This window comes from Ornithodoros turicata, unplaced genomic scaffold (genome assembly GCF_037126465.1).
Source record: "Ornithodoros turicata isolate Travis unplaced genomic scaffold, ASM3712646v1 ctg00001351.1, whole genome shotgun sequence".
Classification (NCBI taxonomy): Eukaryota; Metazoa; Arthropoda; class Arachnida; order Ixodida; family Argasidae; genus Ornithodoros; species Ornithodoros turicata.
The window spans coordinates 1-64,999 of NW_026999565.1; the positions used below are offsets into that span (position 1 = coordinate 1).

At 47.4% G+C, this 64,999-nt stretch overlaps 3 protein-coding genes across 3 annotated transcripts; 1 reads left to right on the forward strand and 2 right to left on the reverse strand.

The window, feature by feature from the left end:
- Positions 1 to 3,908: 3,908 nt before the first annotated feature.
- Positions 3,909 to 5,207, reverse strand: LOC135376893 (uncharacterized). The gene has a single exon (XM_064609337.1). The coding sequence runs from the start codon at positions 5,205 to 5,207 to the stop codon at positions 3,909 to 3,911; it is 1,299 nt and encodes a 432-aa protein (XP_064465407.1).
- A 21,014-nt stretch (positions 5,208 to 26,221) lies between these two features.
- LOC135376891 (uncharacterized) lies at positions 26,222 to 27,526 on the reverse strand. Its single transcript, XM_064609335.1, has one exon. The coding sequence runs from the start codon at positions 27,524 to 27,526 to the stop codon at positions 26,222 to 26,224; it is 1,305 nt and encodes a 434-aa protein (XP_064465405.1).
- Positions 27,527 to 30,604: 3,078 nt separating this feature from the next.
- Positions 30,605 to 35,896, forward strand: LOC135376892 (uncharacterized). Its single transcript, XM_064609336.1, has one exon. The coding sequence runs from the start codon at positions 30,605 to 30,607 to the stop codon at positions 35,894 to 35,896; it is 5,292 nt and encodes a 1,763-aa protein (XP_064465406.1).
- The last annotated feature ends 29,103 nt before the right edge of the window (positions 35,897 to 64,999 follow it).

Below are 64,999 nucleotides of genomic sequence, written 5' to 3' on the forward strand. Positions count from 1 at the left end.
AACGCAGCATTGCCTAGCTTTGGGTTGTGCAAGCAACTCCGAACAGTTATCCCACCAGTTCGAAAAAAGACTGTTTCACGTAGCCGAGATGACTAAAATGATTAAGCAGATGACGTAACTGCGGACAAGTTCACTGGCGGCACAGTTTTCGTTTTCAAAATTTCACTGTACTCCAATTGCTGCTGCTACGTACCCATCCATCATCTACCCATAATATGCAATTTTTAGAGTTCAGGAAGTTTGTCAAACGTAATAACTATCATGTTCATAGTACAGAAAATTAGCACCGGCATGGCTTTAGCCGTTTTAGCCCGTCTCTCAACTACAAATGTTTATGTACACTAGCGCCGCGCGAACACGCTGCGTCGTTTACCTCGGGCAAAGTCGAGCGTCTCGAAGCGCGGGCAATGCGGGTGTGCGTTTCGTTCGTGAGCTGGACGCTTGTACATGTGCGCCTCATGGCAACTATTCAACTGCATTAACAACACGTCGCATTAGAACGTAAGTCTGCTTTTACAATTCCCTGAGATTGTCGTGTCTCTTACGGATCATGTGTGCCACTGATTGACAGTGCAATGACGACCACATCAACTGACCGTTGTCGGTCGATCGATCGGTCAGTCGATCAACTGACGGTGGTCGGTCAGGTCCGAGGACGCTGCAGTAACTGTGACTGCTCGGGGTATCTGCGCGCCGCAAATGCCTTTTCTTATGACAAGTGCCCTGCTGGTTGGTGCATGATGTGTGGCGACCCGCCTGCGGACCACGCAGTTATAGGTACTCAAGCCGTTTGGTTTTCCGTTCCGGATCAGCGTTGCAGCGTTCTTTCCGATCAGTGTCAGCGATCGCTTATTTTAATTTCTCTATCTCATCGGGTTACAAGGTATTCGACCACCTTTATTCCTAACAATCTCAGTGCCATTGAAATGCTCACGCGTCAAGTAAGGTGCGTAATGACTAGGGCACGTGTTTTTAGGCACTAGAGACGCCCGAAACAGGCAAGCGTTTAGGCTCTCAAAAACTCTAAATAGGCAAACATAGGCGCGTTAATAATTAGCGTATTTGCCCGTCATGTTGGCCATTTTCAGATAACATGAGACAGTTGAGGTCAATTTTCAATTTTCCAAGCTTGCAACTCTTCCTGTTTGCCCGAAAATAGACGTTTATAGAGCACAGAAAGATGGAAAAAGGCACTTGCCGGACAGAAGTGAAAAGAATAAAAACAAAAAAGGAACTCATTTAAGCTTGGAAAAAGCCGTTTTAGGTATTTGCAGGCATTTTATGCAACTGCCAGAGACAATTTCCAGACCCTACCTGTGGGCATTTGTCGGATGACACAAAACGGTTATGGGCTCCGGGATAGGGATAATAGATTCTTTTAGCTTTTATGATGCAATTGTAGGATGCCTAGCATCTCTGCATGCCTTCATAAAGGACAAAAAAGGGGGCCTATAAGAAACCATAACCAGGAAAACGGCGACTATAAGACAGAGCCGGAGATAGGCATTGTTGATACCAAGTCGAGAAGAGACGCGACTAGTTACGATGATGTTTATTTCCAGAATGAATAACGCTCGCGACGGATGATAGTCAAGATGTGATGTGCGAGACATGCGCTCAGTTGTGTTGTACTCATGATGATCATGATATGTCCGTTGCATTAGCAACAGACTGCGGACCGGCAACGTCATGCTGTTGTATCTCAAGTGGGTACAGCGACCTGCTAGCGCGTCTAGTCACATGCCCAGTAGACGCTCGCACTGTATATGACCGTAACGTCCCATCTTGTCCTTTGTGTCCGGATTGAATGCGGACCAGAGGCCAGAACATCCTTGGCTTTCTTTCTTCTGAAATCACGACGTCGCCTGGCGACATAGTTTTTCCCCCTGTTTTGTTTGCACTGGTTGGCTGAGGGGAGCTCCATGAAGTAACGCCTCTGCCACCTTCTCCATGCTGCTTGGAGCAATGTTGTTGGGTTAGCAGGCGTATCTCACTAGCGACCGCATTAGGATTCACCTTCCAGAAGGAGGAGTCAGTAGTTGCTGGTCGAAACAGTATGGGAATACCGCCGGCTCGGTTCTTCTTGTAGGTGACAGTGGTGAACGGGTCATGAAGTGAAGTGGCAAGGTTGCCATCGTTCATCGCATCTGTCTGCTGAGGAGCTGGCGGTGCCGAAGTGTCCATGGTGTTATCGGGAACATTCACGATCTGTGGGTTGTTGGGGTCACCAGAGGAAGGGCTCCCTACCCGTTGGCGTTTGGCAGGGCTGACGGGGACCTGTTGACCTGTGGTAGGTGTCATAGAGACGTTGGACCTCCCGTCCAGATTACGGCGGGAGGTCCGTGATGGTTAGATTTCTTTTTTGAACGGCTCTGAAAAGGCCTAAAGGCTAAAGGCTGGTCAATGTTGGAGCAATGTTGCACGTTTCTGCCATGTGCGATGGATGGGTTCCGTCTCCTCTGTTGTCATCTCTGGAGGCACTATGGTAAGGCGTCTCCCTGTGATTAACTCCGCTGGTGTTAGCGGAAGAATCTCATGTGGGTCATTGTACACGTAAGAAAGCGGTCGAGAATTAATGACGGCTTCCACCTCTGCTACGATTGACACCAGGTCTTCATACGTCAATGATTTTCTGCCGGTGGTTTTCCTCAATGCCTGTTTCGCAGACCTTATCAATCTTTCATAGAATCCACCCCACCACGGTGCATTTGTAGGAATGAACTTCCAGCTCACGCTGTTCGTCCCAAGGCAGTCCAGCGCTTCATCGTCTCGTATACGTCGCGATAATGCAGAAAGTTCCTTGTTGCATCTTTTGAAGGTGGGTGCGTTGTCGCTGTATATCACTCTAGGCATCCCTCGCCGTGCGAAGAATCTTCGTACTACGTGAACGAGGCTTGCTACCGACATGTCGCGGGAAACTTCTAGGTGGACAGCCCTTACGACAGCACAAGTAAACATGGCAATGCACATTTTCACGTTGCGTTGATGACTGTGCGTGTCTCTGACGTATAGAGGTCCTGTAAAATCCACTCCTACAACAGTAAATGGATGTTGCACTCTGTCAACAGGAAGTGGTGGCGTGTTCTCAGACGTTTTTGTCTGGTTGAATCTCCTGCAAACGGTGCACCTATGAAGAATGTTCTTCACCACCTGCCTTCCTCGAACTCTCCAATAGTTTTCCCTGAGCTTTGCAAGAGTGTCTGCTACTCCTCCATGCATGGCCCGTCGGTGAGCTTGCAGACGAGTAATGAGACGTAGTGAGCATCTCGTGGCATGATTATGGGGTGCTTTTTATCGAACGTAAGATTTGCCATCTGTTCCTCGATATGCCGTTCTCATCAAGAAACGGTCTGCACTTCTGCATGAAGTGTCGTTTTTTTAGTGATTTCGCGGCCTTCAGGGTTTGATATTCCTCAGGGAAAGCTGTGACTTGTACATGTCGGAGCCAATAGTTCTTAGCGTTTAGAGTTGGGAAAGGTGGTATGAAGACTTACAGTACCTTACCGAGATCAAGTTCAACAGGTATTACGGCGTGTGGCCGAAGAATGTACCGTTGCATGTTTTCTGTGACGCAAGTTGCAACGCGTATGGCGCCGTTGCGTACCTGGTTATTAAAACATCGGACTCTTCTTCAAACGGATCGGACGCTTCTTCAAACATAGTGCTGGCAAAGGCCAGGGTAGCACCAGTCAAGAAGCAGACGCTTCCAAGGTTGGAACTCCAAGCCGCTGTTGTAGCTGTGAAAATTTCAAGAATGTTGATGGACGCATTCCCAGGCATCAAACAGGTTTTCTTCTGGACTGACTCGACAATCGTACTGTATTGACTACACGGTAAGAGCGAGAATTGGAAGGAGTACGTTCGAAGGAGAGTTAACGAAGTCAAGAACTATGGAAGCTTGGAAGAGGTTACTTGGGACCCCTGCATTGGGGTCCCTTCTGCATTATATTCTTCACCTCGTTGTACACGTTGATAGCGGCTTCCTCGCAGTCAGCACCAGATATAAAATCATCGACATAGGTACAATCTTTCAACAGTCTTGTTGTTTCCGGATAGTCTACTTCGGACTCTCTCAGCAGTTTCTTCAATGTCGCCGCCAACAGGAATGTGCTAGTACCGGTCCCGAATGTGACTCTCGTCATTCGCCATATTTCCAACTTATCGTCCACTCCTGTGGGCATAGCTTGATACCAGAGGAATCGCAGGGCATCTCGGTCTCTTTTGTGGATGAGTATGTGGAGGAATGCCTTTTCTATGTCGGCAGTAAAAGCAACAGTATGTAGCCTAAATCTCAGTAGGAGAACGCTTACATTCGGGTTCATATTGGGTCCGATGTGAAGATTCTCGTTCAAGCTGATCTCTTGAGTTTCATGAGCGGAAGCGTCAAACACGATACGACATTCCGTTGTAATGCGGTCCGTGCGAATGACCGCGTGGTGAGGTAAGTAGTACACTGGTCTATTAACTTGATCGGGATTGTATTCGTTCTCTGGCACCTTTTCTGCGACGCCGTCAATTAGATATTTGCGGATAGCATCATCATACGTCTTGAGCAGGTCGGGCGTACGAAGTAAACGGTCCGTCAAACCTTTAAGTCTTTTCCGTGCGTTTCGTTCATTTGTTACAAGGTCTATGTCGTCTTTCCAAGGTAGCCGTACTTCGTACCTTCCGTTGACGTTCCTGACTGTACTATTAAACCTGTTCAATACCTCACCTGCGGTTTTGTCGTCGTAATCGGCTTCGTCCTCTGGACCCCAAATGTTGTTAATGAATTGACGTTGCAGGCCTTGCCGGACACAGACGATTACAGCTTGCTCCTGGGCTTGAGAATTCATCGTGTCGTTTACAACGCCATGCATAAACCATCCTAATTCGGTGGGGACACAGACTAAATCATCATTAATTCTCCTGATGTCATCTTGCACGAGTCTCCAGTACCACTCGGTCCCAATGAGAATGGAGATAGGAAGTTCTTGATCTGCTGTGGTGACATTCGATGCTTCCTCAAGTAGGAAAGTGCCCTTGAGATGCTCTTGACCGATGGCAGGAAGTACGTTGGCGCATATTTGCTGCGTTTGCAGGACGTCAATTTCTACGGCAGTGCCCTGTGTAGTTCCAGCTTGACCGAAGTTTTGCTCAATGCCTTGGTGACTGTTGCTCCACCGCACGACCCTATGCTGATTTTTTCGACTCCGTGGGAGTGGCATCCTAATTGCTTCGCGAGCTCTTCGGTGATGAAACATCGTTGGCTACCACTGTCAAACAGAACGCGTACCCAGCATGTGTTTTCAGGTCCCTTCGCATATGCCATTGTTGTGCCTACAATTATCTTGCTTGACTGTTTAGAGGGAACTGCGGAGGCTGCTAAAACCACCTCTCCCGGGGAGTCGACCGGAACAGTGTTGACTTGTACTTGCTGGGTACTCCTATTGCGTATGTAGTCTGGGTCACAGAGGCTCGTAGCGTGTCTTCGGCTGCACTTGCGACACCTGATGTACGACTGACAGCGACTAGCAATGTGATTTCGTCTCGTACATTTTAAACAGCATCTTGCTTCAATTAATAGCCGCTTCTCCTGAAGTGGGATATTCGCTGTCGCAAGTGACCGTCCGACGTTGATCTGATTTGCAAAATAAACACGATTCATCATTTGCCGTATTTGGTGTCCGTGAATTGTTGGCGTTTAAAAGAGCAGAAGCCGTTGGTATATCGGCGGTTTTGACCTTACGAATATTCGGTTTCCCTTCGTGCTTCTCCTCACCGGTATACCCTAATGCATGTTCCTTGGACACTATTTTTACTCGCAAGTAGTCCACCAGGTCCTGGAAGTCCTGGCTGTTAGGTGTACCGCACTGCCACTGGCCACATCTGCACCGCGAGTACTGTCATTAAATGCTTGTCGTTCCTGATGTTCAACGACCATATCTTGGGGCAGCTTGCTTAAAATGATGGGTCTAAGTAGTGCGCTGTAGGCATCGGTTGATATGCCCAAAACCTGAAGGCTTCGTGCCCGGGATTGAATTTCATTATAGAATTGCCGCAGTTTCGAAATATCCGAAATATCGAAATATCGAAGGATCCGTGACTGGGACCATGTTTGTCATCTTCCTTATGTGCTCATCAGCTATGCGTGTGGATGATCCATATTCCTTCTTGAGAAGTTCAATTGCCTCGTTATAGCAGCCCTCATTCAAATTTAATCCACGGATGAGATCAGCGGCGTTCCCAGTTAACAGAGACGTCAAATAACAGAACTTCTCAGTAGCGGTAAGCGCGTTGTTGTGGTGCACTGCAACTTCATAACGTGTCCAGAAAGGAAGCCATGCGTCTCAGGCGCCATGAAACTTCGGGAGCTCTAATTTTGGCAACTTTATCTTATTGTCCCTATGGACAGAAGCAGCTGGAACAGGGCTGGGGCTGAAAGCCACCGAAGTCGACGCGCCCGTCGAAACTTCTTGGGAGCGCAGACCTATGCGAGTGATGGTCTCCAAAATCTGATGGCGGTATTCGGTCGTGGCAGTCATCTCGGGTTCATATTCTTCGTCAGAGAATTTATCCTTGAGCTCGCTGTCAACAGCCTTCAAATCTCTGGAAATATCTTGGAGCTTCTCTCTTAGTATAGCAATATCATGCGCGGTTGTACCGGCAGCTCCCAATTTCTCGTCGATATCGTTCCTCAATCTTGTTTCTTGTGAGCGTAAAAATTTCGTGTCTCTCTTCAACTTCCCATGGCCGACTCGATTCGAATATCCACGGGAGTCAGTCAAACCGTAAAACTCACCGTGGCCAACAATGCGAGAACCAGAGCCGTAATCCTTGTATCCTTCGATCTTTTAACCTTGAGTATCCTGGTCACGGCACCAATTTCTGTTGATACCAAGTCGAGAAGAGACGCGACTAGTTACGATGATGTTTATTTCCAGAATGAATAACGCTCGCGACGGATGATAGTCAAGATGTGACGTGCGAGACATGTGCTCAGTCGTGTTGTACTCATGATGATCATGATATGTCCGTTGCATTAGCAACAGGCATCAAAGCTTAAAAACGTTGGTTCTAAGCAGTTATAGGCATTTCCAGGCAAATGCCTAACAATTAAGGCTTTAATAAGGACTGGAGTAACATTTTCAGGTTTAATTAACCCGGTTCCACCCCAATTTTTCCTAGCAGATTCACTTCTGACCAGTTTGTGTGAAACCCGGTCCCACGCGAATTTTTCCTTCCAGATTCGCTTCTGATTAGTTCGTGTTAATCCCTAATTCTCCCGGAATTCCAACCCATATCAATTATTAGCAGACTCTTCACCTACTTTGTCATGTGCACCTTTAGCCTGCGGTGTCAGGAAAGTTACATGTGTCTAATGTGCACCTACTCCTTGTGTGTGCACTGCGCCACAGTAATTTTTTAAAAACAACACTGATGTTTCGTTTCACAAAGAACCATCATACCCTGGAGTGTTGCAAGACATAAATGAATGAAAATGAATAAAATACCCGATAACACTGAACAGTTCCAGTACCACCTATTCTTGTTCTGATTTATGGACTCAAAAATAACTAAAAATTTTTATGTCCCATCCGAACTTTACCATTTAATTTAATAGCATTTATCCTGCAGGTGTCAATCCCTAGTTATTACTTTTTGTCTTTATTGTTTGTTGTCATTGTTGTTAAAGAGTATTTACAGAAATTGTGCTCTCTTCTTTGCATTAGGCCCTTTGCAAGATGGAGGATTTTCTTCAACATAGGAGCAGGGCAGGCACTACTCAGCTAGGAATTTTAATAGCATCCCGAATTTAATAGCAGTTAACCTGCAAATGTCACTCCCTAATTATTACCTTTTGGCCTTATTGTTTGTTATTGTTGCTGTTAAGAGTATCTACAACAATTGTGCCCCCTTCTTCGTGTTAGGCCCTTTGCGAGATGGATGATTTTCTTCAACACAGGAACAGGCCAGACGCTACTCAGGTAGGGCTTTTACAGATGAGATTTTGAACATTGGGTCGTGCCATATTCCTGAAAATGCACTGTTCACAAATTTCTAGTTCCATTTTCGTGTCGATGGCAAACTATTAACCAAAGTTCCTCATCAAGGGAATATTACGTTAACCTGTCTTCTTCTGGCTGGGCGGAGTTAAGTGAAAGTGAAAAATATCGGGTGGGCTACTGAGCATTGGGTCACTTTCTTGCATGATACTCAAACAACAGAGTAAGAGTGGGGTTAGTGTCGCAGTAGGTGTCCTTCTCAAGTTTACATGAGCATGAACGGTCAGGTCCCAGAGGAGAGGTGGAAAAATCGAGCCCCAATCGGAAGTACTTGACCAAGTTGCTATAGCCAATGCTACGAAACAATGGAAAAAGTTGAATTTCCGGAAATAGGAGTTTTTAGGCAGCGAAGTTTTAAAAGAGGCGCTAACGTTGAAATAGGCAGTTATATGCATTATCAACACTTGCTTAAAATACTCCTTATCCTACGAGGGGCGTTCAAGTCAAACCGGGACTTTCTGTCTCCTGAGTGTAAAAATGGCTCGCGCTACTTCTTTTTCATCATTTTCACACGCGACAGGCCTCCGCGTTCACCACGTAGTGGTCCCAAGTTTGTGCAAAACAGAAGACACGTGCTAGACAAGATGGCCGACAACGAGGTGAGCGCGCACATCGAACAGCGAATTGTCATGAAGTTTCTCGTGAACGAAGGCGTCAAGTCATCTGAAATTCACAGAAGACCTCAGGTCCAGAATGGCCACGATACACTTAGCCGCAGCAAAGCGTTTGAGTAGTGCAAACGGTTCCGAGACGGCCGTACATCAGTGCAGGACGATCCCGGCCGGGGCGGCTCAGAGCCCAGTGTCAGAGTTCCAGAGAACATCCAACGTTTTTCCACGGTTTTCTGGAACAAGGCTGGCGTTGTTCATGTTGACTTTCTGCCGAGTGGTAACACCATCAATAATGCATATTACTGCAAAGTTGTCTGGGATGTGCGTGAGGCGCTGAAGCAAAAGCGGCCCGGCCTCATCACCAAAGGGGTCCTCCTCCTACAGGACAATGCACGCCCGCGCACCGCGCATCTCACAACACCCACCTTACAGGAATTTGACTGGGAGTTGCTGCCACATCCCCCTTACAGTCCAGACCTCGCCCCCAGCGATTTTCATCTCTTCGGGCCACTGAAGGCGTTCCTTGGGGGCCGCCACTTCAGCTGCGACGACGAGGTCAAGAATGCGTTCCGATCACGGCTGCTCGCGTAGGTAAGGATTTCTACGCTGCTGTCATCCAAGCCCTCGTGAAACGCTGGGACAAGTGCATTAGTGCCAGCTGGAGATTACATTGAAAAATAAAAGTAATTTCTCGCCTGTAAGTTCATTTTACTTTTGCGAAAAATGAAAAGTCCCGGTTTGACTTGAACGCCCCCTCGTATAATTCGTGCTGATGTATTCAACCAGCACAATAGGCACGAACGGAAAAAAAATTTGCATTTTGCCTGAATTCCGAGCTATAGTCATGGTAAAGTTGGACAGTAACACCTCATTTTCTTCTTATCTGTTTTTATCACAGCAAGAAAAGTAAGCATCTGCCCTATTCCTCAAAGCATAATGAGCGGCTCATGTTGTACTCAACGCGTGCTTCTTGGTACAGTGTACAGCAAACCCTCTTTAGGTCAAACACCTGATAAGAAGAAATATATGCTTCATCCAAACACTGATATGCGTGCACCATAACTGTATTGCAAAGTGCACAGAATAAGTCGGATTACTGCTTAAGACGTACAGACCTCTCTGGGTGGTGAGTGTTTGACTTATTGAGAGTTTTGTTTTTTTCAATACCACACTTAAATACTGCAACTTCCTTTTCCAGCTGGAAGCTTTCTCAGCTGCTTTCCTAGGCCAGCTTTTGCTGACAGCTACCGAAACTGTGAGTTGTTTTTGTGACCACACCCCAGTGATGGAACCGCTGTGCGATTTGTGCCACTGTGAACCATCATTAATGACCAACGCAACCCTTCGCCAAAACAGTCATTTTCAACGACTTTGTGCCAAATGGAATGATTGCAGGCAGATTGCACAGGGGAACAAACTGGAATGTGAACTACATGCTGCATAGATTTGGCCTAATAAAGTAATGGACAAATGAAAATAGAAAGGCCAGTGCCAGCAAGTTCCACGTCACATGCAGTGAACGAAACTGGCAAGTACGGTCATGGCACGAGTTCAACTTATTCGGAAGCTGCTTATTGGGAAGGGGCTGTTGTGTCATCGTAAAGCGCAGCTAAATAGAACAAAAGGCATAAAAGAATATTTTTTGCGTGGTAAGTTTCAAACTCTTTCTCCTCGTTCAGCTGTAACCGTCGCGTTTGAGATTGTAAAGTTGGTCAGAAAAGGTCATGATACTACTTTGGCATAGCGCATCGAATGAATACCGAAAAAGCAAATCTCATGTCCGCTGAAATCCAAAGTGCAAAGCAGAATTACCAAGTTAGAAGGCTGAAGTGCATGGCACGACACTAACAAACTTGCTTTGGAATATTCACAAGCAGCCATCTTCTGGGGCTAAGCAAAATATATTCGTTGATTTGCATGATACAGCATTTTGGTCTCTTCAGTTCTACTTCACCCATGAACTTAGCCTTCCCAAACGCTACAATTTTTTTTTTTTTTTTGACAAGCTGCAGAACCATGGGGTTCCTAACAAGTGCGGCAGATGACATGCAATAATGCTGTGCTGCAGTTCGCTGTTGCATCACACATAACCGCAAGGATTCATTATGCGTTGCAGGATGAAGTAGCTTAGTATTGAGCTTTAGAGCGTCATTGTGGACTTGAGGTCATGCACGCCCAACTTGAGGGGTTCCTCCGCTTGCTAGAAGTCTTTATTGCAAATGAGGATTCTGCAGCAAATGTGCGATAGAACGTGCTATTCTCGTGCCAGCAACTGCACCCATATGCCGAGAAGCTGTTCCATCACTGGGTGCCATCTGAATTAGTCCTCTTTTCCACATTAATTATCAAATATCTTCCTGTTAAGCTTTCATGTGCTACTATGCTGAAAATGTCATCACATCACGACCACCAAGCAGTAAGTGTCACCGGTGATAATTCCCCAAGTTCGCATACAGTTCCCGGTCCTGATATCTAAACTCTGTGTTAAGTCTTGGCAGGAGGCATCGACCGACCTTCAGCAACCATAGGTCAACCTTCTCACGTGCACGATTGCTCTACTTCAAAGGAGGTGCCACCTCATCCTGCGCTATTGATGAACACGCAATTACAGAGGGTGCCAGCAGAACTGACTAGTAAGTAAGTTGTGTGTTACTTTAAAGAAGTGTGCTAAATCTGTATGGAACTCCTGTTGCAAATAGGTAGTGCTCATGGGGAGGCACAGGAAGCACCAAATGATGAGGACATTGATACTTAATGCATAGGGGACATTGTCCTCAAAATCATATTAATATTTGTAACGTCTGCAGAGGTCGGAATTGTCGGAACTGCAGTGGTCGGTGTCAGAAGACACCCACGGAATTTTGAGGGACTTTCCCGATGACCTTCGATATAGGTCACATCCTCTATTTCAAGAGAACTTGCCGAGCGTCATAAAAATTCTGCTATATGCAGACGAAATTGAGCTTGCAAATGCTCCCGGTATGAAGAGGGGAAGGAGGGGCAAGCTGCTTATGTTTTATGTCTCTTTTATCGACATTCCACCCTCAGATCGATCAAAGGTGTAGGTCAGTCTAAGGACATAAAAAGCATGCAGGCGAAGACAGAGTTGCTGCGAGACTTTCTTCGTACTGTCAATGAGCTTAGTGATGAAGACATCACCTTCATGTGTGTTAGTAAGGCAGAGCATTTCAAGGGTGGCCTGCAAGGATTTGCAGGGGATTCATTGGCTGCCCATTCCATGGCGGGATTTAAAGAATATTTTAGTCCAAACGTTAGGATGCCATGCCGTACATGCTGCGAGCAGTCTGCACAGTTTCCCAACTGCTCTCACCACGATGACTGCTTGCTAAGGAATGATGAACAAGTAAAAGAGCAGGCTAAGCAGATTGACTCTGCACCCACTGTTGCAGGAAAGGTCGCGCTCTCTATCCAGCATGGCATGAAAGGTAGCTCCGTGCTTTCCTCGTTCACGTATTTTTCTCTCATTCATGATGTCTTCTACGATCCGATGCACATTCTCCTGGAAGGCATAATCCCAAAAGAAGTGAAACTGTTTCTGAATGCTGCAGTCCATGAGCAGAAATGGCTGTCAAGGAAACAGCTGAACAACTCGATACTGAAATTTTCTTTCGCACAGTCTGTGAATATGAGTGACATCCCAGACTGTTTGAATCGGACTTAGCTCTTGTTTCTTCTGCAAGTGCCTCTCTGATTTTGGTACTACACTTGCCGCTGATAATTGAGGCGTACCTGCATGCAGAGGGACACCCTAATTTAACGTGCCTTGCACTTCTATCTAAAATTACACAGCTTGCGTTGTCCCCCATCTTGAGTTCCGAAGATATCTCCACCTTAGGAGACCTTGTGGCAGAGCATCGTGAGCTCTATATTAAATGTTATGGACGTGAAAGTTTCACACCTAAAATGGACATGCTAGTGCACCTCGTCGAGCAGGTACGCCAGCATGATCCTGCAAGGCACCATTGGACCATGCGTTTTGAGGGAAAAAACGCTGTTCCAAAAGGAAAGAAGCTGTTCAACTATACCAATGTTCCATTCTCAGTAGCTGAGTACATGCAGCTGAACACCTCCTATCTTTAATGGCATGCTGATGGTGAACCAATAAGTCCCTGTAACGTCCAGACACACACACAAGGGGTACTAGTGTACCTAGGTGACCTGTTTGTTTCTGCCAATGTCGTTAACCCTGATGCTGGCAACATGGCTACTAGTTACCTGTCTGTAATTTTCTATAATGTTACTTTGAGAATCGGAGATATTGTGGTGACTAAAGGTCACAGTGGAAGCACATTCAGCTTTGTAAAGATAACACTGACTAAGATCGTTCACTACCTAGAGAAATGGTGCCTCCCTTGTGATGTTATGTACAGGGCAGAGGACCATGCACGCTTCAGTGGGTTTCTTTTGAAGCCAGCTGCTAAGAGTGTAATCATCACAGAGAGCGATTTTTGGTATCCATGGCCTCTGATCTGTTACAACCGAGATGGAAGAACTCTGTGTATTCCTAGATGTGGAAACTTTTGATAATGTGTCATGTGGGGAACACTTTCTCTTGTCCCATCTAAGAGTGGGATTTTTATTGTGATGCCATTTTAACCCATATATTACATCTACAGTTATGGTGGAGCAGAATAAACTGATAGAAAGTTCAGTAAGTTAATTTACCTCATGTGTGTTCTTTACTTAACAAAGTGCGAAACGAAAGATAGTAAAGGTGTGCGAGCATTTGAAATTTCGAATATTTTCTGAATATTGTTGATATTCGATCTCTGTTCGTATTCGAGAAATTCAGATATTAAAAAAATTCGAATAATGTGGCGAGACCGCTGGAATTCCCGCTACAAAATGAACAGAATTCGAGGTATTGCGATGACTTTTGTGGGAGTGTCCTGTCCTTGCGTTTCTCCAACAACGTTCAGTTATAATTTGTTCCGCAGATATTACCTTGCATTCGTCTGCTAGTGTTACGTTCTTTGGGTGATGACAACGGCACTAAGCTACTAGCCCGTAAGCTACTAGCTGACAGATACAGCTTAGTGGACAGAAGGATAATGTAGGAATACGAGAGTACTGCTCGCGACACGGTTGTCTGAAATCTCCAGCCTGTCCCGGAGCGGTCCACTATCGGCGGTGTTGCGCTCGAAGGAACTATACCAATACCGACTCCGAAGGGAGGCCGCGCGCAGTCGCCACCTGTCGGGAGAAGTGACCCTCGAATACCCGGGTGTCGTCTGATAGCAAGAGAGTGAGAGAGAGGGATAGCGGCTTCCCCTAGGATGCTGTATTGGTATAGTTCCTCCGTGTGCGACATCGCCGATAGGGCACCGCTCATGCAGCCACAGGCTGAAGATTTGAGACAACCGTGTCGCGAGTAGTATCTCGGACACAGCCTGTCGAAATACTGTTTACAAACACACCGAATCCGTCACTCGTACTTTCGATACACATTTACACAGTACTAAATGCGCACCGTGTTTGTGCCCTCACATCCGCATGCCGACGGAGCAGCATCCTCACCGCTTGATGTTTCGCTACTATCCTCCCACGGTGTACCGCTGTGGTGTACCGCTGTGGTGTACCGCCACTGCTTTGATTTGGATGGTCACATTGTGTGGAACGTTATAGAGCAGCTCTGCTTTCCTCTCATGCCTGAACATTGTCGAGCGTGGTTTCCGAACATCCACTCTCAATATCTTCTCTTCATACTTAACAGCAAAAGTTCAGTAGCTGCCGACTGACCATCAAAATTACGCTGTGAAACTAATGCTTCAGTAACCCAGGTATGTATACCTGCTGTGCACTGTGAACTGATTTTGGAGTAAAAAGAGCGAGGAGCACAGCGTAAAAGCTACCGAGCGCAAGACGCAACGCCAATATCTGTGCATTTCATGTTTCTTTTTGTATATTTTTTGAACTTTTCTTACACCTCAGTACGCTTACACGCACGGATTTCAGTTCAAGCTGCTTTCTTATCTTCATGGTACGATGAGTACAGGCAGCGCGCGCAATCAGTAGCAGCCACCTGACTCACGCAGTAGGAAAGGAGGCAGGCCCCATGAAACGCAGACTTCTTGAAAGACAAGCCGAGATAATGCTGTTTAATTTCCCTTGCGTTTGAAGCTGTTTGGAAGAGTTTCCCGTACCCTCTGCAGTTATCTCTGTGCATACCACTCTAAGCGCGGACATAAAGCGCGGATCCCGCTGCATAAAGAATGGGGTCCGTCGGTCCGACGGAACGAATTGTTTATACATTGGAGTCCGTCGGGGCACTTCGCTTTCAACAGTACGTCGTGTTTTTCCACGCTGAGACCGGGAGGTGACACGGGTTCGAATCCTGTCACCGGCTGTGCTATCTGAGGTTTTCCCTTGGTTTTCCGAAGACTTTCCAGACGAATGTTGGCACAGTTCCCCCTGAAGTCGGCCCAGGACGCATACTAACCCCCCTGTCCCCCACTCCTTCCTGCTGTCCTCTCTCCATCTGTCCACGTCTGTACGCTGCTCATAGCCACAGTTGCTTCGCGGCGCTAACACGGAATTAAGAAAAACGTATGTCGTGTTAGATCAAGTTATTTTAGGTTAGGTTACTGTTAGGTTAGTTTATTCTAGTCAGGTTAGTGCAAGTTAGCTTCGTGCAGCTCTAGGTTAGGTTGGTTAGGTTAGGAAACAGAGTCCAGTTCCTCACACCACGGACCATCCGACGAACTCCGCTGCATAAAGAACCGGGTCCGTCCGACGGACCTCTAGGCACAGCCTTTTCAATATGTGAGGAACTGAATACAAAGCAGCCTAATGTTGACCCAGTATCATAATGACAGCCACGTATACACACCAATTTTCATGACCAGCGCGTTCTGAAAGTGCCATCAGTAATCCTGCTCATCTAGAAGCCGCCTCTCCAGCTGCTTGCATATTTTTTTTTTCAAGTCTCATGACTTTCTCTTGTTCTTTTTTTAGGAGCATTTTTGCTATCAGCATGTCATTATCATCAGAGGAAGATTCTGCTTGCGTATTTATCTGTTTGAGTAGCCTTTTCTGGCCAACCTTCTTGACGTTCTTCCCAGGTGAAAATTTTTTGAATTGGTACCAGCTGAACTGTGTAATCGAACAGGGACCAGTTCAACCGGTCCCAGATCAACTGGTACCAGTTGGGACAACTGGTTCCTGTTCGATAACACAGTTCACCCAGTCCCAGTTGCAACCGGTCCCAGTTGAAACTGGGACCGGTTAGAAACCAGTTGGGCCAACTGGTACCAGCTGATCAGGTTGATCAGTTGATCAGGTTGATCAGTTACCCGTTGACCAGGTTGCAAACCTCATTGTTGAGCTGGCACCGGTTGAAGTGGCTTCACTTAGAGCGGCCTGTTGGGACAAAGGTTAGCTTGTATGTAACCGGTGCCCCTTTGCAGGATTGCTGTTCCCAGCAACGGCAGATCCAAACAACTGCAATGCAAAATTGTATTTTATTTGTAGTCAAACATTACACATATTCTAATGTACATGTAGCGTAACTATAACGTAATTAAATTATAGCAGTAGATGAACTACAGAGTTACATGGAATAGATAATACTTCATGGTTGATTGGTCCCTTGCTTGACTGCCTTGTGGGCATCTTGAATCATTTAACAAAGTATTTGAGATGTTCTTAATAGCACACGATGGGTCGATACTTTCCTTTGAGCCCCAGCAGCTTAAGGTTTCTGGAAAGTTGAAAAGGCACAAGTGAATATGCATTCAATTGCAACATGTAATTGTAGTGTGTGCCTGGACATTCACTCAATTTGAGCAGTCGTGGCCCCAGAAAGTACGCGAATCTCTCAACATTTCTGTTGTGCAGTAGTTCGACCTTTCAACTAAGACATTCGCCGGCTTTCTGGGGCAATGAGAACTACTCTGGCGCACTACGCTAGTTCGACAACATCCGTGGTGTGAAGGATCTAAAACACGAGAATGAACGAAAAAAAAGCAACAACAAAAACATGAATGAAAAAAGATGCTGGTAACGTTAACATAAACCGGATGTTACTCGTAAAACGGCATGCACTCGGAGGTGCCACGAATGTGACGCGGAACAAAGGGAAGAGGTTCTAGTGGAAGTAATATTTCTAAACGGTGCACAAGGGAGAAGCACTTAAGCATATAGTACTCACGATATAAAGCGGTCTCCACAGTTGTAGTCGAGCTGTAATCCTATAACAGCCACCCGCACGGGCGCTGGCGCTCATTGTACTGTCGCACTGTCGTAACTTGCAGACAAATCCTTTAGATTACAAAACCAACGCCTATGTCACACATTACGCTAAGAACATAACGGGCAAAAATCGCTGTACAAGCACGCTGCTAAGCAAGCGACCGTTGCACAGTAAACGCATTATTCACCGCGGGAGCAGGAACGCACAAAATACAAATATAAGAGTTCCAAAATAACTTTCGTTAACACTAACGAACTTTACCAAAAATTGAAATATGATTATTTCTACTAATAAAGTTACTTTCTGATCGTTTTTATAACTTCGTCTTGCAATCTTCATATTAACCTGTCCTGGCACTGAAACCGAAACTTCCCCCCAAATATGTAAACTGGTCCAGTTCGAACTGGCACCACCTGACTTCCAGTTGCTACCAGTCCAGCTTGAACTGGTACTATTTCGCTTTCCAGTTGCCACCATCCCAGCTTGAACTGGTTGCACACATTGCCCACTTGCCACCAGCCCAGCTTGAACTGGTACTAGTTCACTTTCCAGTTACCGCCAGCCCAGCTTGAACTGGTACCTGTTCACTTCCCAGTTGCAACCAGTCCAGCGTGAACTGGTACCACAAAGTGCCCAGTCGCCGCCAGCCCAGCTTGAACTGGTACCAGTTTACTTTCCAGTTACCGCCAGCCCAGATTGAACTGGTACCTGTTCACTTCCCAGTTGCAACCAGTCCAGCGTGAACTGGTACCACAAAGTGCCCAGTCGCCACCAGCCCAGCTTGAACTGGTACCAGTTTACTTTCCAGTTGCCACCAGTTTGGTACCAGTTGGTTCCAGTTGACCAGCAGTTGGTGCGAACTGGGAACGAGCTGGTACCAGTTGGCTTCCCAGCTCAAATTTTCGCCTGGGTCGGAGACCTGAGATTTTTTCAGCCTTTCTTCCCTCTCTAGAGAAGAAGACAACAAGTGAATTAGCATGCCACTTCGTGAACATTTTGTAAACGACAGGCTCTGCAGAGCTTATTGCTACTCCCGTAACATTATTTCCACCTGATTTATAAATTTCTCTGTGTGCAAGAGCCTGCCGGTCCACCTAGGCAGTGGCTCTACCCTCGTCAAAGTCATTCTGCGTGGTCTAAGGCAGGTGCTTAGAAGTAATTAATAAAATGTATGTGCACCATTAGGGATGCAACTGCATACTGAAATCCTCGAGCATTGGTTCATAGCATGTGATATAGCCTTCTAGCCTCCTAGTTATTCACACCCTTTTTACCTGCCGCCCAATGATAGGCGTCCAATGAAGTAATGTGTGCATTGTTTTTGAGGAGAATAGAGTGTATTCACCTACGTGGCATTGTGACGTGGCATGCCCGTAAGATCCTCCCCTAGTGGTCAGTTGTCGTGGGAGCAACATGGAAAGGTGTGACAACCTGCGGGATTTTTCACTGCGACAACCATAGCTTTCGTAACAGAAAGCGTTACAACAGCAATCACAAAGTGTGTTCGGCATAAAAGAAGGGAATGGATGCGATTGAGTTTCAAAACTCTTTTCTAGGTTTTTCCCCTTTCATCGTTTCCTCGTTCCTCTCCAAAACTCCTTTCACGCGTTTTCTTTGTGTGATTGGTAGTAACGTCGTAATGTGTTGATCAAGGTTGAGGAACGAAAAGCCATGAAAGTTTTTGACTCAAATTTATTTTCCTTCATAAATTGTCCACATACCAGTAGGTACAGGTGAAATTTCCGGCCACAGTAACGGGAACACTGAGGTGTTTCGTTGCAACAAGCACAGGAACACACGTCGAGCTCTTCTTTTCAACCCAACTCTGGCACAAGTGGCAAGCCAGTGTGAAGTTGTCGCCGCACAACAGTCTATTATTGAGCTCAGTGTGCCAGGTCATTTAGCTGAGGACGTCGTGCACAGGCAATCCATGCTGATTCCTGTTTGAACATCAAAGCGTACCTGTCACAAGCGTTCGCAAGTCACAGCAAATCAATAACTGTGACGTGACAGGCAACTAGTACCACCAGAACACTATCTGATTACCGGCATTCAAACTGTACAAATTACAGCACAACACAGTGAAATGCCCCCAACATTAGCGAGTGACTTTACAATACACTTCACACGATAGACCTGCATTGTTTCCTTGAGTAGAACGCATCAAACTTGTCTTACCGTTCACCGACGGGCAATCTGAAGAAAAAATGCAGAGTTCCACACGAAGGATTTCCTGCCATGTCCTTGTTCTTTCCATTCTTCTGTGGTCAGCTGGAGTTGTAGTTCGTCACAACCCGAATTAAATAATTAAATCATTGAAACCACTCGCTTGCGTCCGCGAGGAGGAAATGACGGTCGGAGCGAACAGAATACGCGAGCAAAAGCACGCAGACAGTCGACGCGCACACGCACGAATGGGTCGGGCGTTTTCCAGCAGAGGAGGCACAGTAAGCGGGTTTCGTCGCCGCGAAAATAGTGTCGCCGCAGGCATTTCCCGCCAAATTCCGGCTATTTACTTTTCATTGGCTCCGGTCCCCAAAGTGACCTTTCTCGATCATGATTGGCTGAGGCTCATTTAACCGGTGGATTCGCCCGCGTTCGTTTCTCCGAGGCGCCGACCCGTTTAACCGTTGTGTAGCTGGCGTCTATGTGGGCAGACGGTGATTTCGTTTCGTGGATTTCGAAGATGTTCGAGCCATGGACGAACGCTTGAATGAAAGGTAAGCTGACAAACGTATGATGCATGTCAGTGATCAGACGTTTAATACTGTCGCCTAACTGTGTGCATGGAGGTACGCCTTGTCCCGTATTACATCACCCAGGCACAAATCTGGACTGGTTCCAGAATGGTTCCAGTTGAACCTGGACTGGTTCCAGTTGAATCTTGATGGTCCCAGCTGGATTCGCAAGTGGGGTGGCTGGTTCCACATTGGTGAAATCAGTGGTACCACTCATGCCTCAAATGGTTCCAAGAACTTACAGTGGGAGCCTCACACGTACCATTTTGTGTCCACAATGGTCAATTGAACCACTTGAGATTCCAAGCTGGGCAGCTTCCCCCTTTGAGATCCGTTAGGGGAAGTAGAGTCCACTCTTGCCATATACCCTTCTGGTTTTTTAGTCACTATTTTGATGTATTTTAGCACACGTATGATCTATATTTGTTGTTTTTTATCCGTCTACGTCTTCGATAAAATACATGCTGTAACTTCGATTCGTGCTCATATTGTCACGAAGCGAAATGGGCCGGCGAGTCGTCGAATAAACAGCAAGCGGTTTATTAAACTGCTTGGTAGCAAAAACACAAGAGTGACAGCTCTCACCAAAGAATGAATGTTCCAGCCTGGAGCGCGCAAGCATTCAAGCGTCGCGCCAAAAAGTCTAGAAACAGCACGTGCGTTTGCCAGAGAGCAGGCGATGTGTCTGGAAGCTTCTTGCTTCTTCTTCAGCACGCGCCGGGATGAGATGTACCGTTTCGTGCCTACCCTGGAAATTTCTCGATGATGATTCGTGGCCTCGCCCCCTCAGTAGACGTGGCATCGTCTAGATGCCGATTTTTTATTTTTATTTTTGTTCGCCGTCATGTTGTCTCCTTCCGGCCAGTCTTCAGCGCTACCTGCTGTAGTACGGCTTGAGTCGAACGACGTGAACTATTTTGAGTCCTCGGGGGTCGTCAAGAGGGAGCGCTGCCCTCGGGTACCACTTCGTAATCCAGGTCTTCAATGCGTCGAAGTACTTTGTAGGGACCGAAGTAGCGCTTGAGTAGCTTCTCGCTAAGGCCTCGTCGTCGAATCGGTGTCCAAATCCATACTAAGTCGCCTGGACCGAAGCGCACGTCTCGTCGGCGCAAATTGTATCTTCTTTCATCGACGCGTTGCTGTTGACCAATGCGCAGTCTGGCCAGCTGGCGGGCTTCTTCTGCTCGCTGTGTGAAGTCCAGAGCGTCGTTTTCCTCGTCACTGGGTTCGTGGGGCAGCATCGCGTCCAGCATAGTCGATGCGTCATGGCCGTGTGCAAGGCGGAACAGTGTGAATCCCGTTGTTTCCTGGACAGCCGTGTTATAGGCGAACGTGACGTAAGGCAGTATTTCGTCCCATGTCTTGTGCTAGACGTCGACGTACGTCGAAATCATGTCGGCAAGGGTTTTGTTTAGACGTTCTGTGAGCCCGTTCTTCTGCGGATGGTACGCCGTTGTCCTGCGGTGGGCGGTGTGGCTGAGTCGAAGGATTTCTTGTGTTAGCCTGCTTGTAAGTGCCGTTCCCCTATCAAGGCCGTCGGGGCTCCGTGCCGTAGCACGATGTTCCCGATGAAGAACTTCGCCACTTCTGTTGCTGTCCCTTGTGGAAGTGCCTTAGTCTCGGCACAGCGTGTCAGGTAGTCGGTGGCGACGATTATCCAACGATTTCCGGAAGACGAACGTGAGAAGGGCCCGAGTAGATCCATCCCAATCTGCTCGAACGGCGCCGACGGCGGTGCGATTGGCTGAAGGTACCCAGAAGGTCGTACCGGCGGCGTTTTTCGTCGTTGGCATTCCCGGCACGTCCTTACGTAGTGGTGGATGGTCTCTGCCAGTTTTGGCCAGTAGTACTTTTCCCTTATACGGGCCAGTGTCCGGCTGTATCCCAAGTGACCTGATGACGATTCGTCGTGGCAGGATTCAAGAATCTCGAGGCGCATCTCTCCAGGCACAACGAGAAGCCACGTAGCGCCTTGTGTTGCGTGGTTTTCTTTGTAGAGGACATCATTACGTAGGGAAAAGCTTGGGAGTGATCTTCTGAGGATGGCAGGAACATTGTCGGCACGGCCCTGCAGATAGTCGACGACTGTCTTCGATTCGGGGTCGTTGTACTGCTTGAGAGACATGGTAGTCGCGCTCATTAGACCGAGGAAGGCGTCGTCGTCCTCGTGAACGTTGTCCAGTCGCTGGAGTGGTGCTCAGGACAGGCAGTCGGCGTCGTTGTGTTTTCTTCCTGACTTATACGTGATGGTTACGTCATACTCCTGTAATCGGAGGCTCCATCTCGCTAGGCGTCCTGAGGGGTCCCTTAAACCAGCCAGCCAGCACAGAGAATGGTGGTCTGTTACCACCTTGAACGGTCGTCCGTACAGGCAGGGACGCAAATTTGTGATGGCCCATATGAATGCAAGGCATTCTTTATCGGTCGTCGAATAGTTATTCTCTGCCTTCGTTAGCGTTCTGCTTGCGTACGCGATGACACGTTCGACTCGGAGAACAAGGAGCATTCAAAACAGGGACAAAAACACAAGCCCATCAAGCTACTCTAGACACGTTCGACTCCGTCGTGAAATTGAACGAGCACCGCTTCTAGACCATCGTTGGTTGCGTTGGTGTGTAGTTCTGTTTCGGCGTTTGGATCGAAGTGGGTAAGCACGGGTGCGCTCTGTAGACGCGTCTTCAATTCATCAAACGTCTGTTGCTGGGCTTCACTCCAGATAAACGTGGATCCGTCCTTTGTGAGGGTATTCAGGGGTGACGCAATTCTTGAAAAGTTCGGAATGAACCTTCGGTTGTAGGCGCAAAGGCCAAGAAAGCTCCGAACGTCTTTCACATTAGAAGGAACAGGGTAATTTGCGATGGCCGCCGTCTTCTCGGGGTCGGGGCGTACGCCGTCGCTGCTCACGAGATGGCCGAGAAATCTGAGTTCCTCGTAGCCGAATCGACACTTCTGAGGCTTCAACGTCAGCCCTGCAGTTCTGATAGCCTCGAGGACTTGCTTCTGCCGTTCAACATGTTCTTCGAAAGTTCTTGCGAAGACGACAACATCGTCGAGATACACCAGGCAGGTTTGCCACACTCTGAAAAAAAAAAAGGGAGTCGAAAGAGAGTTTTAAGCATTTTTACCCTCCCTGCTGCAACTCTACTCCTACTTGACACCCTTTCAGCTCCCTCAATTTGCGTTTTTCTTGCTCTTTAGTAACTCCCCCAACCATCTGTTAACTCTGCATCAGGAGCTAATTGAACGAATGCTCACTTACAGCCTGGGGAGCCTCCATACTGTTTGACGGATGTACAACAAATAATTTGACTGTCTTCTCTTAATTTTATTTTTTGACTGCATGGATATTGGTGATCTCACATGAACTCTTTGGAAGTTTCCAGCCCTGAAAACTTGAGTTGTGTGTCGACGCACCCTCCAATGAAGGACTGTAATTCAATCACTTGTTTTTTTGCTTACATATTGATTGCGATATTTTGAATTGCCACCGTTGATATTGTTAGCTTTACAATGGCGTCTCATGCCAGAACTACCTGGTTTTGCTTTTGGAATAATTCAGCCAGCGTGGCAATAGCCTACAGTTGCTAAATCGGGCCATACAGAACAACAACGCTTTCTCTTTTTCCTTTTACACTGTGGTACTATTTGACAGCTGAATACTAGCTCACTACAAAAATGAATGAAAAAACAGGTCACCAGTATAATGTTTATTTTCCTTAGTCAGAGTTGTTTTGAAAAACAATTACACCTTCAATGTGCAGTGCACTTTCAGAAAACGTTTCGTCACAAACAGCATTTCCGAATACCATTATCCTTTTATTATTCACCTTCCCCATGTAAACAAAATATATAGTGGCACTAACGCACACAGTTGCAATGGTCACTCGCATTACACCTGGTGAAACAAAACTCTGTAGCGTTCTCTTGCAGGCTAATTTAAATTCTGAGTCATCTCTCTTTCATACTACTTTCAGTCATTTCTCTTCAGAGCTAAGAGTGCGACTGCTATTTTCATTCAACGACATTTGCCTCAAAATACGGTCTATTAAAAGCTGAAGATAGGGGGTTCGTCTCTTTTTCTGCGAAAGCAGAAGAAGAGTTTAATGTTCCCAATTATATGGTGTTATCTAGAGCCATATATTCACAAATTATTTGTGCATACTGTACACACTTGACAATCACATCTGTTTCCGTCGATTTCAAGACTGCAGTGTCATTTCATTCCTTGTGAACCACTGGCCACGGTATCGAAAATCCCACGCTAAAGAGTGACATAGCCTGACTATTCAACGGAATATGTGACAAGAGAAGATGACGGATATTGAGAGTATGCCAGAGAGTATCCCGTCTCTGCCCAGCTCTCTCTAATACATGCCCAGCCCTGCTCTCCGCTTATAGGAGGCGACACAACGTTGTCAGAGCTTCTGCGGCCATGGATACAGTGCTGATCCTTAAAATTCATTTATTTAATATCTAAGCAGTTTTTTTATTTAAAAAAATAGCTATGTGTATTGTCAAACATAGTGATATCGGTTTCAAAGACTGGTTTCCAGATGCAATCGTCCGATTAATGGAATGACAATGGCAAACATAGAGAGTCAAACAGTTACAGAACTCTTTACAACCATTCTTCCCTGCAGCTAAAGCAGCTTGGAGGGTGTCTCTGCTGCACCAAAACTGACTTCCACACAAGATGTGCAATACCCACAGAGAAAGCAGTCAACTTCTAAAAGAGGAAGTGGGGAGCTGAAGATTCATAAAATTACATCGGCACAGTTCGTACCTGCAGCATTTACATTTACCAGGCCATTGTTTGTCAGTCACCCACTAGTAGCAGCGACACTTTCTTCATAAAACTCAAAGTGTGGAACCACCTCGTATCCATTTTCATACTCATACAAGTCCAATGCACTGTACTCAGAGTGCTGCCCTGGAGCTAGCAGACTGTAAAGTCCTGAACGCTGTACCTCGTAGCAATGTCGATGTTGGTTGAACTGCAGTGTGTGAAGTACTTCATTGAATACTAGGAGTGTGCCTAGGTGAAGAATCATTAAAAACACTTGTGCAAACAGTGCAGCTTCTTCTTTCCAACCAACACAAAATACATCACCAACCCTGTACGTGCTAGCATAAAGGCTGGCAGACCGTACACTAGAGCCCTGCACGGGCCGACTTTTTCGGGCCCGACACGGCCCGGGCGCATCGAAAAATGGTCCGGCCCAACCCGGGCCCGGACCTTCATATTTTTATGCGGCCCGGTCCGGCCCGGCCCGGTGACCCGGAGAGTAGATCCCGGCCTAGTATTTCCAGCCACGACGTACGCGTTTCTGGCGATTATGAAACAAATTTATAAGTAAATTTATAAGGAGAGAAGACAAACATACAAGTGATGGCGGTTTAACACCGTAACCGCACGAGACCAAATTAAATCCAGAACGCACGCGGGCATGGGCGTTATCGATACACTGTCAAGATTTTGCGGAGGTAGAGCATGCTGTCGACAAACTGCTTCTCCCAGTCCCTACCCCTCTCACCAAGCTTTGCCAAAGTGATTATGAAATATGTGAGGAGTTAGGAGCAATGTAAAGTGGCTTGGAGAATGTTCTAGAGGGTCGAATCATATGCATAATACAGTATCCTTTGCTTGTCTTTGCAAAATGTGCACAAGAATGACGCAAGCGCATGATGATATGAACTAATGCATCTCCATGGTGTGGAACTAGCTGCGTGGCCCGGCCGGGCCTGACTCTCGGGAACATATTTGTCGGCCCGGGCCCGGCCTGGCCCGCGGTGGTGGCGTATTTTAACGGCCCGGCCCGGCCCGCGGTGCTGGTGTATTTTGTCGGCTGGAGCTCGGCCCAGCCCGGAGCACACAGCCAATAACAAACCCGGGCCGTGCCGGAGGCCCGGGCCCGTGCAGGGCTCTACCGTACACTACATAGACTTTCAACTGGTCAAGTCATAGTCTGGGCAACACCAGCAGGGAAGAGTGCTTTGACTGAATCCGGAAGCTCCGACCACTCTACAGCTTTCTGAGCACTCGTACTAAGTGGCCTTGGGAAAGTAAGTGCCGAGAATTCGTAACACTGCAGAAGCTGTCCTCGGGTTGACATAGTCTTCGGCAGATAATATCGGCAGATATTCACAAAGCTTTTCGACTTTGTGGCAATGTTCTTGAAGTAAGAATGCTTCGCTTCAAACCTCATGCTCCAGTACATTCTTGGAGGCCCATACATGTGGATAAAGCGCGGGTAGTTCACCAGGAAGTGCATTTTTGGAATCAATCTTTGGCCAGGAAAACGTTTTACAAGCGTGTGGAGAAAAATGGTTAGCTTCCAAATATGCAATAATGTCCACTGGAACCTTATCTGCCAGCACAATGTCAACAATGTGCCTAAATTGCAAGTACACTTCCCAAGCTTGGTTTCCTTCGGGCACCAGGTGACCGATCATTTGTGGCAGCAGACGAAAAATACACCACTTCTGACTGGCTGTGCCTTTTAGACTTCCAGTCGATGAAATGAAGGACTCTGGAGTGGGAACTGGATTAGACTTCATGTCATGAAAGCCACACTTGAATTTAGACACCACGGCTAGAGTTGGTGCCGTGATTACTCATGAAGATGCAAGTGACTTGAGCACATGCTTCAAAACAAAAGCAGTACCGCCTTCAAGGATGTCATGCATTGCGTCTGGCAATAACTGTTGTGTAACGTCAAAACCTGGAACTTGCAATAATGGCGACTCCATTGAAACGCCATATAGTTTACACTTTGAACGGTCAACTTCGATGTCAGCAAGGTGGCTATTGTGCAGTGCTGCAGTACGTATCAGGCAATTGCGTTCAGTAGTGACTTGATTAATGTCCTTCGAGTCTGTCACACAAAACCTGCAAAAGTGGCCGCTACCAAAGGAGCTGCTGAAGCCACCAATGCGGTTGAGCGACAAGTTGTCCCCAACAATGCCAAGAAGGCAAACCTTTAGTGTCTTTTTCTGTCCTCCACATGAGATTTCGAGTCCACTCTCATGTATGCTTATAGTTTCTTTGATGACCGTGTCAAGAACTCTTTTAAATCGGTATGTCTTAACATGTGAGTACTTAACGAGCATGAGAAAGTGAATGGCGTTCAGTCGCGACCGATATTTGGGGTGCAAGTTGAGCACTGAGAAATATGCAGCCAGGATCTCGTGGACACCAGCGGCAGATCCAAGTGGATTTACAAGCTCCAGCTCATCTGTGTAGAGCAGCAAAATTATTGTGTCGGCATCACCGCTGCGTAGGATGGCCCTCTCTCTTGCGAAGTCACCATCAAGAATGTCGCAGATGATTTTGGTGTCTCTTGATTCACAACATGCACCCAGAATATGCTCCATAGCATCGCCTGCGAAAAGCATGTTTACCAGTACTCGGCGTATGGGCACGTAGTACAAGACATGACTTGGGGTAGTCACAGCCTCACTGAGACGAGTCTCTTGGGGCTCTGTATATGGTAGCGACTGTTTTACGTACTTCATGAACATATGGTTGCTCCTAATTGGAGTCCACAACAAATCCAGCATATCGCTTGAAAGAAACGTCAGCAGTCTGTTGTATGTATCACGCAGTACGTTCTCTTCCACCAGCTTTCGTAAGTGACGTTGCAAGAAGTCCACAAAAAGATGCAGGAAAATTTGAAAATCACTGAAGATACTCATGATCACAGTGCGCGGCAATTTGTGCACCTCTGTTGTCTTCATGAACAACATAGCGAGATGTTTTTGCATGTCATTTAAGAACGAGCTCAGGTCCGAAACGTCCTCTTCTGTGTTGATGAGGCGGCGAATCCCTACTCGTCGAGGTCTGCGCTTGTCCATCCCCTCGCGGAACTTGTTCATCAACCTCGATATTATCAGCCGAGTGGCCACAGTCTTCATCCCCATCGCTGTCATCACCATGCCCGTGTGCACATTCATCCAACCTGTGGTCCCGTTTCACATGCTTCATGAGTGCCCTGTACTTATTGAACACTCGAGAGCATCCACGAAGGCCGCACGTAACAGCGAACCCAGATTCATGTGAATGAACATATCCAGTGTGACGCAGCACATCTGAATAATCTGACGCAAAGAACGGACACCTCGAACAATAATATACCGACATACTTGTACTTGTTGCGTGACATGCATACAGAAAACGCTGGTGTATTCCCACAAACGAGAACAGTCGACGTTTTCTTGGCTTTCGCTCCGTCTACGTCGGTCTATATCTCACGGACAGTTCCATAAAATGCACTGGGTGCTTTTTCTATAGTGAGGGCGAATCAAGTTAAAACATATAAACTAGCAAAAATAAAAGTTATCTGTGCATGAACTTCATTTGTACCGGAAATGCCGAACCGAGACCACTGAATCCAATCTCAGCCAATCCAACCTTCCTTGTTGCTGCTCGTTGGCGTTCCTCGCATTCGTCGGATGTTTTCATGTTGGTTCTTGGTCCTTTTTAATCCAAGTAATCTGTGATTTTCCTCAGCATGGAGACTGCAGAGTGCCTTTTTATATGCAATGATCACAAGAAAGTTATACGTGTTGGTGGCAACCTTGAGAAAAAGGACGTCCGAGACGCATTTTTGAAGTCCGATATCGGAAGAAGCGCAGGACAGAGTTCATCGTTAATTATACAGGTATGTGCAGTGTGATTTCTGTTGGAAAAGCCTTGCTTCCTAAAGTCTGTCATTGCAAGCCTCTCAGAAGGCAAATCACAGCATTTAAAATAACGAAGCGCAGATTGCCTTTAGTGCTGGACGCTTCCATGATGTCGTTGCCGAGGTTTTTCAGTTTTTCCATTCACTAGCCACCTGATTTGATGAAAGGGGCGAAGAGAAGTAAGTAAAAGTAACAGCATTGAGAGCAACCAAAACTTTGTGCGTTCAGAAAACCGCGCGTGGGAACAGTCGTCAGCGTTCAGTTGCGGTCGCAGAATGCGTTGATAATAGTGTTCGATTAAGTCTCAAACTTAAATTTGGACCGGCATTCAGATGCGCTACAACGGATAACAGCCGTTAAGTCTTGATTATGTCCAGATATCTTTAGATGAATCAGAGTCCTACTTCTTACAGCTGTACAACAAGAAGCTTGCAGAGTACGTGGACACGGAGGACACGGACCGTGTCGAAAATCTCGACAAAATTAATATTGTAGTGAAGGTTTCCTCACGGCAAGAGCCTGAATGTCCTGCTGAGACTCTTCATGTTGTCACGTGAGCAGTTAATAGCGAAGCACTGCACTACACTGACAATGGCTATGTGCCAGCTGGTTGTGCAAAAGTAATGCATGATAATGAATATAGAGCTTGCACAGACGGTGGTTTAGCCCCAGTTGTGTTTGAGGCTGTGCATGTTTCCTGATACTTCTTACAGTGAACTGTAATTCAGACGTATGTTTTCTTGTGAAGGGAACCAACTATCAGACAACTACAAGCGATGTACAGGCTTCCTGAGCCCACATATGATGTTGTACAAAGCATCCAACATTTACGCGAGTCTGACAACATTCCTTCAGAGCTCCGTAACAGAATCGTCAAGTGCCTGCATGCCGACGTTTTACAGTATGCCTTGTAAGTGCTGAATGAAGAGAACATAGAATAGTACAAGATGCACTTAGTCAGTAGCGATATATTAGATTAAGCAAGTAATGCTTTAAATATGAACACTGGTATTTTATGAATGGCGTACATTGTTGAATTGTATTTGTGAAAACTCCATCTGCAGGAAATGGTTTTGTATTCTCACATCCAAAAACAGGTACCCATGTCGAAAGAACCTTTACTATGAAGCGGCTCGTCAGCTAGTGTACATGTATCCAGTGCCGAAAGATGCATCTGGCAGTGGTTTTGTAATTTTTTTGTACCCACTTGGTACATCTTGTTTGTAATGTGTGTGTATTTACATATACTTATTTGATATTGAGTCACTTATTGTACATAATGGAGCCTGTTTCTTTTTTGTACCTCAATTCTAGATTCATTCTAATTACATTGCTGTCTCCCAATCAGTGTTGGGGCTTTGCTATCCCGGATTTGAATTTAAATTCGGATTGAGATCCACAAAAGAGACTGGTGTGTTTGATTTGGATTTGATTGGCAACACCATTATGAACAGGATTTGAATTCCATCACGTATTGCTTAGGGATTTTGATTTGGCGTGTATCAAATATTCGATTTATTCACGTTTTTTCTCAAAGATTTGGATTCGGATTTACATCATTTACCAGTTCAGCCTCTGCAATTCAGCCTCTAGGCATGAGCGATAAGCATGCTAGCGCGACCGTGGCCGCTTCCTCCGGCTCAGGCTGCCTCTGCTGTATTTTGTAGTATAACGCTGGCAGTAAATCAGTACAGTTCAATATTCAACAAATAAGCCACTGAGAAAACCTTGGCGATTCTTCATAGGATAAAAGGTTGTTTTTCAGTGGTGTTGCCAGTACACTGCAACGACGGTTTTACGGCCTATACTTCATGCACTGGAAAAAGAAAAGCGCTACGACCCATCTTATCCTTTCTACTCCCCACCAATTTTTATCATTATGCTGCTCTCCCATCTCTCTATTTCACGCATTCGTTCACTGTACACCAAGAAATGTATCATGTGGCAGGTGTACCGTACCAAAACCAGCGACAAGGAAATAATAAGCACACAGTAATCCACTGAAATTGTTGTCTTCTGAAGGATCTTGCAGTGTGAAGAAATGACTGTACGACGAAGAGGAAGAATGCAATGACTAGAAGAGGAAGATGACTTTTTTTGTTTTTTAACATTTTTTCTTATGGGCTCGAACGGTAGAACGTTGTATCTGTACTCGTAGAATAAATATGCTGTTCTAGAGGTAGGAATTCTTCTGCTAGGATCGGGGCGCGACTTTACAAGGAGAGAGGTGGTGCCGAAACCCGGGAGAAAGAGAGACGAAGGACCCCTAACCATCTTCGAAGTATCAGTGTCAACGGCTAGGCCTACCGCTTGAAGATGGAACGCATGGAATGCCTAAAGAGGCGTCGCCAAGGCCTGAGAAGTGCGGTAACTCGAACCGTAAAAGAAGCTACAGAGAAGCTTGGCGACGTAAACCTTGCAGAAGAAGACATCGAAGTACTTGTTGCTAGGATAAAGAAACAGACAGAGAACTTGGAGAAAGTGGACGCTGAGCTGGAGCCTTTGTGGTCAGAGGGAGACGTCGACGCGGAGCAGCAAGAGGGCTTCAAGTATATCGACGGGGCAACTGCATTGCTCGCACGGCTACAGTTCAGGCTCGAGCGAAATTCTACGGCCATAAGTCGGACGTCAGAACGTCAGTCAGGGTCGAGACAGTCGGAGAACGCTGGAAGGATGAACCAGCACGGGAAGCTGCCGAAGCTGGATCTCGTCAAATTTAACGGTCAAAGGAGGGACTGGTTCGCGTTCTGGGAGCAGTTTCGCCAAATGGTCCACGACAATCAAAGGCTATCCACGTGCGACAAGTTCCACTATTTAAGAGCAGCGCTTACAGGGGAAGCGGCATCAGCTATCGCGGGGTTGCCGCCGACGGAGAGATGTTACGACGATGCTCTGGAGATCCTCAAACGACGTTTTGGGAACGAGACGCTTCAGATTGAAGATCACATGAGCAGACTTACTAACCTGCAACCGGTGAGAGCACAGCACGATGTGAGAGGACTGAGAAAGCTATACGACGGAGTCGTGTCACATGTGAGAGCATTGAAGGCACTGGGTGTACCCGAAGAGTCGTTCGCATCCATGCTGTATTCAATTATGCTTCGACTAGTACCTCAAGAGTTGGTGGTCGACTTCAACAAAGGGGCATTGCAGGCAGAAGCTGGAACAACGACCCAGAGCAGGAGCGGCCAAGAGGCCGGCGACGACAACACCTCAGCGCGTGCAAGCAGCCAGCATGTTGTCAAACTGAATAACTTTTTGGTCTTCCTCAGGGTTGAAGTAGAGAGTCGCGAAAGATCGATCTTTACGCGTGAGGGAGACAGGAAAGAGCCGGCGGGATCACACAAGGACAGAGAAGTTAAGACACACGCGAAGAGAGCCAAGAGGCCGTCATCGACGTCAACGTTGCTTCACACAGCAGAGGAATACTCGGAATGTTTTTTCTGCAAAGGAAAGGATCACAAGACGGCTGATTGCCAAGCGACGATTTCAGTAGAAGAAAAGCTACGCAAGCTCAAAGAAGGAGGGCGATGCTTCAGGTGCACCTTGCCCAACCACGTATCCAGGAGGTGTTGGCGTAAAGTAGAGTGCAGTAAGTGTGAAGGAAGACATGCTGCTTCTGTGTGTAGTCCCAGGGGAGACAGCTCGCTCAGCACAGACAAGTCGACGTCGGAATCGTCGCAGTTCAGTTTAGAGCTGACTCGACGCACCAAAGGCCCAGAGACTATACTACAGACAGTAGTCGCTTGGTGTAAAGGTCCGGGGGAAGCGAGCAAGGGCAAGATAATGTTCGACACGGGCAGTCAAAGGACATTTGTTACTCAACGAACCGCCCAAAATTTGAAGTGTGAGACAGTCGGCCAAGAACGACTGAAAGTAGGAGTCTTTGGGGGACGACAAGAAGAAAGAACGTTTCGGAGAGTATCCATAAGGCTTCTCAGTCTACAGGGTGGCAATGAGTACGACATGGAAGCGCTAGTCACCGACGTCATCAGTGGCCAAAACACACCTACGCCATGCTCCTTCATAATCGACAAAATGAGAGCGAAGAACCTTCCAGTCCAGCAGCTGGTGTGTCCAGAAAATGAAGAGGAAATACAGGTTCTCATAGGCACCGATCAGTACTGGGATCTAGTGACTGGAAGGATTGTACGACTAGGCAGCAGCATAAGAGCAGTGGAGACACGGATCGGCTGGATGGTACATGGAGTGTCACCTAGAGCAGGGACAATTCAGCATTGCAATCAAACGTTGGTGCTCAGACTGTCCGTAGACGAAGACGAAGGGAATTCGACGCTAGAAAAGTTTTGGCAGCTCGAATCCATTGGCGTGGTTCCAGACACGGATGACGAACAAGAGAACCCGGTACTACGTCGGTTCTTCCAAAGTGTGACACAAAATGGAGGGCTCTATGAAGTTGCGCTCCCGTACAAGTCGACGCTGAATTTGGGAAACAACAAAGGAGTGGCATTGAAGAGGCTCACACAGTTAACTAGGAGATTGGCTCGCAACGAAGAGTTGCTGAAGAGGTATGACGAAGCGATCCGGATGTACAGTGATAACAGCATGGCAGAAAGAGTGGTTGACGAAGTTGACGAAGGACAAAGCGTCGTGTACTATATGCCACATCAAGCCATTTTGAGAGAATCTAGTAGTACGACTAAGACTAGAGTGGTGTTCGATTGCTCATCTAGTTGCGGCTCAACAAAATCGCTTAACCAGTGCCTAGAAGCTGGACCGAATTTAAATCCGGACGTCGTGGGATTACTGCTGAATTTCCGGGTCCATAAGATCGCCTTGGTGGCCGATGTAGAAAAAGCCTTTTTGCAAATAACCGTGAGGGAAGAGGACAGAAACGCCTTACGGTATTTGTGGTATGAGACAAAACCAGAAGCGGGAATGCCACTACCACCGGTAGAAAGCTGGAGGATGACGAGGGTTCCCTTCGGCACGACGGCAAGCCCGTTTTTGCTCGCGGCTACTTTGCGCAGCCACTTCAAGATGATGGAAGAGGAATATCCAGAAACAGCACGACTCCTTAGTAGCCACATGTACGTGGATGATCTTATAACCGGAGCAAATGACGTACAGGAAGCACAGAACATCGCAAAAGAAGCGACGGCGATCTTGGAAAAAGCGAAAATGAGGCTTCATAAGTGGGCAACAAATCATAGCGACGTGCGCGAGTCCCTTCAGGCAGAGTCGGGCGAACGGGCATTGGGTGATCCCAAGGATATGCAGAAAGTTCTAGGAATATCGTGGTTGCCGGACACGGACGTTTTAACATTTGGCATGAGCGACTTGTGGAGTCTACACCATGAAGGTGGCGACACCAAACGACGTGTCTTGCAGATCATAGCCCGCCTATTTGATCCACTGGGAATGTTGGCACCGTTTACGATCCGTGGTAGAATCCTTTTCCAACTGTTGTGGAAGGGCAAGATTGGATGGGAAGACATTTTACCTACAGACCTTCAAACAACGTGGATCCGGTGGGGCTCCGAACTACAGGATCTACCAGACATAAGAGTACCGAGGTACTATGGCCGAGACATGGACAATGACGTGGTACATACAGAGATACATATGTTTTGTAATGCGAGTCCTACAGCGTACGGTGCGGTAGCGTACACAGTTATGGAAGACTCTTGTGGAACAAGAACCGCAGCGATGCTGATGGCAAAGTCAAGGCTCGCCCCAATAAAAGAGCTGACAATACCTCGACTGGAGTTGATGGCATGTCTAGTGGGAGCAAAGCTTGTCTCCTACATCACTGAAAAGATCAAAATCAGTCCAGTTCGACTTCACTTTTGGACAGATTCCAGAATAGCGCTTTGCTGGATACGTGGGGATCCCCAGCGCTGGAAGCAGTTCGTGCAAAACCGGTTACAAGAAATTCAGAGGCTTACTCAAATAGATGGATGGAAGTATTGCAAGGGCAAAGAAAACCCAGCAGATCTACTGACCAGAGGAATGCAAGCAAAGAAGATGACTGAAAGCGAGCTGTGGTGGTCAGGACCAAGCTGGATGACTCGAAGCGACAGTGAATGGCCTGTGTGGAACATGGACGATGACCTTGAGAGAAACGAATTGGAGGAGAAGAAAACAAAAGTTCTGCAAACGCTGACTACAGAGACGGAAGACGTCATAGAGATGGAAAGGTACAGCTCTGTGAGAAGGTTACATCGGGTTGTGGCCTGGATTTTGCGATTCAGAGGGAACGTTACAAAGAAAAGTTACACTACCGGACCCCTGACAGCGCAGGAGTTGCAACATGCTGAAGAGTGTTGTATCAAACTTGTGCAAGGGAAAGCCTTTCCAGAAGAAATAGCGGCTGTGCTGAGTAATAAGCCATTACCAATATGGTCAACATTGCAAGGCAGCAAGTTGTTTATGGACACCAGTGGCGTACTGAGGGTAGCAGGTCGGCTACATCACAGTGATTTGCCGTATGATCAGAAACACTCCGTCGTCCTACCAAAGAAGAATCATTATGCGGAACTGCTGATCAGGCAGTGTCACTGGGATCTGCTTCATGCAGGAGTAAGAGACACCCTCGTCCAATTAAGGGAAAAGTTCTGGATTGTGCACGCGCGACAGTTGATCAAGAGCATCTTGAAGAAATGCGTCGTCTGCCAACGATACAATGTAAGGGCTGCGAGACAAGAAACGGCTCCTCTGCCGTCAACGAGGGTGACACAGTCAGAGCCGTTCGCAGTAACAGGACTCGACTTTGCCGGGCCAATGTGGATAAAGGCACAACGTTCAGCAAAGGAGGCATACTTCGTAATTTGTGTGTGCGCAGTGACCAGGGCCGTACACCTTGAACTTGTAGAAGCAATGTCAGCGACCGCATTTCTACTGGCGTTCCGGCGGTTCGTAGCGCGGCGAGGAATACCCAAAGTTGTCTATAGCGACAATGCCAAGGCTTTCCGCAAGAGCAACAAGGAGATTAGAAATTTATGGGATGTGACACACGGTCATGAAATCGAAGAGGAGATTGCTGAATGGAGAGTAGAGTGGCGGTATAACGTACCATATGCCCCATGGTGGGGCGGCTTCTACGAACGTCTAGTACGATCGGTGAAAGTCACCTTGAAGAAGACGATCGGCGCAATATGTCTGAAGGAAGCCGAACTCAATACCATTCTCACAGAAGTCGAAGCCGTCCTGAATTCTCGTCCGATAACATTCGTGTATGAGGAGGAAGGTACGCATCCACTGTGTCCATCGGCATTCCTGACGGGAAAGCGATTGACAACGCTACCGAACACCAAAGCTAGCGATGTACCAGAGAGCAGTGGTAGTACTCTACAGATAATGTGGCAGAAACGGGCAGAGAATTTGAATACCTTCTGGAAGAGGTGGTCCGCGGAATATCTCACGGAGCTCAGGAACTTTCATAACAAAAGCAAAGGAGGACAACTTCAAGTGGATGACATCGTGATCGTCCGCGATGACAGGAAGAAGAGACAAGGATGGCCGACGGGACAAATAGTACGAAGCTTTCCAGGCAAAGACGGAAAAACACGGGCTTTCGAGGTCCGCATGTCAGATCGAACCACAGTGCTACGGCCTGGAGATCTGCTATATAAACTCGAGGTGTAATGTACTGAACATTTCTTCGGGGGTGTGTGTGAAGGATCTTGCAGTGTGAAGAAATGACTGTACGACGAAGAGGAAGAATGCAATGACTAGAAGAGGAAGATGACTTTTTTTGTTTTTTAACATTTTTTCTTATGGGCTCGAACGGTAGAACGTTGTATCTGTACTCCTAGAATAAATATGCTGTTCTAGAGGTAGGAATTCTTCTGCTAGGATCCGGGCGCGACTTTACATCTTCCATATGTTCCGTCACTTTTTCTTAATTACAAAACTGTTACGGACTCTTGCTAACAATTAGGTATTCTGTGTAAAAATCCAGGCTTTGAAAACTGCGGTCGATTCTGAAGGCTACATAGCTGTCCAGCAGTGTTAGTTCCTATTCCGCAATAGCGATGGATTTGAAAAATCCATATTTGATTTAGCGTGCTGAATCTAAATCTGGATTTAAAGTGACTTGATTTATTTGGATATATTTAAATCCGGACTTGATTTGGATTTAATTTACCGCCTTCTGCAAACCGCAGATTTGATTTAAATCTGATTTGTTTCTTTAAATCCCCAACGCTGCGATCTATATGTTACACCTCAGGATAAGTAGGCGTGGTATTCAATTGCAGGACTCATGGCGACGAGCCTTGAAGTTCCGCACGAAGAACCAGAGAAAGAAGTTGTCTAATGTCCCAGAAGTCAAGGAGCAGCGGCAAAAGCATTTGCAGAAAAGGAGCGCGCTACATAGCTGTAACGAAATCAAACGAACCTGCTTTCGTTCCCTGGTATGTTAACAGCAATGCCGATAATGCCAATTTGAGAGATCTAATCCAGTTACCTGCACTTGCTCATCTGTCCATCAATTTTTCCACAAACGTTCTGAATGCGTAAATATCTTTGTATAATTTGTTTAATTTAATAATGTGTATAAACTGTTCAACAATGCCCTTGGTCACCGCATTGTGCATATCAATACGTAAAACAGTGGTGGATAATGACCCTCAGTGTTTTTCCTTTGTTATGTGTTTTTCTTTTTGTTTTTTGGGGGGGGGGGGGCTCCTTTGTTAAGCGCATCATGGGGTGCCCACTGGATCTGCCACTGGCGCAAAAAGTGTTCTGTATGACACAAAAACACAGATACAAAACCTTGTGCTAAAAATTTATAGTTGTTTTGCAGCTGTAATGTAGCACACACATTCATGGGCATGCTCACTCATGATCAGGGTGAGAAATGTCCTTGATGATTTTGTTGGTAATAAAATATACCTCACAATTGTGGCTAAGCATTTGGCCTGATATACTGATTTCCTGTCAATGTTATCACAGCACAATCTGGATTTGTTGGAACGCCCTGTACATGATGATGCATTTTCCGAGAGGCTCACATGGCTGCGGAACGAAAAGCCTGCAGTACAGGAAGTCGTGGAGAAATATCCCACCTTGGCAACTACCAGTGCCGTGCGTACTTTGTTCCAAATTGTGCTAATGTTTAATTGTGTTTCTTGTTGACAGGGCTTTGATTCATTTCATGGTTTCAGGTGCATGAAGAGTTTTCCCGCATCACAGAGAAAAATGCAGAGAAAGAGTTGCTCAAATTTGTCAACACAAAGGGGGAAAGAGTGATGCAGCTTGCACGAAAGAAGAGAAGTGCGGGTAAAGTACTTACTATGATAATGGGAAACTCTCTCAGACAACAAGCGTCGATGAGCAAAAATGTAAGTATACTGCACCAATACCAATTTACAGAGGTCCTTGGTACTGATCTAGAGGGTTTGTTCAGTATAAAGATTTTGCAGTAAAAACATGAAGCGGTGGTTTAAGAGAAAGGACCAGGGTTGCCTCCGTAACAAAATTACATTGACAGTACAGGCTTTCATCGGTGATGTTTTGGTGTAGTGAAAAAGCATCTGGCCAATTTTCATTCTGTCTGTGGAACAGTAGCATATGCTGTACCGAAAAATGATTTCAAAGAATTATTAAATTATGCAAATGTTTCTTACTTTTTGTGCTGCTTATTTTGGCTTCCAAACTTTATCGTTGACCATCCTGTAGTATTCCTGGCTGTTCAAGCTGAGAGTTGTCTCACTGCGCGTGTGAATTCCGAGAGTAGTGTTCTTATATCGCTTGTCATTGCACATTGTTACTCAGTAGGCATCATCTATGCACTTGCACACCATCTGAAGGAGAACGCATCGGAGATGTTGACTACTGCAAGTATATTTTTTGTGTGCACTCTTATACAGGGTAGTCCAGCAGCCGTGATAGAAATGCACCGTAAATAATGTAGGCAACAGAGAGACATGAGGTCAGGGGATTGTTTTTCTACCAGGAACATTTGCCACATTAGAACCATTTTTATTTCATTTCAATCAATGGAAATTTATAACTTACTGAATTGAACTCCGAAATTTTTCAAGTCACCGTGACGTTTTCTTTGCGGAAGTGGGTTCCTCGCACCTGTAACGTCACGACCATTTGTGAAATGAATTGGTAGAAGATCCGCCGAAATGAGTCCTCTGTTTTGTCGGCTCTAGTACAAGGGGAGAGGCACACAGTCAGTGTGCTTTCACTCTCTCAGGCTTGTGCGACCAACTGTTAATGTGTTCGCCTGGCAAAGCGGTGCTGCATTTTCAGTTTGGCTTCATTCAAGAATATATTTGCATGCTACCTTGGAATATACAGGGTGTGTCACATACGACTGACCAATATTTTCTTAATTTTGCAGTTTCTTTCTTTCTTTCGCAGTTTAATTTACTTACAACAGTCGTTTAATTTGTCTATTTGAGATGTGGTCTACGCAGTAGTGGTGATTTGTCAATAAGTAGTGTAGCCATTTATTAATTTCATAATTGTTATAATTAGTGAAAATAAGTTAATGGCTTAATTGCAAATTTGTAGAGCACAACGCTGCACCAATTACTGATTCGCCACCAAGTCTTGTGTAGGCTTAATCGAGAATGGATATGCTGAACAACTTTTTGGAAAGAAAAATAAATCGAGGAATTTTAGGAAATTCTGGTCAGACTTACGGGTGCACTCTGTACAAGCACAACAGTGTTTGTGGTACACTAGAGCATATTGTGGAAGGTGGCCATCCAGCTACCATATTAAACTAACTAAATAATTAACATAATTAAACAAAAGTCTTAAAGGGAGGATCCGCAACGGTTGTGCCCAAAATTAAGTGAAGGTTGGTTTCAGCAGAGACCACCCCCCAGATGCTGACAACAGCCTTCGTTTCGAATAAAGGTGCCCGTATAATTTATAAACAGCAAAAACGATAAAGCGAAACCGAAACTATGAGAGCAGGCGGTGGCATCGGAATCGAGGAGCGCCTCGCCGTGACGTCAGTCGCGAGATTCGTCTGCCGTGATTCCCATGTGTTGTATTGCATTGAAGGCGCAAGGAAGCAAGTTACGCTCAACGTGCAATCATGGAAACCGACTCCGCATCAGAATACAGCTCCACGGAACTTCAGCCCGATTCAGACGTGTATTCTGATGAGGAGAATGACTTGACCGTCACCATAAACCACGACGACTCGCCGTTTTCGACGGTCCCTGTACCAGTGCGCGCGTCGCTTGAAACCGAGGCCTCGGACCCATACACTGAAGACTGTCGAACTCAAAGTAACGAATGGTGACGAGAGGATAGAGAGGTAGCAAGCGAGCTGGTGGTATAGATCCATAACTTAAAAACAGTCTTGAGACCTTGTTTGTGTTAGTCGTTTTTTTGTCCTATAGTCTCGGGTTTTTAAGTTATGAGACGAATGGTGAGTTTCTGATAGCTTGCCGCACGTTCTTATATCTGTGCCATGGGTGCACGCGTAACATGAAACATGTTGCAGGTGCACGTGCGGTCGGTGCCGCCCGCAGGTGCCACTCCGAGTTCCCGCATGAGCCGTCTTTTCGTGTCGAACATTCCTGGATCAAAATGATGAGAACATATCGTGCTCGAGCTGGTCTTCCTCCACTTGATTTTGCGCAGCGCCATTTCTCACTCCAAACGACGTTGTGGGTCCGTTGGAAACTTGAAATATGCTACGTCTGTTGTTGTATCCGACCTCCACAACTGATTACACAGCATGTCTTACCGCCCATCCTGGTGGGTGTAAGATCTGTGTGCGACGTAACGAATACAATTGCTACGGAAAATTTCCTTCGTCAAAACGGCCAAAACACACAGCAAAGCAAGGCGGACGGCGCGGGATATCTCGCGACTTACATCACACTCAATGTTGCTTGCAGAAAAGCGCTCGCGGCTCGCACTACTCTGTCACCGAGCGCGTCATAGAAGAAAATCATTTTTATGAAGTTTGACTCAGTTTTCGAAGGAGATATTTTACAGGCATGGTCGTTGATGGCTAAAGGTGACGAATATTCGAAAATCTCGGAAGGGACCTTATGCGGATTCTCCCTTTAAGCAACTCTCTTGCTACATATCTTGCACTAGTGTCACACCTGTGTACAAAGAAATAGACGTTGTTCAAGTGATGATTTCTTCACAATTACAAATGGGTAAAAAGACATCACCGAACATCAATTATATTCTGCTCTTCTTTTTTTTTTTGTATTCTCTTCCATGCAGCAGCAGAGTTGTGTGTACCCAGCCATCATTGTGGACGACCCCTTCAAATTTCAACCGTGCAGTGTTACCGTCGAGGGAGCTACCTATGATGTCGAGGACACCATCGATGCTGTCTCCACTGCTTTTGAACTGTACTGGGTTTTCAAGTTAAAGTATGCACCATTGCTTCGGAGAAGTTTGAACCTCCTGGAACATTTTTTTTTTTGGCTCAGCGAAAAGAAGAATGGTGTTCTCGTGTGAAGGGTCATGTCAGACCTCGAGGCACCCTTCTAAACGACAAAAAGTAGCAAAGACATGCTAGTGAAAGCTGCAAGTAGTGAGCAGTGAGGAACTGTAGGAACTTGCAGTGATGTCAAGTATGCTTGTACTCATAAGGTCAGTATGTAGAATTTTTTAATTATCATAGTTTTTTTTTTGCCTAGTGTAACTAGTGTACGATGCCGGCTATCTTCATGCCGTTTGCGAGGTGTTGGGGCTCCGGTCGAAAGTTTGTGACCAGGAGTTCGAATATTCCGTTTTTTACGGGCACAATTGTTCTTGCTATCCCAATTCCTCGTTCGAGGAGAAGTTGCGTGTTGCCTTCAGCCAACAAACAGCCAGTTGGTGCTCTGTCGCACTTAGCGGTCACAAGGACTGCCGACAAGGGAGGCAGGTTGACGTGCTGAGTCGTCACGGCGGTTACGTCCGTGTTTGCGCGCTTCACCGGGGTTATTCCTGCCCATCACTTGTCTTCTGCAGTTTCCGGCGTTTTAAAAGAGATAACTCCATTTGTGAAGTCGATGACTGCTTCGATTTCGACTAGAAAGTCAATTTCGAGTATTACATCCCGTGGGCAGTTCGGCAAGACGGCAAAGCTGACGACGTACTGGATGTCACGCACTTGTATGACTGCCGTGCACCGGCCAGTCGGTGTTACGACGTGTCCGCCAGCACCGACGTGTGCCGATGTCACGCTCATCCCACTTCGTTTGCACCTTGCGAAGCTTCTTAGCCAACCTACCACTTATAACAGAGTCGTCGGCTCCGGTATCGATTAACGCAGTCATCTCATGGCCGTCGATGTGTATTTTCTGGTTATTGGTAATTTTTTGAGCGTCGTGTTGGTGCTGCGTTGCTGTTCGTCGAGTTGGAGGAATTGTAACTTGTCGTCGGTCCACAGCTTCACCTCGCGGAGCTGCAGTCTTCAGTTTTCCCGGTTAGGGCTGCGCCATACAGGTCGTCTTGCCAGTGACGGTGAACGTGCTCCTCTTGGTGACCTGCTGCGGTGGGGGACGCTCAGGGACAGGTCATGTCGTGAGCCAGCAGAAGCATTCTGCTGCCGTAGATAGTCTTCAATTGCGGCTGGACGACTACCGCGCTGAGGGCAGGGGGCGTCGGGTGAAAATCCGGGAAGGCCAAGGTGTCGGTAGGGACATCGGCGATAGACGTGGTTGGCCTCTCCGCAGTGGTAGCAAAGCGGCCTGAAGTCGGGAGTCCGCCAAACGTGCGTTTTGCGAAACGGCTGAGAGTGTGGCGGGACGCTCAGAGTAGGTTGGACAGGCCGAGGAGGCGTCCAACGGTTTCCGTAGTACGGCGGACGAGTAGGTGGCACCTGTCTCAGAGCGGCGGCGTAGGTTGGTCTCGGTACTTCGGCGTCGGGGTTGACGGTTGAGGACATCTGGATTGCCTGCTGAACCTCGTCCTTGATGATCGCACCAATCGAAGACAAAGGGTCTTGAGCCTTCTCAGGACAGAGGAGAGCTCGTACTTCTTCGCGTACCACCTCTCGAATCAGCTATCTGAGAGATCCGACGTCGAGGCCAGCGGTCGTGGAAAAAGCCTCATAGCCCTGGTGTCGTTGGTCGACGGTAGCGCGAGAGAGCAGGGTCCTCTCAATGCGGATGGCTTCGTCCAGAAAAGCGTCGGTCGTGGCGGGTGGATTCCGGGACAGGGCGCGAAAAATTTATTCTTTTACGCCCCTCATGAGTCGCTGAACCTTCTTCTCCTCGGATACTTTGGGGTCAGCTCGCCGGAAGAGCAGCAACACATCTTCGACGAAGACAGTAACGCTTCCGTTTGGCAGCTGGGTCCGTCTCTGGAGCAGATGTTCAGCGCGTTCAGCTCGTTGTTGAAAAGCGAACGCCTCGCGAAGTTTGCTTTTGAAGACGTCCCAGGACGTGAGCGAAGTCTCCCGGTTCTCGAACCGTGTCTTCGCGGTGCCTTCCATGGAGAAATAGACGTTTTACGAGCTTCTGGTCGTCGCTCCAGTTGTTGAACCTGGCGATCCGCTCGTAGTGGTCGACTCAATCGTCGACGTCGTCGTAATACTCCCCGCTGAATGTCTTCGACGACCGTGCAGGGGCTATGGGCGTGGCAACAGGTTGCGCCACTTGGGTGCTGGTCTCCGCAGTCATCTTCTTCTTGCGTTTAGGGGGTTCTAATGGACCGAATTCTGCAGGCAGGCCAAGCTGTCTTCTGCTTTGTCGCAGTCGGTCTTCCAGGCCGTTGAACAAGGGTTGCCCCGCACCAGTGGTGGACATGTATCTTCGATACAATCTTTAGATACATTTTGTGTATCGGTATTAGGTATCGCGTGCCAAAAATGAGAGTATCGGAGTATCGGTATCGAAAATACATTTTTAGTGTATCGTGTATGTTAACGATACTCGATACTAAAAAAAGACGCAAATATTGAGGCTGTTGTGAGACTTAGGGTCGGCGGCGCTCGCTCAGGCGGTAGTACAAGCCAGGCCGCAGCGGCTAGACATGTCGACCATAAATTCGTTCGAAGCTTACGTCCGCGCGCGCGCTCCATCGTCAAGGTCGCCCGGAGAGGAGGCCCTGGGCCCTGCCCTGGGACGCGCTCGTGGGCGCGCGCGGCTTCTAGTTGGTTCCAGAAGAATCTCTTCCGTCTCTTTCTACGGCGGGCGCGCCGAAAACGCCTTACACAGGGCCAACCTCACGGCTTCTGGAACTGCGCTGCCCGATGTCCCCCTCCTCAGTGCGCAAGAGCACGTCCACTTGACTTGAGGTGTGGATTCCGCGTCTGCCATGCGGAAAGAATAACCGCCGGCTTAGCTTGAGCACTGTAACCCGTTCTACAGCTCACAATTCACAACGGCCAACTAAGAAAATCAAGTCAGAGGCAAAGTCAGAGGCTACCGGGTAAGTACTGCAGTACCAAACGATAAAAGCAGCAGAAAAAAAGTTTCAGGTTTATTCGTATGTATAGTCAAGTGCTCACAGACCGGTACGCACGAAGAACATTGTCTTAAAGAATTATTTTTTGCTAGGCTGCTTATTGATGCGATCGTTTCAACGTACCCATGGCTTCAGTCTAAAGTTCTAACAAGACTAGCTGCTTAGACAGTGCAGCTTCATTAAATCCGTACGGTCGGACACATCCAAGCCCTGTCAGAAAAAGTGCGCTATAAAAATACAGTAAGGCTCTAGAAATAACGAATAAATGTTTTTACTTCCCTAATCATATTACCAGCTTTATTATATTGTTATTTCAGTGATGTAAACTTCGCGAATCATAACACCAGCTTTATTATATCGTGATTTCAGTAATATTAACTTCGCTATTCATAACACCAGCTGTAGTATATTCGGGATTTCAGTTATATATCGAAGTATCGACGGTACAGTACCGAGTATCTGTATCGAAAATCAATTTCGGTTCTGTATCTTGTATCGGTATCGGAAATAAAATTTTGAGGGTATCGAGTATCGGCGTCGAAGATACTTTTTTGAACTATCTTGCCCAGCCCTGCCCCGCACCCTCACCAGAAATGTCACGAAGCGAAATGGGCCGGCGAGTCGTCGAATAAACAGCAAACCGTTTATTAAACTGCTTGGTAGCAAAAACACACGAGTGATAGCTCTCTGAACACAACTGAGTCCAAAGAATGAATGCTCCAGCCTGGAGCAAGCATTTAAGCGTCGCGCCGAAAAGTCTAGAAACTGCACGTGCGTTTGCCAGAGAGCAGGCGATGTGTCTGGAAGCTTCTTGCTTCTTCTTCTTCAGCACGCGCCGGGATGAGATGTACCGTTTCGTGCCTGCCCTGGAAGTTTCTCGAAGATGATTCGTGGCAATATTCTCATCTAAAGGCAAATGTCATAAAACGTACCAGCAAAGTGCCAAAAGACACAATCAAAAGATGACACACTCCGCCAAATAATTAGAAGAACTAAAATCAAAGAGGTAATTGCACGGGCTGACCCAAAGCAGATGCAATAATTATGAGGGCGCCCCGATCTGCGGAGGCTTTAAATTCAAATTCGAACGGCGGGCCGCGGGAGGGCGAGAGACGAGAGGGAACAGAGAGAGCGTCAGGCGTCAGTTGGAACTTGGACGCGTCCTTGCAAGGTCGTTTTTTCTCTTCAGTTGCCGTGGCAGAGATCGGACATATCCTGCGCACTATTTACGTGTTTTTAGTGCGTTTTCTAAGACAACGTGATGACAATGAGTCATGTGAAGCATGTTGGCGATATCTCGGAGAAGTTTCGACGCTAGGAAGGCACGGCGTCCGCAGAAGAACCGGATGATGAAACGCCAAACGGACTGCACAGAATGCTTGTTCCGATGTTAAGAGGTATAAGTGTTTACCGTGGTGCTTCGATTACTACTGATCATATGTTTTATTTCAGGAACTAAGGGAACCTGAGAAACATGGTTAAGACGATTATAAAGATTAGGATCGTTTGGTGAAGAAGAAAGGGTACATGTCGCGACCTACATGGACGGAGGTGTCATCTTCTCTGAGAAAACACGTGTGAGGTGGTCAACAAAACGCCATGCTCGCTGTTGTCCGTGAGTGCATCGTAAATTCAACACAAGCACATGCCTCGTCTAGACGCAGTGAGTGATTACCCGCGTGCGACTTAGTACGTGAGAGATGCATCGATTATTTCTTTATTCTTAGTGTATGCTCATAGTAGAATAAATAAGCAATATTTACTTGAACAGTACCTATGTGCTTTTCTACGCATTACTTTCAGCCATGCATCAGTGGTCCCATCTGCTAAGTGGTCGGATCCGAGACCAGTTAGCAACGTCTGTTGTGAACTTCGTGACGTCGGCTAACAAGGCACAATGGCGTCTTGTAAATAACGCGCTATAAATATGCGATACAAATATACTCACGCAGACGGGGTCGCACTTGGTCCTCTTCGGTGATGACACTTGCTTTACACTTGATAGTTAAACGACGCGCACCGCCACGCAATACTTCCGCTTTGATTTGTTATCTTCTTGTGATACCTGTAACCTTCCATGTGCAAGGATGGACACCGCTTCTGGGTTTGAAGAATTACGAGATTCTACATGCTGCAACACAGACGGTGGTCAACAGAGCTCTGAGAACATGGGCCCGAGAGCTCACTCTAACGACTAGAAATGACCTACATAAACCTTTCAGCGTATGCTCTGGATGGACTACTTTCGGTTGACTGTACCCCGTGAGGTCGGCGTCCCCATAACCGCCGGCCGGCGTAACGGTGCATTCCAGAAGGGTGTTCTGAGTATGGCCGTCCCGATACGTGTCAAAAGAAGAAAGTCTTTGTGAGCAGGATATTTTCAAGAAGGATCAAGTAAGAAGGGAGAATCGAGTAAGGGTAGTTTCGATAAGCACCCGACACACACCAGTGGGCTTTTCCCACGCCCCTGTATCCGAGGGATGCCTCGAAGTTCCTTCTATTGCCACTACCATCCCGATCCTGCAATGATTCTCCGAGTGGCCGATTCTTCGAACCCCGTCGTCAGTTAGGTCCTGCAGACGGACAATGTGAAGGGGATCCAGTCCAGAGCTACAGTGCCCACCGGAAGACTTTTGAGGACTACTGGTGCGGCTAACAAGTACTAGTCGTCTCTCCTCCATGGCAGCAATGATGGTCGCGTTCTCCAGGTGCCATCCGCTGCCCTATTTGCTCAGAGATGGATAGCTGAGGGTACAAGAATTATGCCCCCATCAGTCGATGCGCTGACAATACGGGTGAATGCGCTGCCCTGCCGCACCAGATCTGGCCAGGGGGAGAAGTGGAAAGGGAATGCCGGCAGGTTGTTCCTCTGATGGGACCCTAGCGCACATTTGGCAGGCATTTGCCTTTTGAGGCATGATAACATAGTAAAATATGTGGCCGGAATATTGAGGGAAAAAGGATGGAAGGTCGCCGTGGAGCCGAAGCACGGAGTACCAAAAGGCATCCTTTAGCCTGATACAGTGACCTTGCGGGGAGATGAAGCCCTACCGTTGGATGCCCAGGTGGTGGGTACTGGGATCACCCCGGCCCCTAGCTCATCAACACAAGGCACTGAAATACAACAGGGGGGAAGTTCTACGGCAGGTCGCCGATGGAGGTGGTTCCACGGTGATTGCGGTCACAGTGTCAAGTGTGACCATCACATTCAAGGATGTCTGGGTCAGAGAGGGCGCCTTACAACTACACAACATGGGAGTGTCTGAGAATGACCTACTGGTATTGACTGGGACCGTGCTTTAGCTAGACCGTGTTGCGGCGGTCTGTTACCCAGTCAATTGAGCGCTAGCGGCTCGTGCTAACGGTTCGGGGTTATACGATACTCACTGCTCCAAGCCCTGTGATCCGCAATACATAGCCTCTCACACGTGGTGAAATCCACCTTCTCGTGGTGCCACCGGCTACCCCTGGTACCGCTTCGGCGGGACAGGGAAATGACGGAGCTCTGTCCCACCACTCTCCCGTTATGCTTCGACTGCCAACCCCTTCGTGGCTGAAACCCGCTAGGCATGAATCCAGAAAATGAAGAAAGAGGAAGGAAGAAGAAGCCGAGTGGCATCCGCTATTAGTGGTAACCTGGGAGCATCTGGGAGAAGAAGACGAGGCCCAAACGATGATCCGGAACTCCTGTAATAAACAGTTCGCAAAAATGAAGGGCCTCAAGATTCATGCTGCCCTAAAGAAAAATGCACTACACCATCTTCTGTAAATCTGCACCATCTACACCATCTGTAAAACAGTAAGCTGAACTCCTCCTGAAGTCAGGAGGGTCCTCACGTCGGAGTAAGAAGCCATGCGTAAAGTATGTGTGTCCAATTCTCAGTCGAGAGACTGTCTTGTAAACGGTTTGATGGACTTGGCATGAGTCTTCTCACATAGGGTTGTATCATGTGCAACTTATCATTTTGTGTGGTCGAAACTTCCTGCCACTTATGACTGAACGCCCTCCTCAGCACTCCTCACTCAGCTGCACACCTCAGCAGGAGTGCAGCACTGCCCTACTTCGATCGGCTCCAGGTATCGCCGTCTTTCTGGCCTCCGGCCTCAGAAGAAGGGTTTCTACGTGCAGCGGGAACGACACCTAGCTACCTCTACTGGGCTGCGAAAGCCTGACCTCATTTGCTATGGACAGGATGCCATCCACGTCATTGACGTCCACTTCGGGGCGCGGCCGCTCTCTTAATACTCTTCACTGGGAGAAGTCTGCAATATACAACACCCCCGAGATTGCTGGACTGCTTAGGGCCTCCTCGGCATCCTCTTCACCGGTGCTGAACTGCCCCGTCTCCTTCATGTCCGCCACGGTGTCCTTCCTGGGGCTATGGTCATCGGAGTCTGCTGCATCCTTGCTGTCCCTGGGTCTAACCAAAGGACAGCTGAAGATTGTCAATCTCAAGGCCCTGGAGGGGACCGTGCGGGCGTGGCGTGCCTTCAAAAGCGCTACCACCCGCCGCATTGAAGAACTGTCCTCTACTACCTGAAGATTCAAGGCGTTGAAGGTCTATGTACGCGCTCCTCTTGAAGTTTTACGTACGCGCGATTCGATACTACTGCTGTGTACACAGTGCAGGTTGCTCTGTTTGGGCTCTTGCCCGTAGTCATTTAGTTGCGACTCCGCCCTTTCAGGTTTGAATGCTTTGTCAATAAAAGTTCAGAACAGCTGAATGCACAAAGGACGACCAAGTATCATTCCCTCTACATGTTTGTTAATACAACCCATAGAAAAACGAGTCATAGGCGGCAGTAAGCATAATCTTACTGCCGCCTCCTTATCTCCTGCCGGGGTTCTTACCAGCCGCCGGCTCTAAAGCGAAACGCACCGCGTCGAAAATATTGTCGCCACCGGCGTGCCAGCTCGGAAGATCTCTCATTGGCTGCGCATTATATGTATAAATATTTGGATGCTCATTGGTCTAAAAAACTGGCGTCAGTTTCCTTCGCGCTGATTGGGCGAGAGTCATTTGACTGAGGAGCGAGCATCCGAACGCGCGAACCGTTCAACGGAAGCAGTCGAACGGAGGAGAAAGAAGAACGACAGAGGAGACATCGCGTCTGTCTGGCCATGCGTGTTCTCTTGGACTGCAACCGTTGTGCACGCAGACACTACGGGGTAGTTTGAGGGCTTTGAATGCTTTGGATTTAGATTGTGGCGAACTGCTAATGTGAGAACGGAATGGCACATCCACCATCATCACCAGCGGGAAGACGAACATGACATGGAATCCGCCTGCACCTCCAAAGGACGCAGAAATCGTCAGAGAGGAAGTCTGCACTCTTTCCGACGTACTGCAGGTGAACGGTAAGACAAGTTTGATTACTTTTTTTGTGACTGAAGGAAGTAATGCAGGTTTATCACGTTAAGTGTATTACGTACAGCATTTACGAGTCACTCGGTACGTTAGCGGCGTTTCATTGTGCAGTGCATTGCCGTAACTTGTACGTTTCTGATATGCCGTTAATCAAAATATGTGTGGTTATGCTAGTTGCCCCTCATGCGCGTCTCAGCCGTTCATTCACTGTGATCTACGAACATTCGTGACAAATGCCTTGGTGTTCAAATATGAAATCAAGATAGATTGCCTATCATAGCAGTGATTTTCGTGCAGAGTTACTCATCATCAATATATTTTTCGTTTTGTTTTAGTTCTCCCGCAGCCATCGGCAACAACGACGCACATAGCTCAGCATTGACTTTTGAACGGCCCTTGGATGTCGAAGTACCTAAAGCTCCAGTGAAGCCTGTTACAAGACGTAAAAAGATATGTACTGTAGCTTTTTCGAGGCAGTTCTCGAGGACAAATAAAGTTGATTTGTCATACACCATTGCTTTTTGATTGTCTGCTTCGGGACGGCATGATCGTTGCTCTACAGCAAGACAACAAGCGCCGAAGACAAACGGACGAGTCTGGGGGGGTAGGGGGGACGAGAGGAGAGACGAAAAACCCGAGGAGAGAAGGGGAAGGAGGTTGGGAAAGGAGGTCGGTCTGCGCATGCGCACTGGGCCCCAGCTTTTTTCCCGCGCTGCAGCTCGGGGACGCTGTGAGTGGCTCCTCGAGATCACGTGGTTTGGGCGCCCGCCATTTTCCCTGGACCATTGCGTAAACGGCAGCTTCCGGCGGATGTTCTTACGGCCTGTCTATCGGCCTGCAACCCCCCCCCCCTTCACGTGGTAGGACCCGGAAAACGTTGCTTACAACGGCTACCAGGGGCTATGCTCTTTTGCGGCGGCGCTGCCAGTGGCGTCCGCGCGCTGTGGGTGGCGCGTTCACCTAACCTCAGTTTCTGTCCACTCTCCCGGTGCAGATGTGGGCCCACCCACCAAGGCTAACATGCCGCCCCTCGGATCAGCTCCTGGGCCCGACAACTTCACGCCCCGAAATCTACGTTCTGTGCGCTCTGTTGTGCTTCGCCTTCTCCTCAAACTGATTATACTCCGGAAGAAAGTTCCTACGCCTCTCCGGAACGCCCGAACCGTGTTCGTCCCTAAAAAGCCAGGCTCTACCAACCCTACGGACTTTCGCCCTGTTGCCATTTTTTCTGTCGTGCTTCGCCTGTTTCATCGCATTATGGCAAGACGTCTGTCAGCATTCATGAAATTGAATTATAGGCAACGGGCTTTTCTGCCTGTGGATGGCTGTGCGGAGAATATTGTACTACTGAACACCGCCATTGCCGAAGCCAGGAAGAATCGAAGGTCCCTGTTCCTGACAGTGGTTGACTTAGCCAAGGTATTTGACAGAGTGTCCAGAGAAGCCATCTTTGAGGGAGCGCGACTAGCTGGGCTGCACCCTGACTTCTTGAATTACAGTTGATTACACGATGGACTTATACGGTGACGCGCCCACCCTTATTCGTATCGGCAAAGAAGAATGACTCGTCCAGCCGACCTCAGGAGTCCGCCAGGGCGACCCATTGTCGCCCATACTTTTTTTTATTTATTTATTTATTTATTTATTTATTTATTTCCGTTTCCATCAAGAGATGGCGGTGGTCCCAGACAAAAAGCTGCCATGATGCAGCTTGAAAACGCCTGGGGACCGCGACGTCAATAGCAGTGCTAACACATACCAAACAAAGGAAAATAACTGACATTCACATACGCGACACTTCAGCAACAACCAAATAAGCACATCTGGCATGGTTACGTGCATCAATAAATTAATTGGTAAACACTCTTACAAAAAGCACCACAATAGCACAGACAGTAACAGCTTTGCTGTAATTACACACACTCATGTCTCTCCCATCATCAATAACGGTTTGAACTCGCAACAAAAACACAGCTACTTGATGATCGATCAGAAAAAACGGAAGAACGCAGGAAATGCCCTCGTAATAATCCAAAAGCGAAAAGGAGTAATAAAAAAATTCTAATGTGATTGAAGGATATTTAGGTAGTGCGCACGGATAGCTTTTTTCGATACCTTTTTGTAGTCAGGATGTTCGAACAGGTAACAGTATTTGTTTAATAACGTTGGTAACTGATAGCGTATCATTTGTGTTCCGTATGTGGTTCGGCATCGCGGAGTCAGCCAAACTTCCCTAGCCCGTGTACGAGCAACCGTGTCATTCTTTGTTAAGTGTGACAAAGTGTACATTTCGTGAATAACCTCACGACCAAATTTTAACATTACTAAGACTCTGTATTCATATAAATGTGACTGAAATTATGCCCAATTTAAGGAAAATTGGCTTGGTATGTGCAATGAAGTGTTCATTACAAATAGCACGAGCTGCTCGTTTTTGGATTAATGTCAGTTTATTGAAGTTCGCCTTTGTGGTCGTTCCCCAAATCAAGTGTCCGTAACAAAGGAGAGAAGAGAAGAGCGCGTTATAAAGGCGTAGCTTAACTTGCGTAGGTAGTATTGCCTTGCACTTCACAAAGTACCAGACACCTGCGACAGTTTACTAGATAATTTATCGACGTGTAAGTCCCAGCTCAAGTCATAGGAAAAAAAGACACCGAGTATCTTGACATTATTCACTAGCTCTATTTCATCACCAGATATAGTCAAAGGAATATTTGTTATGACACGTTTGTTCTTTGGTCTGAACAAAACGCCCTTTGTCTTTGTTGTATTAATCTGTAGGCAGTTATTGCGTGACCACTCATCTAGTGTCTTGAGTGTCATATTTGCAGTGCGGGATATTTCATCTGCATCAATGCCAGAAAAGAAAAGACTGGCGTCATCTGCGTAAATTACAAAATGTGCACGAGGGCAAATGTTTACAATATCGTTAATGTAAATATTAAATAACAATGGCCCCAATATACTGCCCTGAGGCACGCCGGAAGTGATCTCAAGAACGGAAGATAAGTGGCCATTAATTTCAACCGACTGTCTTCGGCTGCCAAGATACGACTCTATTAGAGTGAGTGGGATACCACGTACACCATAAGAGTGCAATTTTTTTAACAATACACTGTGATTTAAAGAATCGAAAGCTTTTTTCAAATCTACATATACGCCTAACGTTAACCGCTTATTTTCAAAGTCAGTTAAAATAATTTCTTTTTGCCTTAGTAAGGCGAGCTCTGTGGATCGAGCTTTGCGAAAGCCATACTGTGAATCAACTATAACCGAATGTTTTATGAAGAAGGAATCCAACTGAATAAATATCAGCTTTTCCACTAGTTTGGAGAAAACTGGTAAAAACGATATAGGCCGATAATTTGCTAATAGCTGCCTTTCTCCACCCTTGTGAATGGCTATCACCTTCGCTATTTGCATCCTTTGTGGAAAGACAGCACTCGAGAAGCATTTATTAACGATATCCGCCAGCACAGCGCGACTATATCGCCAACGTATTTAACTGGTCTTATCTGAATGCCAAAAATGTCACAACTCTTACTATTGCGTAATTGAGACAGTGCAGATAAGACATCGGTTGCATTTACTGGGCAGAGAAAAAAAGAATCTTTCACTCGTTCAACTGTCCGTGAGCAGAGAGCCTGTCTCGCCGTTCTACTAGATACAGCGTTCACGAAATAATCATTGAAATGATCTGCTAGGGCTGAACCAGACACATTCTTCCCGTTAATACAAAGGTCTGTTATCTGTGGTGTGTTCTTTTTACGGTGCAGCACCATGTCTATCCTCTTCCACAGGGTATGACTGTTGCTAAGGCAAGAAGTGTCAAACATGTTGCTATAGTAAGTTTGCCTGGCCCGCCGCAGCTCGAGATTTAACCTGTTACGGTATCTCTTGAAGTCACGCAGCTTCTCAGGATCACGCGTTTTCAAGAATTTTTTGTACATGCGACCTTTCTTTCGTATCATCTGAAGGTGTGAACTAGTGACCCATGGTTTCCGTATGTGTCTAGATGCTTTGAGCACCTTGTAAACGAAATGCCGCTTATAAATAAAATAAACGTGTCTAGAAACATATTATATGCATCTTCAGGATCATCTTCAGCATAAACAAAGTTCCAAATGACTTTAGAAATTTCTTCGCGGAAACTGTTCAGCGCGTGATCACTAACACATTGGTACGTCAATATCTCATTAGTGAAACAATGGGGTGGTCATTTTCCGCAAGTAGAAATACAGGCAAGTGATCGCTGTAGTCAGCTACTAGAGTATCAGCACGATAAATGGACTGAGGTTCATTCGTAATAAACAAATCTATTAGCGCTATAGAATCAGTGGTAATACGAGTCGGATTCTGAATAACATTTTGAAACCCTAAAGAATTAATCAAATTCTGAAACATTAAACTAACTCCACTACTTTCTAGCAAATTGATATTAAAATCGCCTCCCAAATATAATCTATAACCATTCTCGGTACAAAATTGAAAAAGTCGTTCAAGATAGCTCACGAAGTGATTAATATTTCCACTGGGTGGCCGGTAAATCACAGCGTAAACACACAAGTTTGACTGTACACATAACACTTCATAATCATTCAGACATACAGTGAGCGAAGCAACTTTTTCGCACTTCATAGACGTTTTTGTGAGTATCGCAACTCCACCGCCTCTTCTATCGCGTCGACACAGACAAAAATTACTATAATTTGGCAGTACAAACATGTCATCATCACGCTGTAGCCATGTTTCGGAAAACATGATTACATCAAAAGATATTCTGGTACAAGTAAGTAGGGTAAAGATATCATCTTCCTTGTTTCGAACAGATCTTACATTGTGGTGAAGGATCGATAACAAGTTATTTGTTTGCGCATCGTGTACAATCTTCAAAAGTTCGCTAGGGGCAACAGGCATTTTTATCTACATAAAAATACTATCTACGCACAGGAAATCTTAGCTTATCACAGAAAGGTCGTCATAACCAGCGATCTGATGGACCGGTGTACCCTCTGATTTACGCGCGAACAGCCTTCCATTTTTTGCCCATACATACTTCCAACCAAATTCGCGTTTACGTGCAATGGCAGCGCCAAGTATTCGTTTAAGTGCAGGGCAAAGGTGTTCATTGATAAAAACTGGAGCCGTAGGAGTAATACACAGATCAGCAGTAGTCATACGCTTTTTCTTAGCTTTATCTAGAATTGCATCTCTTTTGGAGCGATGCACAAATTGCACTATTATATTTGCCATGTCTCTGCCACCAGCAGCAGGAACTCTGTGACATATTTCGATATCATTAGTGCTCAAGCTCTCCCCCACTATTTCGCTGACCTTCGTGACAATATCGGCCACATTTTCATTTGTTTGAATAGGTACCCCCTTGATTTCGAGGTTGCGGTTCCTACTGTACTGCTCAAGCTGCACTATCCTTAATTCATTTTCCCTTAGTTGTTTCTTTAGGGTGTTGCATTCTTGTGTTACGCTCTCGTTCATTCTCTTTAACACTGCATTTTCCTTTGACATTATTTCCACTGTTTCTTTAAATTCTTCAAAGGACTTATTCATGAATGTCAAGCTAGCATTTATTTCCCTGACCTCTTTTCTGAAATCTCTTTCAATACCGTCACGGAGTTCCTTCAGCTCATTTCGCAGGTCTTGTTTGAATTCCGAGAGCAGTTTAGCAACCTCTTTGGTTACAGACATGGTATCACACAAGTTTGTTGGCAGTGTTGGCAGCAAAGACAACAGCAAAAAAAGCTTGCGCTACCAACCTGCAATGGTTCACAGAAGAATTAGCCGTGAAGCGTGCGAGAGGCTGCCAGCACTGCCAAAAGACGACGATTGTGCCCGTGCAGCTTCTTAAGTAGACGACTCGACGTGGTGGCGTGTTGGTGCAATCGCTGGGCGCTCAGATAGGTGCAGGATCGTAGATAGCTTTATCTTCCGTTGTCTGCAATGGTTCACAGAAGAATTAGCCGTGAAGCGTGCGAGAGGCTGCCAGCACTGCCAAAAGACGACGATTGTGCCCGTGCAGCTTCTTAAGTAGACGACTCGACGTGGTGGCGTGTTGGTGCAATCGCTGGGCGCTCAGATAGGTGCAGGATCGTAGATAGCTTTATCTCCGTTGTCTGCAATGGTTCACAGAAGAATTAGCCGTGAAGCGTGCGAGAGGCTGCCAGCACTGCCAAAAGACGCCCTCTTAATGCCCTCTTAAACGGGTTCCTTTCCAAGATCTCCCCGGGCACTGACTTTGGCGTTGGAGCTCCTTCGGCGCCATGGCCTTTGCTGACGATATGATCGTGGTGGCCTCCTTCCCGGTTGGCCTGCAGCAGCGCCTTGACGAAGCCTATCATTTCTTTTAACAACGAGGGCTCCACATCAACGTAGCGAAGTCAATCACCGTCTCCCTGGTAGCCGCTGGCAGGGATAAGAAGATTAAGGTAGACACTGCTAGACAGTTCGTTGTCCTCGGTACACCCATTCCTGCCGCTGGCCCGGAGTTCACCTGGCCTTACCTGGGAGTTACTTTCACCACCACCGAACCCGCGCCCAATACTCCATGAAGTAGAGGAGCTACTAACCAGGGTTCGCAAGTCCCCGCTGAAGCCTCAACAAAAGCAAGTGATCCTGCGTTACTACCTACTCCCCAGACTTCACCATAGGCTGGTGCTTGGCCGCTGGACAACAAGAGAGCTACAACATATCGACATAACCATCCATGGAGCAGTGCGCGACTGGCTTCACCTTCCTCGACACACCAACAGCTTACTATAACGCCCCTACCTCTCACGGCGGCCTTGGTGTTCCCTCCCTCCGTGTCAACATACCGATTCAACAGTGCCAGCGTCTCCAACGACTAACAAGTTCTTCAAACCCGATCCTTCGAGAGGCGCTCCGCTGCGAAAACGTGAAGCTACTCATCGACAGATTCAAGTTCTCATCCCGTCGTGGCGGACGTCTTCTCTCTTCAAAGACTCATATTCAAAGCTACTGGTTGACTGCTCTCTATGTCACCAATGACGGGAAGGCCCTAGCTGACGACGGGCTGGTCCCGATCGCCCACTGCTGGATTCCTGAGGGGACGAGAATGCTCCCGGGTCGGTGGTGCAAGCAATCAGCAGTGGATTTGTTAAATCTGGGTTTGACTAAAGCAGACTGTAAAATAATAGCGGCGGGGCGCTGGAAGGGACTTCGAACATTTGGAGGGCCTTCAATAGGGCGGGGAGTTGTGCTGCTGGCCGCCCATTCGCTGCGTCTTAGTGCAAGCAGTTATTTGTACCGTTAGGCAGTTGTTATGTTCTACATTTTCTTGTGGTTTGGGTGGCCTCCTACCTAAGTGGAATACTGTTTAACAAACAATTCAATATCTGAATGACACAAAGGACCACTATGTTTTTGTTAATACAATCCAGCAAAAATATAAAACACTGAAGCTCTCCTTTAATGGCCACAAGCTTTCATGCAGTGAACTGCCATGAAAAACGAGTTAAAGGCCCCTTGTGGGAGTAGCAGAATTCGTCAGTGACGAACTCAATATCTTCCGTTTTTTTTCTATAATCAAACTCAAACTCAACGAGTTAAAGGCGGCAGTAAAATAATCTGCCTTCCTGTGCTGAGGGAAGCGTCTGTGGTTCCTGGGACCCATGCGTGGATTGCCGACGGGTCCAGACTCATCGAGGGCCGCAATTTCGTGGACGTGGCGAAAGCCCGCATAAACGCCACTCCAACTAGGGCCAGGTCCTCCTGTGGGCGGCCGGGGCAGGAGACGGGTTGCAGGCATTGGATGCTGCGCCACTCAAACTCTGGCTCATGCAACGAAGCAGTGCCCTGCTACCAACGCGGCACGACATCGGAGACAGGACCGAATAGATCCACGTGGCTAGGGATCTCCGTAACAGGGGGTGACACGTTCAGCGGGAGTGCCACATTCCTATCTCTGTTGGCCTACGCAAACCTGACATAGTAGTGCAGCGCCCTGACGCCATCTGGGTCGTGGACGTGCAGGTGGTGGGATGCGGTCGTCCTCTCAATGTCCTACACCGAGAGAAGAGCAGGGTCTACGACACCGTCGAGATAGCAGATCTGCTCAGAGCTGCGGCCTCCCGTTCAACTCCGGTGATGTTCACGTCGGCTACGATAAACATTCTGGTATCTGGTCGTCAGAGTACGTGGAGGCTATGCGTCATCTTGGCCTCTCGACGTCCCACCTGCGGCTTGCTGCTCTAATAGCCCTGGAGGGAACCGTGGCGGCCTGGAGGATCTTCAAGAGCGCAACCGCGAGGTCTGCGCTGCCCTATCTTGCTGAGGCTTAAGGCCCTCTTGTTGTAAGGCGTGCTCCCGCCTAGTAGGACGCGCGTATTAGGCCCCCGTTAAGGGTGCGGGGCAACCATGTAATTGTTCTGTCCTTATTGTGGTGACTCCGCCCACTCTTGTCGGAGGAATGTGCTAATAAACATTTCATAGCTGAATGAGTCGACCAAGGTTACGATGCAAGGGTACGATGCACGTTCGACTGCCGAACGAGTGCATTGCCATGCCGCACTCGTTCTGGGCCCGGCATGACTGGCGCTAGAGAATGCCGAGCAGGATGCAGGTCTCAAGATATCTTGTCACGCATACTAAAAATGTGTCATAGGACACATGCTGCCAGAACAAGAAGACACGACAATGTCGTCTGCTTCGTTGCAAAGAGACTTCAGGAATGCGGAAGCACAGTAATGTTGGAAGCACAGATTGTCGGCACTGGCATAGCCCTGGAACTCGCGCACCTGAAATACGGCAGGGACGACATAGTATGCCAAGCTAAAGGAGACTCTGAGGCCGACTCCACTGTTGGAAGTCTCACGCTGTCTTTCCGAGGCATAAGGGCAAACGCAAGTTCTGATTTACTAATGGATATGGGACTCAGCAGAAGGGACACTGGAACCATCTCCATCGTCGCGCTTCAATGCAGCGTCCGAAGCTTCAGAATTTTTGGACGTATGCCGACGGTGGCCTCCCATCGGTGAATAAGGGAGCTAGCCCGGGAAGGAAGCGGTCTTTGACGCTTTGATGCGTCTTCTGGGTATCTCTTCCGTCTAACAGAGAATTGTTTAAAAAAATAACGTCTTTCCATGGGCCGGGGGTTAGTAGCGTTCCCCTGTAATCCAGCAGCTCGGAGGCCCGAGGAATGAAGGGGACGACCTTCCTCACAAGGCTAGGGATGATTAGATTCCTCCTGTTATTTAGCGACCTGGAAGCTGGAGTGGAGGGATAAGGGGAGGGCCTGACGTGCCTGTCGGCTTTAGCGGGACCGTGTTGCGGCGGTCTGTTACCCAGTCAAATAGGGCGCTGGCGGCTCGTGATTACGGTTCGCAGTTCTACGATTCTCCTCGCTGCAAGCCGTTGTGACGCGCAATATAGCCTCTTACACGGAAATGGTCAACTCCACCTTCTCGTGGTGCTACCTGTCCCTGGCCACCTTGATGGTCCAGGGAACTGACGGAGCTCTGGCCTACCTTGAGGCATCACGGTTGCCATCCCCGACGCCCGTCGTCAGCAGGCACGAATAATCAAGATAATCAGCATTTTAGCACGTGTCCCGCTGAGGATTGTGCCCCTGCTGCAAGTGCTGCAAGTAGAGTGTCCGATGCTTCATCTCTGGCCGTCAATGCTACGGCCCTTTTCAGGGCCTGTATTGTGGTGAGCTCGGTTGCGGTAGAAGGTTTCGAAGAAGTTTGGCCCAACATCGTCGTTGGGCACATCCTACTCATCGCCCTCTTGGATCCTCTCAGGTTATGGACTCGAATGTTCCTGGCCCCTCACTTCCACCTGTGGTTATCAGTACTGCAAGTTCCCAATCGTCGCACAGCTCTTCAATGATCTCTGCTTCTGTGCAAGGCAGGACTACACAAGATAGGACAGGGCAATACAGGAGCTTTGCCTCTCAGCGGACTGCCGGTTCCAGTCAGATCCAGGCAACTGATTTGGGAGAAGCAGGCATCGGGATAAGCGGTAGTATTACTCCTTCTCCAGCCCAATGGATAACACCTTCAGGCAATTACGTCACCTCACTAATGGCTCCGTGGCCCGCTATGGGAGGCACAACTAGCGACCGGCAAGGTCCCGACTTTTCATCCCAAGGTTCTAAGAATGTGGACCAAGAGCTGCAGGCTGCCTTCTTCCAATCTGATGTTCCAGACTGCATGAGAGCGCTCCGGTCGGCCCAAGGCTTGGACCAGTATGGTAGGCGTGCTCATCCGGAGGAGGCAAATGAGGCGATAAATGTGGAGCGAGTGATGGTCCCCCGAAGTTGCCCGGCCCTTCTTAGAGATGGCGTGGGGCCTCTCCAGTTAAACAAGGCCATGTTTCAGACGCTGCAGGCCCGTGGCAGTTAGCGCACGTATGAAGCCGACAAGCGCAGCCGAAGGGGAAAGCCGCATGGTGATCTGGTCGCTCAACTCCAGGAGGTCAGGAGCCCCATTGGGAGTGGGGACGACTCATGGGAGATGGCGAGAGATGCTGTCTGGGAGGCTCTGGATGACATTGATCCTCCCACAGGAAAAGATGCAGCGGGTCATTAGGAGAATCCTACAGAAACCAAACCGGTCCTATAACATGTTACACTGTAACCCCAGGGTTCAGCAAAAAGGGGAGCAGGCAAGTCGAAGCTGACGGTAACGGCCACCGAGGTTTTTAATAACGAGAGAAGGTGAACACGAGATACGCGGTGCTATGCGCTAGAAGCGCATGAACACAGAAAACGAAACTGAAAGTAGACGACATATTGTCCATCTTTAACATTCCCCCTCGAGATGTCGTCTACACGCCTTTTTGAAGGCCTAGGGAGTCGCATAGTCCACAAGCCCTCTCCCCGTTTAAAGCCTTCGTCAGAATATCTGCTGTATTCTCCGATGTCCTGACGTACTGCAGCTGTATTTTGCCTTCTTCGGCATTTTTTCCGAAGAAAGAAATGTCGCAGTTTGTTGTGTTTGTTCCGCTCAGACATTATCTGACTGGTCGCTACTGCGATGGCGCCTTGATTGTCAACGAGCAGCAGGTGTGGTTCCTGGACGAATTGAAGTGCACTGAGTTCCTGAGAAAAATGTTGCAGCCACAACACCTCTTTGGCTGCTTCGCACATCGCCAGATACCCGACTTCCACAGTGGATAGTGTAGTTGATTTTTGCTTCCTGCTGCTCCGGGAGATATGCGCGTCCGCCAAAATGAATGCGTAGCCGTTAAAAGTGCCCATCAACCCTGTCGCGTGCACAGTCGGCATCAGAGAAGGCCTGCACGACTTTCGCGGTCTTCGTGTACGGGCTTGTACCTCTCTAGATCGCCGTTTTGCTTTTATTTCTTTCGAGGCACCCATCTGCACTTCACAACACGGCGACTCGGGGGCCGTAGAACTATCTCTCAAGTGCCATTGGTCTTCAAGTTTGTCAGCTCCTCCTGTATATCCTCTCTCCATTTGTGTCCGTCTGGCGCTGAGAGCGCCACTTCTACAGTCTTGGGGGTCGGGAAGAAAACTTCTCCTTTTAACGACACAACACGAGTAATTCGGCTTTGGCTTGGAGGCTAACGTCTCGGAACGTATGAGTATGGGTGTGGCATCTTGCAATGTCTGTTCACGTCCGGGACTTACTGTTTCGGGGTAGTCATCCGAGGGATCCATGTCGCCCCATTTTGGCGTGTCCTCCGGTTGTGACGCCGTTTGGTTGTCTTTGACCAGGTCGCCAAAGCTCAGTGCGATACCTTGGCCACGCTCGCCCGGAACCCGTGCGAAGTTTCCAGCTTGTCGACTGGGTCAGCGTTTCAGCACGGAAAGCTGTTCTCGTCAAAAACTACGTCTCGACTGATGAAGAAACTGTCGTTTTCCCTTGTCCTAGAGCTTATAACCTTTTATACCCTCTGGGTACCCGACGAAAACGCACTCCACAGCCTTAGGCTCCAGCTTCGTCTCTCGATGTTGCGTCCGAGCGGCCCAGGCATTACGGCCATATACCCTCATATGATCGATGGTATCTTCTCTCCCGGTCCATAGCGCTTCCGGCACTTGTCCGCCAACTGAACTGGAGGGACATTTGTTTCCTATGTAGCAGGTGCCCAAGCGTCGTTGGTGAGTCCAGGCTCTATCAGGTAAACACCTCCTCATAACCTGTCAAGTCCTCCTCATTCTCTCGGCTACTCCGTTCTGCTGCGGAGTACCGTTAGCTCTCGTATGCCGTACTTTTGCAGGTACAGGACGAAATCCTTCCCGACATACTCGCCACCATACTACGAAGTGTCTTAATGGTTGACCCATGGAAGTTCTCTGCCATGCGCTTGTACAGAATAAACTTTTCTAGTACTTCAGCTTTTTTCTTCATTGGGTATACCAATAAAACCGCGTGTAGTCATTGATGAAGGTCACAAAAAGTTTGACCTTCCCTTGGAGGTCGGGGTAACAAGTGGGCTAGATGTATTGGTTAGGCTTTATCTCGTGGGCCGCCCCTTTGGGTCCTAGGTCCTGGGGCTATTTGTTATGGTCAGGTGTTTGCGTGCCTATTTATTTATTGTTTTTCTTTTGGGGTGCTACCATGATATAATGGTATCATGGTATAATAAAGAAAGATGATAGAGAAATGACGCTAACGACGACCAAGTATCGTACCCACCATGTTTTTGTAATACAATCCATTCAAAAACGAGTAAGAGGCGGCAGCAAGAATCTGCTTTCGGTAGGTAAATGACACGAAGGACGACAAGGTATCATACCCACCATGTTTTTATAATGCAATCCACTCAAAAACGAGTAAGAGGCGGCAGCAAGAATCTGCTTTCGGTAGGTAAATGACACAAAGGACGACCAAGTATCATACCCATCATCTTGTAATACAGTCCATTAAAAGACGAGTGAGAGGCGGCAGTAAGAATCTGCTTTCGGTCGCTAAATGACACAAAGGACGACCAAGTATCATGCTCACCATGTTTTTTGTAATACAGTCCATTCAAAAACGAGTGAGAGGCGGCAGCAAGAATCTGCTTTTAGTAGCTAAATGACACAGACGACGACCAAGCATCATACCCACCATGTTTTTGTAATACAATCCATTCAAAAACGACTGAGAGGCGGCAGTAAGGATTTGCTTTCGGTCGCTAAATGACACAAAGGACGACCAAGTATCATGCTCACCATGTTTTTGTAATACAGTCCATTCAAAAACGAGTGAGAGGCGGCAGCAAGAATCTGCTTTTAGTAGCTAAATGACACAGACGACGACCAAGCATCATACCCACCATGTTTTTTTTAATACAATCCATTCAAAAAACGACTGAGAGGCGGCAGTAAGGATTTGCTTTCGGTCGCTAAATGACACAAAGGACGACCAAGTATCATGCTCACCATGTTTTTGTAATACAGTCCATTCAAAAACGAGTGAGAGGCGGCAGCAAGAATCTGCTTTTAGTAGCTAAATGACACAGACGACGACCAAGCATCATACCCACCATGTTTTTGTAATACAATCCATTCAAAAACGACTGAGAGGCGGCAGTAAGGATTTGCTTTCGGTCGCTAAATGACACAAAGGACGACCAAGTATCATGCTCACCATGTTTTTGTAATACAGTCCATTCAAAAACGAGTGAGAGGCGGCAGCAAGAATCTGCTTTTAGTAGCTAAATGACACAGACGACGACCAAGCATCATACCCACCATGTTTTTTTTTAATACAATCCATTCAAAAACGACTGAGAGGCGGCAGTAAGGATTTGCTTTCGGTCGCTAAATGACACAAAGGACGACCAAGTATCATGCTCACCATGTTTTTGTAATACAGTCCATTCAAAAAATGAGAGGCGGCAGCAAGAATCTGCTTTTAGTAGCTAAATGACACAGACGACGACCAAGCATCATACCCACCATGTTTTTGTAATACAATCCATTCAAAAACGACTGAGAGGCGGCAGTAAGGATTTGCTTTCGGTCGCTAAATGACACAAAGGACGACCAAGTATCATGCTCACCATGTTTTTGTAATACAGTCCATTCAAAAACGACTGAGAGGCGGCAGTAAGGATTTGCTTTCGGTCGCTAGATGACACAAAGGACGACCAAGTATCATGCTCACCATGTTTTTGTAATACAGTCCATTCAAAAACGAGTGAGAGGCGGCAGCAAGAATCTGCTTTTAGTAGCTAAATGACACAGACGACGACCAAGCATCATACCCACCATGTTTTTGTAATACAATCCATTCAAAAACGACTGAGAGGCGGCAGTAAGGATTTGCTTTCGGTCGCTAAATGACACAAAGGACGACCAAGTATCATGCTCACCATGTTTTTGTAATACAGTCCATTCAAAAACGAATGAGAGGCGGCAGCAAGAATCTGCTTTTAGTAGCTAAATGACACAGACGACGACCAAGCATCATACCTGATATATGTGATATCCTGATATATGTGATATATGTGGTCGAGCCTTTCGTACCAACAACGGGTTGGGCCAACACAGAAGGTTGACCCACCCGACCGAACATAACATGGGAGCTTGCACTGAGAGAACAAGACCAAGGTGGAGTGCGGAGGAGACATACCGTTTGGCTTCAGCCGAAGTCGTCTTAGCCGACAGTGATCACCCCCCCCCCCCACCCAGGTTCATAAACATAGAACTGCAGAAACTTTTTCCTGGGCGGACGCTGGATGCGATAAAATCTCGTAGAAAAGATCGCCTGTATAGGGAACTTGTCGAGGAAATCCGGCGTGGAGCCCGTGGCAACGATCAGACTCGAAGTGCAGCCACGAATAGCGACCCTCCGATTGAGTCAACGCCGGACATGGGTGCCAATTCTTTACTCCGAGAACCCCCTACACAGGCCCGCACCCAGCGCCCTTCCTCCAGGCACGTTGCAATTATGAGAGAATTGCAGAACCTGGTGAACAGAGCTCCCCCGAGTCCTTCCAAGCCTCTCGATTGTTCGACATCGCCAGACGGGCGCTACAGGGTGTTGACATCGCAGAAGCCCTAAATGCTTATCTACGTGATGTCTTCGTCAAGGATAAGCCGCCTCCTTCTCACAACCGCCCCCGGCGGAATCCAAGCTTGAACCGAGCTCAAACGGGCCGACCCGTCAGTAACAGAAAGAAGCAAAAGGCCCTCTACGCACAAACCCAGGCCCAGTTTAACTCACCCAGAGCGACTGTGTCCGCCGCATCTTGGATGGTTACGGTTCGCCTGCAGTGCTTGATGCGGCGGACTTCCTCCGACACCTGGGAGAAGGTGATGACTTCAGGTACTACTTCTGGGATCCAACCAAACACCACAGAGGACGCAGTCCAACGTAAATCCCATGTATATTATTACGGCACAAGACATCAAGAACTGCCTGCCTCCGATATACTCTTCGGCAGGACCCGACAACTTCTCTTCAAGGAACCTTAGGAAAGTGCCCTCTACTGTTCTACGTGTCGTTTTAAACCTCCTACTCATCCTGAAACGGGTGCCTGCTACCCTGCGAAACGCCCGAACTATTTTCATCAGGAAGAAGCCCGACGCATTGAATGCAAGCGATTACAGACCAATCACTGTGACCTCGGTATTGTTAAGGTTATTCCACCGGATATTGGCCAAAAGAATTCTTTCCTTCGCCGACTTCAGTTATCGTCAGCGAGCGTTTTTGCCCGTTGACGGCTGCGGTGAAAATGTCCTGCTGTTGAGCACGGCCCTTGCGGAGGCCAGACGAAGATGCAAGTCTCTCTATCTGGCAACAGTAGACATTTCCAAGGCATTTGATAAGGTGTCAACTACTGCAATCATTCATGGCGCCAGGACGGCCGGTCTGGATGAAGAATTCATCAGTTATCTCAGTGACCTTTATACTGATGTTTCCACCTTACTGACTTTCCAAGGAAGGGAAAAAGTCGTACATCCTACCACCGGAGTCAGACAGGGGGCTCCTCTCTCCCCTGTCCTCTTCAACTTAATGCTGGATGAATTTCTCAAACAAGTTGACAA

Coding starts and splice junctions, on each gene's coding strand:
- LOC135376893 (XM_064609337.1), bottom strand. CDS start 5,207: ATGCCACTCCCACGGAGTCGAAAAAATCAGCATAGGGTCGTGCGGTGG.
- LOC135376891 (XM_064609335.1), bottom strand. CDS start 27,526: ATGGGGATGAAGACTGTGGCCACTCGGCTGATAATATCGAGGTTGATG.
- LOC135376892 (XM_064609336.1), top strand. CDS start 30,605: ATGGAACGCATGGAATGCCTAAAGAGGCGTCGCCAAGGCCTGAGAAGT.